Raw genomic sequence first — 72,089 nt, forward strand, 5'->3', positions numbered from 1 at the left:
GACAGAAACATTTATTTTCTCAGGAAAGGGATTTAAACCAGAGCATGCAAATCAAATCAATAAAATCAAATCAAATCACATTTTATTTGTCACATACACATGGTTAGCAGATGTTAATGCGAGTGTAGCGAAATGCTTGTGCTTCTAGTTCCGACAATGCAGTAATAACAAGTAATCTAACTAACAATTCCAAAACTACTGTCTTGTACACAGTGTAAGGTGATAAAGAATATGTACATAAGGATATATGAATGAGTGATGGTACAGAGCAGCATAGGCAAGATACAGTAGATGGTATCGAGTACAGTATATACATATGAGATGAGTATGTAAACAAAGTGGCATAGTTAAAGTGGCTAGTGATAGATGTATTACATAAGGATACAGTCGATGATATAGAGTACAGTATATACGTATGCATATGAGATTAATAATGTAGGGTAAGTAACATTATATAAGGTAGCATTGTTTAAAGTGGCTAGTGATATATTTACATCATTTCCCATCAATTCCCATTATTAAAGTGGCTGGAGTTGAGTCAGTGTCAGTGTGTTGGCAGCAGCCACTCAATGTTAGTGGTGGCTGTTTAACAGTCTGATGGCCTTGAGATAGAAGCTGTTTTTCAGTCTCTCGGTCCCAGCTTTGATGCACCTGTACTGACCTCACCTTCTGGATGATAGCGGGGTGAACAGGCAGTGGCTCGGGTGGTTGATGTCCTTGATGATCTTTATGGCCTTCCTGTGACATCGGGTGGTATAGGTGTCCTGGAGGGCAGGTAGTTTGCCCCCGGTGATGCGTTGTGCAGACCTCACTACCCTCTGGAGAGCCTTACGGTTGAGGGCGGAGCAGTTGCCGTACCAGGCGGTGATACAGCCCGCCAGGATGCTCTCGATTGTGCATCTGTAGAAGTTTGTGAGTGCTTTTGGTGACAAGCCCAATTTCTTCAGCCTCCTGAGGTTGAAGAGGCGCTGCTGCGCCTTCTTCACAATGCTGTCTGTGTGAGTGGACCAATTCAGTTTGTCTGTGATGTGTATGCCGAGGAACTTAAAACTTGCTACCCTCTCCACTACTGTTCCATCGATGTGGATAGGGGGGTGTTCCCTCTGCTGTTTCCTGAAGTCCACAATCATCTCCTTAGTTTTGTTGACGTTGAGTGTGAGGTTATTTTCCTGACACCACACTCCGAGGGCCCTCACCTCCTCCCTGTAGGCCGTCTCGTCGTTGTTGGTAATCAAGCCTACAACTGTTGTGTCGTCCGCAAACTTGATGATTGAGTTGGAGGCGTGCGTGGCCACGCAGTCGTGGGTGAACAGGGAGTACAGGAGAGGGCTCAGAACGCACCCTTGTGGGGCCCCAGTGTTGAGGATCAACGGGGAGGAGATGTTGTTGCCTACCCTCACCACCTGGGGGCGGCCCGTCAGGAAGTCCAGTACCCAGTTGCACAGGGCGGGGTCGAGACCCAGGGTCTCGAGCTTGATGACGAGCTTGGAGGCTACTATGGTGTTGAATGCCGAGCTGTAGTCGATGAACAGCATTCTCACATAGGTATTCCTCTTGTCCAGATGGGTTAGGGCAGTGTGCAGTGTGGTTGAGATTGCATCGTCTGTGGACCTATTTGGGCGGTAAGCAAATTGGAGTGGGTCTAGGGTGTCAGGTAGGGTGGAGGTGATATGGTCCTTGACTAGTCTCTCAAAGCACTTCATGATGACGGAAGTGAGTGCTACGGGGCGGTAGTCATTTAGCTCAGTTACCTTAGCTTTCTTGGGAACAGGAACAATGGTGGCCCTCTTGAAGCATGTGGGAACAGCAGACTTGTATAGGGATTGATTGAATATGTCCGTAAACACACCGGCCAGCTGGTCTGCGCATGCTCTTAAGGGCGCGGCTGGGGATGCCGTCTGGGCCTGCAGCCTTGCGAGGGTTAACACGTTTAAATGTCTTACTCACCTCGGCTGCAGTGAAGGAGAGACCGCATGTTTTCGTTGCAGGCCGTGTCAGTGGCACTGTATTGTCCTCAAAGCGGGCAAAAAAGTTATTTAGTCTGCCTGGGAGCAGGACATCCTGGTCCGTGACTGGGCTGGATTTCTTCCTGTAGTCCGTGATTGACTGTAGACCCTGCCACATGCCTCTTGTGTCTGAGCCGTTGAATTGAGATTCTACTTTGTCTCTGTACTGACAGTTAGCTTGTTTGATAGCCTTGCGGAGGGAATAGCTGCACTGTTTGTATTCGGTCATGTTACCAGACACCTTGCCCTGATTAAAAGCAGTGGTTCGCGCTTTCAGTTTCACGCGAATGCTGCCATCAATCCACGGTTTCTGGTTAGGGAATGTTTTAATCGTTGCTATGGGAACGACATCTTCAACGCACGTTCTAATGAACTCGCACACCGAATCAGCGTATTCGTCAATGTTGTTGTCTGACGCAATACGAAACATGTCCCAGTCCACGTGATGGAAGCAGTCTTGGAGTGTGGAGTCAGCTTGGTCGGACCAGCGTTGGACAGACCTCAGCGTGGGAGCCTCTTGTTTTAGTTTCTGTCTGTAGTCAGGGATCAACAAAATGGAGTCGTGGTCAGCTTTTCCGAAAGGGGGGCGGGGCAGGGCCTTATATGCGTTGCGGAAGTTAGAGTAACAATGATCCAAGGTCTTTCCACCCCTGGTTGCGCAATCGATATGCTGATAAAATGTAGGGAGTCTTGTTTTCAGATTAGCCTTGTTAAAATCCCCAGCTACAATGAATACAGCCTCCGGATAAATGGTTTCCAGTTTGCAAAGAGTCAAACAAAGTTCAGAGCCATCGATGTGTCTGCTTGGGGGGGATATATACGGCTGTGATTATAATCGAAGAGAATTCTCTTGGTAGATAATGCGGTCTACATTTGATTGTGAGGAATTCTAAATCAGGTGAACAGAAGGATTTGAGTTCCTGTATGTTTCTTTCATCACACCATGTCACGTTAGCCATAAGGCATACGCCCCCGCCCCTCTTCTTACCAGAAAGACGTTTGTTTCTGTCTGCGCGATGCGTGGAGAAACCCGTTGGCTGCACCGCCTCGGATAGCGTCTCTCCAGTGAGCCATGTTTCCATGAAGCAAAGAACGTTACAGCCTCTGATGTCACTCTGGAATGCTACCCTTGCTCGGATTTCATCAACCTTGTTGTCAAGAGACTGGACATTGGCAAGAAGAATGCTAGGGAGTGGTGCACAATGTGCAAATATGCAAATATGTGCCTACTGTGATTGCAATGGATTAGGAGAATGGGCTGTATTCTTATATAACTAACCAATGTGGTAGCCTTCCTCCATATGTGCGAATCATCTTCAAGGTTCATTGGATGGGGAAAAGACAACATTTGTAGAGTGATCACGAATGTCAATGCGTTAAGCATGAGACCGTTGAAGAGATGTCATTTTTCTTTTCTCTCGACTCTTTTCAGGCTCAGGAGTTGACCAAGATGCGTGTCAAGAAGCTTGCCATCTTTCTCCTTGTCCTCTTTGTTTGGAAAGATGGAGGATCCATCAAAGAAAAAGGGACGAAGAAGGGAAAGAAGGGGAAGAAAGTCTACTGTCCTTCGTAAGTGCAGAATTTCACCCCACCTCATGAGATTCCCGGCAGCATTGCCTATATTGCCCAAACTCAAATATACGAGTTACTCGGATCATTTGCAAATGCTTAGTCTTTGAGAATGTAGTCCAAGTAGAGACAAGTTTGGTGCATTAGAAATCAGGGAGTGGACAGCTGGCCTAAAAAAAATTAAGAGAGTGAGATTTGTCACCCATATCCCTGCTTTAGCTTCAAAGCCTAATTTGTCATGCAATGTTTGATGTCTTACTCTATTAATTCTTAAAAGGGATCAGACATGCAAAGATGATTGAATTTGAAGGGAAACATTTAATTTCATTACAATATTCACTACATTCTGTACATTATATATGATTATTCTTGGAATAGGCCCCAGTGTGCTTTTGTGGAGCCAGAGATTCAGTTGGTTCCAGTTTAGCTTTGGCCCTCTAGGTTGTCAGTGTACTTCAACACAATGGTGGAGCAGAGAGGATACATTTTGATCAAGGGAACTGCAAACACACGCACACAAATTCCTGCTGAGCACTTTTACTCATCCTTAGTGCCTGATAAGGTTTACAGAATAGTTTGTAAAGTGCTTTTCGAGTCGAATTCCTTGGCAGAGTTCAGTTGCCACCCACGTGGAGCAGATTATCCTTCTCCTCTGCCAAGTTCTGCTCCCTCCATCCATCGCTCCTCGGGTCATTGTTCTTTCAGCAAATCAGTCTCAGAAAGCAGAAGACATTCCTTGAACATTGTAGGTGTTCCCTAGAAAATTCTTGAAAGGTCACAACTGATGTTGATCTTCCACAAATACACTAAGAACCTTTGCGATTTGACAGAAATGCAAATGCTTCTCACACTGTTCCAATAATGTCATGCAATGGTTGCAAGGAATGTTATGCAAATGTAATATTCAGGGGATGTTGCCATTTAGTTGCTGACATTAGAGCAACCAAGCATTGTTTGCTGGAGAGGTCCTATTACCAAAGCTAATTAAATCCCCAATAGGTACTTCTCAGGTTATGGTTCAATCAAACAGTACTGTTTAATAGAAACGCATACTTCCATCTGCTGTTTATCCAGGAGAATTTGATGTGCTACGTAATGTGGTTTAGAGTTTCCTTTTTTCTTCTTTGCAGACAGCTGACACCTGAGGATCTTGCACGAGTCCCTGATAATACAACCAGTAACATCTTGAACAGATTACTGATCATCTATGATCCCCGAATCAGGCCCAACTTCAAAGGTTAGCCCTCTTTGTCTCCACTCCATGTTGAGGAAGCTACTTTAAAGGCAGTTATTGGATTAGACCTTTACAGTAATTCACATTTTGATTCAAATCAATCTATACACACTGTTGAAAAAACCAACCCCCGCTCTTCTCCCCCCAGACTTAAAAAGCCCCAATAGAAAACCCACCTTATGATGTTATGGGTCCAGGTTGGTCGTCTTTAGATCATCGCAGCCCCATCCTCATCTCCCAGACTTGAATGTTTGATGTACAGAATGACCCATATGGATTTTTTTAAGGGCTGATACAGATTTTTGCGGGTCAAGAAGGCCGATGGACGATATTTGATCATTACATTTTGTTACTGACAACAGCCAAACAATGAATTTGACTTTGTTTCGACCAATCTAACTACATAACATAATGGTAATACTTTTATAAACTGGGTAAATTAAGATGGCATAGGCCTTATCACCTTATAGGTGAATGCATATTCAATAGGAGTGTGTGCATGCTTTGAGTTATTGAGCTTGTTTTGACTGATCAGTGGAGTCTATGGTGCTACAGATGGCCTTCCATTTGGGACTTATATTATCCTACTGATCAACAACATTTGCATGGAAGAATCACTCCAGCATGTCACGCCTGTATTGAAGGACATCATATCTGAACTGTTGTTTGTTTGAGACTATAAAATAACATTATTTAATGCAAATGGACCCAACGTAATGTCATGATTTGTGATCACTGATCACGGATGTTTACGAAACTAGTATTTGTAGCAATTTTTCGTGATGGGGTTTTTATTCATTTCATTTTTTTTTGTACCCCCTATTTCTCTCCAATTTCGATCTTGTCTTATCGCTGCAACTCCCCAACGGGCTCAGGAGGCAAAGGTCAAGTCATGCGTCCTCCGAAACATGACCCGCCAAACCGCGCTCCTTAACATCCGCCCACTTAACCCGGAAGCACACCGCACCAATATGAAGGAGGAAAAAAAGTCCTCCTGCAGGCGCCCAGCCTGCCACAGGGAGTTGCTAGAGCGCGATGAGCCATTTAATGACCCTCCCATCCAAACCCTGCCCTAACCCTTGACGACGCTGGGCCAATTGTGCGCCGCTCTATGGGACTCCCGTTCACGGCTGGTTATGACACAGCCTGGGATCGAACCTGGGTCTGTAGTGACACCTCTAACACTGCGATGCAGTGCCTTAGATTGCTGCATCACTCGGGAGGGCCCCGGGAAACTTTTTCATTTTCAGTCAGTATGCATCTCTAAACAACTCAGCTGCCAGGACGAAATTCTAAACATCTAAATTGTTGAACTAGCCAAATTGTCACAAAATGGGCGGATTGTAACTTGATCCTACTTCTACGATTGGATAGAGCAAAGCTTTTAAATTAGCTCCCTTTCACATCTCCTCACATCTCTTCATCATTCAAATCACTTGCTGCTGTTTACTGCTACTATGAGAACTAGCTCATTGGCGATGCTATTTGCTGCCAAGTCATAAATGTGCATGATATCTAACAAGGAGAGTGACTGTAGAACCTGCATTGTCGTTTCATTTTTTTTTTGTCTCAACATCTCAAACATGCCCATTGTTTGAGAATTGAGGCTGCACACACATGCACGCTGATCTACAGCTTTCTTGGTCTGTACACATGCAGGAAGATTCTTAGGTAGCTAAACCTATTGCCAGCCTTTTTATTTAGGCATTTTAAAACACTTCCTCCTTTCCCTATTACGACAATCATCTAATCCGACAATCAACATTCAATTTACTGATACGATTGCGGCTGGTCAGGTCAGCACACCAGTAAATTGATAACGTTCCAACACAAGTCAGATGGCCCGTTGCCGAAAATGGTTCATGTTCAAGATGATAAACAGCAAACGTTAGCTAGCTACGTTGGCTATTCGCTTCTATCTATCTGATATCTTAGCACGTTTATCTAGCCAGCTAGCTAGCACAGTAGCTAATATAGCTAGCCAGCTAACACCACAGAGTTCGATTTGGGTCACTGTGTCAATTCATCCATTTCTTAACATTGAACCTTTCTGTTGCAGAATGAGCTAGCTTGCTGCTGCTGCTGATTTTGCCAGCTAGACATTCCTCGGCATTGTACCATGCTCGTGGCTCAGGTGGTGACTAGCGGCTGGCTTAGCAGCAGTTTTGCAATGTAGAGGGACTATTGGCAAAGCCGATGGAGAAGGACCAATAGACTCAAAGGCCAATATCGTTCTCTAGTTTGATGTGGTTCGTGCCATGTGAACTCTCTCTATGACTGCTTGCTTATTCCTCCCACTTATCCTATATCTGGATTTCATATCAAGGTGAGATGAAAGCTAGATCTTACATTAAAGCCAGCATTTTAATCTCAGAAATTTGATTTGAAGCTGTTTCTTTGCCATCCCTTCGCCCAGGTCCATGAAATATCGACCAGTTTTATGTTATATATATTTTATCGTGACACATAAGGTTTTCTGAATATCAACTGAGTTGGCTAGAGTCACAGCTGTAGGCTGAAATTCTGAAATCTCTGTATACATAATTCCATGGATGGATACGTCTCCTGTCGAATGCCATGGTTGCCCTTAGTTGAAATGCCATGGTTGCCCATCTCCTTAGCTATTATACTCAAATTCCACTGATTTCAAAACTTGGTCCTCCAGAAAGTGGAGAGCAACACTTATGCAGTTTTACTTACAAGAAACAAAAAAAGCAGAGTTAGACAGGATTACCTAGACATACTGACCAGCTCAAATAGACAGAAGCGTGCTATATGGCAGACCAATCCAAACTCATCTTTTGGCATGTCCAGCCCACTCATTGTCTCAGCCAATCATGGCTAGTGGGAAGGCTGCTGACTTTTTCTGTGTCTTAACCAACTGGGTTCATAATTTAACAATTTTATTCGTATTTACAGATGGCATACAAGTTTGTTATTAAGGCACATGAAAGTTCACATGTTCCAGAAGGCATTTCTGCCAAAAAGGCATTTTGCAAAAACATTGTTTACTTTCAAACAGCTCTCCTGTGAAGCAGTGACCTGCGACATGCACCTAGTTTCCTGAAATGGGTAACAATTGGAGCGAAAGAAATATAGTGAACCGGCGATACTCAATGTTTGAATTGATTATTGTGTGATGGCACCGGAGAGGATGGCTGCCATTTTATTGGCTCTTAACCAACCGTGCAATTTTTTTATATTTTATTCTGCATTGTTTTTAGATCATTTTATACATAATGTTGCTGCTAACATTTCTTATGACCTGAAAGAGCTTTTGGACATCAGAACAGCGATTACTCACCTCGAATTGGACAAATAATTGTTCTTTAATGAGTCGGACGGGAAGGATTTACTCTAAACACCTGAACAGGCCCTCATCCCAGTCATTCGCAGGAGAAAGAAACTGAGATTTTGTGGAAGGAGATCGGGGTACCTTGTGAGGATCAGGCGACGAGTGGCTAATCAGCATTTGCAATCCGTACTGTTAGCCAACGGTCATTCGCTGGAAAATAAATGGGATGATCTAAGAGCACGTATATCCTACCAACGGGACATTAAAAACTGTAATATCTTATGTTTTACTGAGATGTGGCTGAATGAAGACATTAACACACACCTGGCGGGTTATACACTCTATCGGCAGGATAGAACAGCAGCCTCTGGTAAGACACGGGGTGGCGGCCTATGTATATTTGTAAACAACAGCTGGTGCACAATATCTAAGGAAGTCTTAAAGTTTTGCTCGCCTGAGGTAGAGTATCTCATGATAAGCTGTAGACCACACTATTAACCTAGAGAGTTTTCATCTGTATTTTTCGTAGCTGTCTACTTACCACCACAGACCGAAGCTGGCGCTAAGACCACACTCAATGAGCTGTATACCACCATAAGCAAACAGGAAAACGCTCATCCAGAGGCGGTGCTCCTCGTGGCCAGGGACTGTAATGCAGGCAAACTTAAATCAGTTTTACCTCATTTCTATCAGCATGTTAAATATGCAAAAAAAAAAAACTCTAGACCACCTTTACTCCACACACAGAGACGTGTACAAAGACCTCCCGCGCCCTCCATTTGGCAAATCTGACCATAATGTGACGACCCTCCCACTCTGTCTGCCGTATTCTGTCTTTGTTCTTGTTTCCTTATTAGGATGCCAGTGGGCGGCGTTGAGAGGGTCGTCAGCTACATGGGAAACACCTGGGCCAGGTTTGTAGATTGTGTTGTGGTTCTTGGTGGCCTTTTGTTTGTTTGCTTTGGCACCTTTCAACACCCTGCATTATCACATTCATGCATGCATAACACTCACTTACACTACGGATTACACACACCATTGTATATTTTCCTTAGTTGCTTTAGTTAATAAATATATATTTTGTTACTACTTATCTCCACGTTGTCTCCCTTTGTTACGGGCTTTGAGCCGGTTCGTGACAATAATTATATCCTTCTGATTCCTGCTTACAAGCTCAAATTTAAGCTGGAAGCACCAGTGACTCGGTCTATTAAAAAAAGTGGTCAGATGAAGCAGATGCTAAACTACAAGACTGTTTTGCTAGCACAGACTGGAATATGTTCTGGGATTCCTCCAATGACATTGAGGAGTACACTACATCAGTCATTTGCTTCATCGATAAGTGCATCGAGGACGTCGTCCCCACCGTGACTGTACGTACATACCCCCACGATAAACCATGGATTACAGGCAACATTCTCACTGAGCTAAAAGGTAGAGCTGCCGCTTTCAAGGAGCGTGACTCTAACACGGAAGCTTATGAGGAATCCCGCTATGCACTCCGACAAACTATCAAACTGGCAAAGGGTCAATGCAGGACAAAGATCGAATCGTACTACACCGGCTCCGACTTGGAGGGCTTCCAAACTATTACACACGACAAAGGGATGCACAGCCGAGAGCTGCCCAGTGACACGAGCCTACCAGACGAGCTAATTCACTTCTATGCTCGCTTCTAGGCAAGTAACACTGAAACATTCATGAGAACTTCAGCTTTTCCGGATGTGATCACGCTCTCTGAAGCCAATGTGAGTAAGACCTTTATACAGGGGTAAATGAGGTAAAACTGATTTAAGTTTGCCTGCATTAAAGTTCCCGGCCATTAGCAGCACCGCTTCTGGATTAGCATTTTTTTGTTTGCTTATGGCCTTATACAGCATGTTGAATGCTGTCTTAGTGACAGCATCAGTTTGTGATGGTAAATAGTAAATAGATGGCTACGAATAATATAGATGAGAACTTTCTTGGTTGATAGTGTCGTCTACAACTTATTATGATGCATTCCCAGGCAATCAATACCTCAAGAATTCTTTAATATTAGGCATCACGCACCAGCTGCTATTGACAAATGGACACACACCCCTGCCCTTCGTCTTTCCAGATGTCGCTGCTCAGTCCTACCGATGCACGGAGAAGGCAGCCAGCTCTATATTATTTGTGTCGTCGTGTAGCCACGTCTCGGTGAAACATAAGATATTACAGTTTTTAATATTCCGTTGGTAGGATAGTGTTAACCTTTCTGATCTCCCCATCCCGGATCCGGGTTCGTGAATACAGACTCAAGCTCATTACCATAACGCAACGTTAACTATTCATGAAAATCGCAAATGAAATGAAATAAATATGCTAGCTCTCAAGCTTAGCCTTTTGTTAACAACACTGTCATCTCAGATTTTCAAAATATGCTTCTCAACCATTGCAAAACAAGCATTTGTGTAACAGTATTGATGGCTAACGTAGCATTTAGCATTAGCATTCAGCTGGCAACATTTACACAAAAAAACAGAAAAGCATTCAAAAAAATCATTTACCTTTGAAGAACTTCAGATGTTTTCAATGAGGAGACTCTCAGATAGCAAATGTTCAGTTTTTCCTGAAAGATTATTTGTTTAGGACAAATCGCTCCGTTTTCTGCGTCACGTTTAGCTATGAAAAAACCCCTGTATCCAGGATTGTGTAAATCTATCAGCAAGCTCATTAGCATAACACAACGTTAACTATTTATGAAAATCGCAAATGAAATGAAATAAATATGCCATCTCTCAAGCTTAGCCTTTTGTAAACAACACTGTCATCTCAGATTTTCAAAATATGCTTCTCAACCATAGGAAAACAATCATTTGTGTAAAAGTAGCTAGCTAGAGTTAGCATTTCGCGTTAGCATTTAGCGTTAGCATTAGCGTTAGCATCCAGCACGCAACATTAACAAAAACATAAAAGCCTTCAAATAAAATCATTTACCTTTGAAGAACTTCTGATGTTTTCAATGAGGATACTCTCAGTTAGATAGCAGATGCTCAGTTTTTCCAAAAAGATTCCTTGTGTATTAGAAATAGCTCCGTTTTATACATCACATTTGGCTACCAAAAAAAATCCATAAATTCAGTCCTCAAAACGCAAACTTTTTTCCAAATTAACTCCATAATATCGACTGAAAACATGGCAAACGTTGTTTAGAATCAATCCTCAAGGTGTTTTTCACATATCTCTTCATTGATACATCGTTCTTGGACACATGCTTTCTCTCCTGAATCCCAGGAGAAAATGACCGCACCTGAAGATTACGCACAAATTTAGACAAAGGACACCGGGCGGACCTCTGGAAAATGTAGTCTCTTATGGCCAATCTTCCAATGATATGCCTACAAATACGTCACAATGCTGCTAAGACCTTGGGCGAACGACAGAAAGTGTAGGCTCATTCCTTGCGCAATCACAGCCATATAAGGAGAGAATGGAAAACAGAGCTTCAGAAATTCTGCTAATTCCTGGGTGATGCATCATCTTGGTTTCGCCTGTAGAATGAGTTCTGGGGCACTTACAGACAAAATCTTTGCAGATTCTGAAACTTCAGAGTGTTTTCTTTCCAAAACTGTCAAGAATATGCATAGTCGAGCATCTTTTCGTGACAAAATATCGCGCTTAAAACGGGAACGTTTTTTATCCAAAAATGAAATAGCGCCCCTAGAGCTCTAAGAGGTTAATTGTAGATCATCCAGTTTGTTTTCCAATGATTGCACGTTGACCAATAATACGGAGGGTAGTGGTGGTTTATGTATTCGTCTGCAAATTTTTACAAGGCATCCCGCCCTCCTCCACCTTTTTCTCCGCCTTTTCTTGACACGAATGATGGGGATTTAGGCCTCGTCTCGACAAAGCAATATATCCTTTGCGTCGGACACTTAAAGAAAAAATCTCCACCAGTTCGTGTTGAGTAATTACTGTTCTGATAAGAGACGGTAGCAGCAACATTATGTACAAAATGAGTTAAAAACAATGTGAAAAAAACGAACAAAATAGCACAGTTGGTTAGGAGCCCGTAAAATGGTAGCCATCCCCTCCGGCGCCATTATTGACATAGCAATCGATGCAAAGCAACCACCATAGCCTCTGACAACTCACGGCACCACTGTTTTGAATGACGACCCTCTGGCCGCAGGGTACTGGTGCCTTCGCTGGGAGAAGGCCCGGTTCAACAGGAGCTTCATCCCCACAACCATAAACACCCTTAACAGCTAATCGACTATATTCCAATGTTTATGTTCTGTCTGTTTTATCTGCTGTAGGGAAGTTTAGTATTGATATTGTAAATGGCAACACGTGTGGAAATGAATTTCCCTCCTTGCAGGATAGTACAATTTTATCTAATTTAAAACACAGGTTAAACCTGTACAGTTCAGTAGCATTGGGAATGAGAGGTCCTCAGGCTGCCTGTTTTCCATTTCTGCTACTCTAACTTTTCTTTTTTTCAGGCATTCCTGTGGAGGATGAAGTTAACGTTTTCATAAACAGCTGTGGGTCAATCCAGGAGACCACTATAGTAAGACTTCTTCACTGTGTGTTAGAAATTCCTCCTAGGCACAGATCTAGGGCTCTATTTTCGGCTGGCATTAAGGTGGCGCTAGTGTCAAACGTAAGTTCGTTTGCAATTTTGTCATGTCGAAACTAGCGCACTGGCATTTTCCAGCCCCTACGTCAGGTTTGGCAATTTACCTGTCTTATATCAGCTCGCTTGTGCTCAGATGGGCAGGGTGGAAATATTTGAGGTGTGTCCTTAAAAACATGATTCAAAGTGCTAATTTCAGGAAGCGCTGATATGGATATTTAAGACCAACCAAAACCTTGTTATAAATCAAATAAAACCATATTTGTCAAATGCTCTGAATACAACAAGTGTTGACTTTACCCTGAAATGCTTACTTACAAGCCCTTAACCAACAGTGCAGTAACGCAGTTTGTTATAGCATGAATTATGACAGCGGAAACACAGCCTATCCAGCCATGACACACGCTGCCCATATGCAGATGGAACAATTGTAGCCTAATGTGCATTTGGTGCCTGTATACTTGCCTAAAAGCTCATGGTTTTTTTTCCAATTTTGTTTTTATTTAAATGATTAAAAACCAAGCATAGCCTCTAAATGATGGCTGCCCAATGCAATTTGCGAAATAGTCAAGACTGTCAACTGTACGCCGTCATTGTAAATAAGAATTTGTTCTTAACTGACTTGCCTGGTTAATTAAATACAAATAAATACAATTAAAATAAAGGGTTTGGCTGCTAAGACCATTTGGAAATACATATTAATCACCAAAGCTTTATTAAAATATAAAGTTTGTGATGAGCGGACATTCCCTTTTAATCAATGCTTTGTAGGCAGGCCCACATTATTTTAGCTATGCAGGTCCTGCTTTGGATGTGCGTAAAACCCTCCATAGTCTGCTTTGTTTTAATATTATATGCCCGCGGGGAGAAATTGTGGTTCCTTTTAAGTAGTCTATTTAAAACAAATTGTCGTTTTGTTTAGAATTTGATAAAATTATCTGTTCTCTTTTTAGGCCTTATCAATAATGAATTGAATCTTGCTTATTGACAATGTTTGGCATGTCCATACTCAGCCAGAATGCAATTACAGTAGGCCTAGCCCCTATATCAGTGTGAATGCTATTGAAACCAGACAATTACTTAGAACGATGTGGACTGCAAATGGGTTCAAGTTAACCTATTTAGTAAAGATGGGATATGTCTGCATTTTGTTTCTGTAAGCCATTTAACAAACTATAACCGACTAACATTGGAATTGAAGTTGATTCCAAGGCAATACATAAAAGACCCTCAATACACAACCTGAAGCAATCAAATATTTTGCCATGCAGCACCCTCAGATTGGCCAGTGAGAGGCCAATCCTCGACACACCAACAACTTGTTTATTCATCCAGCCCTTTCGCTACAAGGCCAGCAATAATTGTGATTGTGAAAATAGTACAAATATTTCACACTCCACTGAACCTATAGCACTACCGCCTACGCTTAGATTTATCATTGCTTTAGTTTTTTTTTTTAACTAGAGCCGCTAGAATCAGTTTACCCTCCCCAAATCCTGACCTTAACCATTAGGCTAAATCACAACCCTAATCTTAGATCCTTATTTAGGGGCATCTTTAACCTACTCCAACCACCATGGTCCAATTCCACTTGATCAACATGTAATTTCATCAATCGCCAATATAATAGTACATTATTAATCAGCGTGGGGCGGCAGGTAGCCTAGAGGTTAGAGCGTTGGACTTGTAACTGAAAGGTTGCAAGATTGAATCCCCGAGCTGACAAGGTAAAAATCTGTGGCAGTTAACCCACTGTTCCTAGGCTGTCATTGAAAATAAGAATTTGTTCTTAACTGACTTGCCTAGTTAAATAAAGGTAAAATACTATTTAAAAAAATATGTGAATTGGGGAAAAAAAAGCCTTCTTCCTACATGTTTGGGAAGATGCAGAATACAATGCATCAGACGATTTAACGTTGGATCGTTATTGGAATAGAGGCTTTGATGGCTTAATTGTTGAAAGAACTGCTTTTCCAAATGCTAATGAACATATATTAAACTCAAGAACGAGATTTGACCCTGACTCACTTTTAGAGACATTAAAAAGAATGCTGTTTAAACTTCTTAATAACCTACCTACTTTCTTTTCAGTCTTTTCATTCCACATATGGGAGGAGCAGAATAGTTAACAATCTGTTCCTTAGCCACTCTGGGCCTACAGATGTAGGATCTTCATTTGATCACCCTGTTGCAGGAAACTTGTAGTGTATTTGATAGGGCTGTGCCGTATACTATATACCAATATTGATGCACGGACTGGTTTGTTTTTTTACTTTACCATCTATAACGGTATTAAAATGTTTGGTTTGTTAAATGTGATACACTACATGTAACGTCCATTTTTATAGTTTACTCCACTACTTGAGTCGTCCGCTCCCTCTCTCTCTCGCTCTATGCCACTTTACACACAGACCAAGCACCGCCCCCTGTCACTCAAGGAGCGCAGTTGTTGTTACTTGAACTCAAGACCACTTGCGTTCAGTCTGCGTATACAGTCATTGGTCTTCATGGTCAATGTAGTACATGCAACAAGATGTTGATAACAACAATGCTGTTTCTACTTTGCTTTTTAATATAAATCCACAAGGTTTCTATAATTACACTATTTGTTTGTGTTTCTTACGGTCTTCAAACAGCTAGTTTGTTTTTTCTTAGCAAGTTGTGACTAAATCATGTTAGCTGCTAATGCTAATCCTGCACATTTTGCCATGGGGCTGAGAGAAGATGTAGCACTTTTATAACACATTTCATGCAATTCTACAAATTTTGCCATAGGGTGGAGAGAAATTAAGTTTTACAGCTAATTTCCTGGAATTCTACAAATTTTTCTATAGGGTAGAGGCAAATGTTTGCCGTTTTTAATATGATAACTGATGTTCAATGGGCCCCAACCTGGTTGGTAATTTGACCATGCATATTACAAGTTTAGATAGCTGGGCGCTAAACCAATGTACCAATCATAAAAATTAAAATGTTGACATGGGCTAAATGAGTGACTGATGTGACTAAATTGCACATCGTGTATTGTATTATTCTGACTCTCAACAGTAAGTTGAGTTGAGTTGAGTTCTCAAAAACATTCTTTATAAAGTAAATATTTCTGGGGTTTGAAATTGGTCTGCAGGCGGCCCAATCCCTGTTCTAAATCAGAGGAATAGGTGTGAAGCATAAATATTTCAGCGACATTAAGTATCTGAAGATTATAGGGTCCTCTAGCAAAAACTGACCAACACTTTGGTTCCTACATTACCTTGTATACATTACCCTGTCACAATAACTCTTCCCTGGATTTTTCATTTGTTTTATATAAAAAAAATATATACAGTTGAAGTCGGAGGTTTACATACACTTAGATTGGAGTCATTAAAACTCATTTTTCAACCACTCCACAAATGTCTTGTTAACAATCTTTAATTTTGGCAAGTCGGTTAGGACTTCTACTTTGTGCATGACACAAGTCATTTTTCCAACAACTTAAAGTCAGATCTCTCCAGAACTTCATATGTGTGATTAGGCAACCCTCATGAACTGTAAATCGGTCATTTCTCCCATCAGATTTCCAAGAAACACACACACACACACACATACACACACACACACACACACACACACACACACAGCAAGGATGGAGTGACACAGTGTGGGGCTTACAGACACACAGAGCCTGCATTACCTTCGTTCAAACTATCAAAGAACCGTCAGACCTAGAGCTCTGAAACTTTAGAAACCTGTTCTAGAGCTCAAGTGTGAGTTATGTGGCTCTAGAAGGTTCTCGGACCGAGAAACAGCCTCTTACATTTGCAATAACTTCAATTTATTTTGACCATGGCGAAAATGACATAATTTAGAAATGTCCCAGAGTCACAAGACTAGGTGCATTGAAACAGCCTCGGACCGCAGAGACGGACCCTAACATTTCTGTCCGATAGCTCATTCAAGGACGCCGTAGCAACGCCCGGAAAAAGTGGATTTTTCAGCACCAAGTAAGGTCGCTGCTCGGGCTCCAAATGACCTATCGAGACAAAACTCGGGTTTCAGGGTCGCCTCAGCTAGGCCTACACATATTGTCAACTGGACCCACAGCTAGAACGTAACTACGTGGTTTATGTTTTTCCTATGGTTTAAACAGAAGGCACTGTGAATTTTGGGCCTGCTCTGAAATATGTGATAGTTGGCTTCTAAACCGAGTTGGACAAAGTGGGTTTGGTGTCAGTTTGTATCAGTTTGGTCTCAGAATCATATTTTATTGACTGATGGACGCTGACTTGCTGGCTGACTTTTGGACATTTGCAATATGTTTAAAGAGTGAAAAACCATCACCAAATGGACATGATGAAATCAACACAACGAGCGATGGAGAGGAACCACTATCACTGCCTGGCCATCCCGAGTTCATCGGGCCAGTCAGTTTCGCATTTCTGCAGTATTTTTGAGCATGTCAAATTCGTGATGGTAAATGCCAATTGAAACATATTGGAAATAGACAGCCGTGCCAATGGTGATCGGAACAGGAGCCCATTTCATTTTTTTTTTAATGCCATTAGGGTGGTTCAAGGGGTCCACCTGTGCCCATCCAGTAGGGTCCCTGGTCATTTTGGATGTTTTTCAAAAAATCGTAAAAAAAACGACAGAGTCCCACTTCTCTCATCATACATGACAAATAGACCTAGGTTGATTCAGGGCTAGGGGGCACTATTTTTATGTTTGGAAAAATAACGTTCCCAAAGTAAAACGGCCTATTTCTCAGGACCAGATGCTAGAATATGCATATAATTGACAGCTTAGGATAGAAAACACTCTAAAGTTTCCAAAACTGTAAAAATATTGTCTGTGAGTATAACAGAACTGATATTGCAGGCGAAAGCCTGAGAAAAATCCAATCAGGAAGTGACTCTTATTTTGAAACATCTGTGTTTCTACGCATCCCTATTGACCATTGAAAGGGATATCAACCAGATTCCTTTTTTATGGCTTCCCTAAGGTGTCTACAGCATTTAGACATAGTTTCAGGCCTTTATTTTGAAGAATGAGCGTGAACGACCACATTACGTAAGTGGTCAGGTGGGGGCTTTCAGAGTGATTTTTGTGCAAAAGAGAGAGGTGGCCATTGTTCCTCCCGGTCCTAGTGAAAAGCCAACTGTCCAGGTTGATATCTTATTGAATAGATATTTGAAAAACACCTTGAGGATTGATTATAAAAAGACATTATGGATATTTTTTTGAATTTTTGTCTGCGTTGTCGTGACCGCTATTTCCGGTGGATTCCTGGGACTAACGCACCAAACTAACGGAGGTATTTGGATATAAAAAATATCTTTATGGAACAAAAGGAACATTTGCTGTCTAACTGGGAATCTCGTGAGTGAAAGCATCTGAAGATCATCAAAGGTAAATGGTTAATTTGATTGCTTTTCTGATTTTCGTGACCAAGCTTCCTGATGCTAAGTGTACATAATGCTATGCTAGGCTATCGATAAACTTACACAAACGCTTGAATTTATTTCAAAATCTGAGACGACAGGGTGATTAACAAAAGGCTAAGCTGTGTTTCTCTATATTTCACTTGTGATTTCATGAATATGAATATTTTCAATCAATATTTTTTGACTGTTGCGCTATGCTAATCAGCGGTTGCTTATGACAAATATACCGGATCCGGGACGGGTGGTTCTAAGAAGTTTTTAACATTGTGATACATGCAGTGGGGCAAAAAAAGTATTTAGTCAGCCACCAATTGTGCAAGTTCTCCCACTTAAAAATCTGAGAGAGGCCTGTAATTTTCATCATAGGTACACTTCAACTATGACAGACAAAATGAGAAAAAAATCCAGAAAATCACATTGTAGGATTTTTTATGAATTTGGTGGCTAGGCCACTCCAGGACCTTGAAATGCTTCTTACGAAGCCACTCCTTCGTTGCACGGGCGGTGTGTTTGGGATCATTGTCATGCTGAAAGACCCAGCCACATTTCATCTTCAATGCCCTTGCTGATGGAAGGAGGTTTTCACTCAAAATCTCATGATACATGGCCCCATTCATTCTTTCCTTTTAACGGATCAGTTGTCCTGGTACCTTTGCATAAAAACAGCCCCAAACCATGATGTTTCCACCCCCATGCTTCACAGTAGGTATGGTATTCTTTGGATGCAACTCAGCATTCTTTGTCCTCCAAACACAACGAGTTGAGCTTTTACCAAAAAGTTATATTTTGGTTTCATCAGACCATATGACATTCTCCCAATCTTCTTCTGGATCGTCCAAATGCTCTCTAGCAAACTTCAGATGGGCCTGGACATGTACCGGCTTAAGCAGGGGGACACGTCTGGCACTGCAGGATTTGAGTCCCTGGCGGCGTAGTGTGTTACTGATGGTCATTCACAAGGTCCCCCGTGTGGTTCTGGGATTTTTGCTCACCGTTCTTGTGATCATTTTGACCCCACGGGGTGAGATCTTGCGTGAATCCCCAGATCGAGGATGATTATTAGTGGTCTTGTATGTCTTCCATTTCCTAATAATTGCTCCCACAGTTGATTTATTCAAACCAAGCTGCTTACCTATTGCAGGTTCAGTCTTCCCAGCCTGGTGCAGGTCTACAATTTTGTTTCTGGTGTCCTTTGACAGCTCTTTGGTCTTGGCCATAGTGGAGTTTGGAGTGTGACTGTTTGAGGTTGTGGACAGGTGTCTTTTATACTGATAACAAGTTCAAACAGGTGCCATTAATACAGGTAACGAGTGGAGGACAGAGGAGCCTCTTAAAGAAGAAGTTACAGGTCTGTGAGAGCCAGAATTCTTGCTTGTTTGTAGGTGACCAAATACTTATTTTCCACCATAATTTGCAAATAAATTCATTACATTTTTTTTTAAATTCTCATTCTCAAAATGTTTTTTCTCATTTTGTCTGTCATAGTTGAAGTGTACCTATGTTGAAATTACAGGCCTTTCTCATCTTTTTAAGTGGGAGAACTTGCACAATTAGTGGCAGACTAAATACTTTTTTGCCCCACTGTATTTAGGGTAATATATGAACTTTACATTGAACCATAACGTTAGCTCAGCTATTGGTTAGCATAGCTGTGGGCCAGGTGTTTTGTGTCCTGGATTTCTCTGTTGTCTTTTTGCCTGGATTTAGCTTACATTTTTTTAAACTTGCAAACATACAAGGACAAATCTCTCCATTACTAACCGCAAGACTAAGGTTTTACCATGTTTTTGTGTTCCCAACTGTGAACATAACAGGATTACAGAGTGAACATCTTCCTGAGGTAGCGATGGAACGATCCCAGACTCAAGCTACCTCGGGACTTTAAGTCTGACTCGCTCACCGTGGATCCAAAGATGTTCAAATGCCTGTAGAAACCAGATCTGTTCTTCGCTAACGAGAAGAGTGCCAACTTCCACGACGTCACCCAGGAAAACATTCTCCTCTTCATCTTCCGCAATGGTGACGTACTCATCAGTATGAGGTGAGTGTTACATTTATGTATTTTAGAAGAGAAACTTGTTGAACTTGAAGCATTCATGTGTATTGCTAATCGTCCTATGGGGAAGAGGGGGATGAAACATTTAATTTGGCATTTACGGGGGGGGCGGGGTGTATTTCTGATTTTCCTTCTATACAAACTGTAACTCAGTAAAATCTTTGAATTTGTTGTTTATTTTTGTTCAGTATAAAAGCAAATAGTATTTCAACCACATAAATAGGCCTATTAATCACAGCTGAACTGACAATCTTATCAGAAACATGTTGGGATGTTTTCATGGCTTTCTATTTTCCGTAAAACTGGTCAAATTGATGATATATGGACATTTTGACAATTCTTTCCAGTTTTTTTAAAGAAATAAAAATTTTCGATTTTGATTTTTTTTTAATGCAATTGCATTTTGACCATGGTCCGTAAGTGTTTTTGCTCCACGAAAGAAGCAGAGACGACAGAACCAACGTCAACTATATTCAAGCATTCATTAAATTATTTATTACATTATTCTGGTGAGCAAGGGTTTATTTCGTTTTCTACGGCAACATACTGTATAGTGGCAGAAGATAAGCTGTATGTATCTAGTTATAGGCAAGTTGACTAAAGACAAAGCCTACCAAATGTCAGAAATTAGAATCAGAAACCTCTTAATCTGTCAAATTGTTCTGCTGTCTCTGACTGTAACCTACAGCACATTTTCTCTATTAAGGGAAGGGAAAGGAAAGGGGATACCTAGTCAGTTGTATTAGCGGGATAAGGTTTGGTACGGGCCTCATTTTCCCTTCATCACATAGTACATAGTCGGGTGGTTGTGGATGGGTTATTAGCAATTGCGGGCAGGTGTGGATGAGCAAATGGCTGACCCGCGCACCACTAACACACACACAGACACACATTATTGCAAGCATCCCCCCCCTTCAGATGCCCACCATTTCCACTCTACCAGCTGGTTACAACTACTCTACTAGCTGGGTGGTCTTCCCTCACCCACTCTCTTTTTCTTCTCTCACTGCTAGTTTGTATTTTCCCACAGTACTCCACTCCGCTTCACCCAGCCCAAAGATTAGCACATTAAAAATGCTTTCCCCCACTAATACAGTCCGATGTTCATCTCCCCAGTCAGTTCTCCCTCTACTTGCTCCCCATCTGTCAAGACTTAGCCTCTGCTGAGTCCCCAACAACCGGATGTTCCGGTTTTTGGGGGAAATGTAATGGGAGCCTGTGACACGACTTCTACTTTTGGACGTTAACAAAGCGACACTCCATCTTAACAACAAATTTACTAGATTGGTTGAACAGTGCAGAAGCGAACCTCCTCCAACATTTGTCTTCTTGTCAAGACCAGTATGTTGGGGATCTAGTTTCAGTCGCTTCTTTTACGCCTGCTATGTTAGGTTCTTCTAGACATGACATTAGTATTTTCCTTATAATCACCTGACAAGGTGGCACTAGATGTTGTAACTACAGTATCTGGATAGGATGATGTTTAGTTTTGAACCTCACAGTCTCAAGTACTGAAGCTTGGCTGCTTGACTGCTTAATTCCGATCCCATATTGGATGCCCCACACATGTATTTTCATGTCACACAGGGCTAAAAGCTCGGAGTCACTCCCTAAGCTTACTGTGTTTGTGATGATCTACTGTAATGTGTGTACTGTGTATACACAGGATTGGATGGAGAAAGCTGTAAAAATACTAAAGTAACACCACCCTTTTCAGTGGTGTTGCATACCTCTAGAGTCTGGAGCACCCAAAAACAAAGCTTTCATGTGCAACTGGAAGGCTGGGAAATAAATATGCAACTCCGTCTCTGCTCATGCACAATAAAGGCGTAGCTTGCATTAAGAATTTATTTCCGGAGCCGACAAAAAAGCTTTTAAGAGTGGGAGGAACCGTCATTTTCAATCATTCAGCACACTCCATTGTCTCTGAAATGATGAAATAGAGGCCCAAATTCTGCTGAATAATGTAGCTTTGCGGTATTCATGAACAGATTTTGGGGGAAAGAGTTTTAGAAGTCTGACTCCCCAGCAGCTCTATCTCCATCTAGCTCATACTTAAATTCAAGGACACTGACATTTTTTTATATATTTTTCACATCAGTTTGACCAGTCTATACCATTTAAGAAACAATTGCAATGAACAGATGATAATTCCATTTATTTGCATACTTGTGGTTCTGCATTTTCTGTTCCCAGGTTGTGTGTAACTCTATCCTGTCCCCTGGACCTGACCCTGTTTCCCATGGATACGCAGCGCTGTAAGATGCAACTGGAGAGCTGTGAGTAACTGATAATGACTCAGTTTTACATGACCATATATGGTATCCGTTAGAGAAGGAGCTCGTTATAGTTATTCCTGAATTCATGTGAAAGGAATTTTTCAATTAGAGACAAGGGTATTTTACAAATGTTCCATCCTGAGAATAAATCACTTTTCCCCCGGTTAACCCGGTATTTCCCGCCAAAACCGTAAGTGTCATTAAAAAGCATTATAAAGCATATAAATAGGCCTATGTCTGGATTTGATTAGAGCTTTGATCGAAAATTCAAGCTTGATGCTAGCGGAGTCTTATGAGCCATGTATTAAATATATTTAATGAGCCCAAGCCCAAAAAAGCCCAAATAATTGTGCCGTTATCCATTAAATACTGTATATGTTGTAGGCTACAGTACATAGTCTATCGGTAAATAGCCCACCCAATATTACCTACCTCATCCCCATACTGTTTATATTTATTTACTTTTCTTCTCTTTTGCACACCAGTATCTCTACCTGTACATGACCATCTGATCAAATCAAATCAAATTGTATTTGTCACATACACATGGTTAGCAGATGTTAATGTGAGTGTAGCGAAATGCTTGTGCTTCTAGTTCCAACAGTGCAGTAAAGTGACATAGTTTAAAGTGGCTAGTGATACATGTATTACATAAAGATGCAGTAGATGATATAGAGTACAGTATATACGTATACATATGAGAAATAATGTAGGATTGGATAGGATAGGATAAGATAGGATTGGATAGGATAATGTAGCATTGTTAAAAGTGGCTAGTGATATATTTTACATCAATTCCCATCAATTCCCATTATTAAAGTGGCTGGAGTTGAGTCAGTGTGTTGGCAGCAGCCACTCAATGTTAGTGGTGGCTGTTTAACAGTCTGATGGCCTTGAGATAGAAGCTGTTTTTCAGTCTCTCGGTCCCAGCTTTGATGCACCTGTACTGACCTCGCCTTCTGGATGATAGCATGGTGAACAGGCAGTGGATCGGGTGGTTGTTGTCCTTGATGATCTTTATGACCTTCCTGTGACATCGGGTGGTGTAGGTGTCCTGGAGGGCAGGTAGTTTGCCCCCGGTGATGCGTTGTGCAGACCTCACTACCCTCTGTATCACCGCCGTACCAGGCGGTGATACAGCCCGACAGGATGCTCTCGATTGTGCATCTGTAGAAGTTTGTGAGTGCTTTTGGTGACAAGCCAAATTTCTTCAGCCTCCTGAGGTTGAAGAGGCGCTGCTGCGCCTTCTTCACAATGCTGTCTGTGTGGGTGGACCAATTCAGTTTGTCTGTGATGTGTACGCAGAGGAACTTAAAACTTACTACCCTCTCCACTACTGTTCCTTCGATGTGGATAGGGGGGTGTTCCATCTGCTGTTTCCTGAAGTCCACAATCATCTCCTTAGTTTTGTTGACGTTGAGTGTGAGGTTATTTTCCTGACACCACACTCCGAGGGCCCTCACCTCCTCCCTGTAGGCCGTCTGGTCAATGTTGGTAAACAAGCCTACCACTGTTGTGTCGTCCGCAAACTTGATGATTGAGTTGGAGGCGTGCGTGGCCACGCAGTCGTGGGTGAACAGGGAGTACAGGAGAGGGCTCAGAACGCAACCTTGTGGGGCCCCAGTGTTGAGGATCAGCGGGGTGGAGATGTTGTTACCTCCCCTCACCACCTGGGGGCGGCCCGTCAGTAAGTCCAGTACCCAGTTGCACAGGGCGGGGTCGAGACCCAGGGTCTCGAGCTTGATGACGAGTTTGGAGGGTACTATGGTGTTAAATGCTGAGCTGTAGTCGAGTGTGGGCAGTGTGCAGTGTGGTTGAGATTGCATCGTCTGTGGACCTATTTGGGCAGTAAGCAAATTGGAGTGGGTCTAGGGTGTCAGGTAGGGTGGAGGTGATATGGTCCTTGACTAGTCTCTCAAAGCACTTCTTGATGACGGAAGTGAGTGCTACGGGGCGGTAGTCGTTTAGCTCAGTTACCTTAGCTTTCTTGGGAACAGGAACAATGGTGGCCCTCTTGAAGCATGTGGGAACAGCAGACTGGGATAGGGATTGATTGAATATGTCCGTAAACACACCGGCCAGCTGGTCTGCGCATGCTCTGAGGGCGCGGCTGGGGATGCCGTCTGGGCCGGCAGCCTTGCGAGGGTTAACACGTTTAAATGTCTTACTCACCTCGGCTGCAGTGAAGGAGAGACCGCATGTTTTCGTTGCAGGCCGTGTCAGTGGCACTGCATTGTCCTCAAAGCAGGCAAAAAAAGTTATTTAGTCTGCCTGGGAGCAGGACATCCTGGTCCGTGACTGGGCTGGATTTCTTCCTGTAGTCCGTAATTGACTGTAGACCCTGCCACATGCCTCTTGTGTCTGAGCCGTTGAATTGAGATTCTACTTTGTCTCTATACTGACGCTTAGCTTGTTTGATTGCCTTGCGGAGGGAATAGCTACACTGTTTGTATCATGTTTCCGGTCACCTTGCCCTGATTAAAAGCAATGGTTCGCGCTTTCAGTTTCACTTGAATGCTGCCATCAATCCACGGTTTCTGGTTTGGGAATGTTTTAATCGTTGCTATGGGAACGACATCTTCAACGCACGTTCTAATGAACTCGCTCACCGAATCAGCGTATTCGTCAATGTTGTTGTTTGACGCAATACGAAACATATCCCAGTCCACGTGATGGAAGCAGTCTTGGAGCGTGGAATCAGATTGGTCGGATCAGTGTTGAACAGATCTCAGCGTGGGAGCTTCTTGTTTTAGCTTCTGTCTGTAGGCAGGGAGCAACAAAATGGAGTCGTGGTCAGCTTTTCCGAAAGGAGGGCGGGGGAGGGCCTTATATGCATCGTGGAAGTTAGAATAGCAATGATCCAAGGTTTTACCAGCCCTGGTTGCGCAATCGATATGCTGATACAATTTAGGGAGTCTTGCTTTCAGATTAGCCTTGTTAAAATACCCAGCTACAATGAATGCAGCCTCCGGGTATGTGGATTCCAGTTTGCAAAGAGTCAAATAAAGTTTGTTCAGAGCCATCGATTTCGCCGCTTGGGGGGGAATATATACGGCTGTGATTATAATCGAAGAGAATTCCCTTGGTAGATAATGCGGTCGACATTTGATTGTGAGGAATTCTAAATCAGGTGAACAGAAGTACATGAGTTCCTGTATGTTGTTGTGACCACACCACGTCTCGTTAACCATAACGCGTACGCCCCAACCCCTCTTCTTAACAGGAAGATGTTTGTTTCTGTCGGCGCGATGCGTGGAGAAACGAGCTGGCTGCACCGACTCCGATAGCATCTCTCGAGTGAGCCATGTTTCCGTGAAGCAAAGAACGTTACAGTCCCTGATGTCCCTCTGGAATGCTACCCTTGCTCAGATTTCATCAACCTTGTTGTCAAGAGACTGGACATTGGCGAGAAATATGCTAGGTAGTGGTGCACGATGTGCCCGTCTCCGGAGTCTGACCAGAAGACCGCTTCGTTTCCCTCTTTTACGAAGTCGTTTTTTTGGGTCGCAGGCTGGGATCCATTCCGTTGTCCTGGGTGAAAGGTAGAACACAGGATCCACTTCGCGAAAGTCATATTCTTGGTCATACTGATGGTGAGTTGACGCTGCTCTTATATTCAGTAATGAAACCTAAGATGACCTGGGGTACCAATGTAAGAAATAAAAATCTGCATAGTTTCCTAGGAACGCGAAGCGAGGTGGCCATCTCTGTCGGCGCCGGAAGCATATAATTTATCACTCCAGTGTTAATCTGCAAAATTGTAATTATTCGCCTACCTCCTCATGCCTTTTGCACACAATGTATATAGACTCTCTTTTTTTCCACTGTGTTATTGACTTGTTTACTCCATGTGTAACTCTGTGTTGTCTGTTCACACTGCTATGCTTTATCTTGGCCAGGTCGCAGTTGTAATTGAGAACGTGTTCTCAACTATCCTACCTGGTTAAATAAAGGTGAAATAAAAAAATAAAAAAATTACGCACAACAGAAAAAACATAAAAGCCCATAGATGTAGCTGGGTATATGCTCTTTTGTGTAAATAAATGAAACTACTGTAGCTCCAGTAGGCTAATCCTTTTCAGTGTGAACTGTATTACTGTACTATATTGTATTATATGGACTGGAATTATGCACTGTTCAAACCATGATTAAGCACGGAGAGAAAGAACATGGGATTCTGGTGCAGCACATGCGGCCTACAAAGTTACAAGTATAGGCTAGCAAATTTTATTTTAATTTTGAAAGATAATAGGGCCTATTTGTATAATTAGTAGGCTGACGCATGTATACCTTTCATAATATTTCCCTTAATGTTATTAGTCTAGTAGGCTCTTTCACTCTTTATTATTGCTTCATTCCATCCTTGCTTTCAACAGTTAAATTAAATCAGGTCCGTTGTCCTTATCTCCATCATTCAAATGACATCCTTGAATATTATAGGACTAGAATTAGATGGAGAAGGCTTTAACTTCTCTTCACGATTCAATAGTTAGGGGTCTGAATAAATAACTGATATAGCCTAAAGCCATTGCATGTTCGCTCTTCTTTCAAAGTACCTGTGATTTCCTATTGGCTGCTGTTTTTAACATTCAGCAAACAATCGTCTTTTGGTATAAGAAATGCTAAAAATGTCCTGCACGCTATTCTAGTCTAGCTTTTCCTGCATGGGACTCCAAGAGCTAAGGTGCGTTTTTTAAGGAGAGGCCAGCGGAGCACAAGTAAATGCATATTGCTCAAGAGACAGAGGCCATCAGTTAGAAGCTTATTATGCATAACTCATCATTAATTAGATCATTATAAGACTAATACTGAATTGAATGGATTACCTGAAAGAGGTAGGCTGGGACATCAATATATAGGGCTATATATCAGTAGAACGTGATGATCTATTTTGGATGCAATTTGAATGGAATTGATGGAGAGAGAAAAAGACTGCGAGAGAGTGCTCGTGCGTGCACTGATTTTAAAGCTACGATATTCGAGTGATAGGCTGTTTTTAAAACTCAGCAGCATCCATTTTTTAAAATTATAATCTTTACAACAACAAAAAAGAGGTGACCCCGAAAGCCAGATGGAGATGGGTAAATTAAATACACATTCTGTCTTTATATTATAGACCAGGGATCATCTAGATTCAGCCTCCAGCCAATTTTTCTTGAGCAGATGGTCGGGGGCCGGAACATAATAAAACAAATATTTTTAGACTGTAAATTGACCGCAAGAAGTCTAAAAAGATATTATATTTGACTAAATCATAATCATTTCAAACCTTGATTACATTTGGGGACATCGCCCTGTGTAGGGTGCTGTCTTTTGGACGGGACGTTAAAAGAAGTGTCCTGACTCTCTGTGGTCATTCAACAGCACTTATTGTAAGACTAGGGGTGTAATTGCTAAATTTCCAACCTGGCCACACTCCATCATTGGCACTTAATCATCCCCCTCATTCCTAATTGGCGTACACAACCGGTCAAAGGTTTTAGAACACCTACTCATTCAAGGGTTTTGAATGAGTAGGTGTTCTAGAATAATAGTGAAGTCATCAAAACTATGGAATCATGTAGTAACCAAAAAAGTGTTAAACAAATCAAAATATATTTTATAATTGAGATTCTTCAAATAGCCACCCTTTGCCTTGATGATAGCTTTACACACTTTTGGTATTCTCTCAACCAGCATCACCTGGAATGCTTTTCCAGCAGTCTTGATTTCGCACATATGCTGAGAACTTGTTGGCTGCTTTCCTTCACTATGCAGTCCGACTCATCCCAAACCATCTCCATTTGGTTGATGTCGGGGGATTGTGGAGGCCAGCTCATCTGATGCAGCACTCCATCATTCTACTTCTTGGTCAAATAGCCCTTACACAGTGGACATGTGTTGGGTTATTGTCCTTTTGAAAAACATATCATAGTCCTACTAAGCCAAACCAGATGGGATGGCGTATCGCTGCAGATTGCTGTGGTAGCCATGTTGGTTAAGTCTGTCTTGAATTCTAAATAAATCACAGACAGTGTCACCAGCAAAGCACCCTCACACCACAACACCATCTCTTCCATGCTTTACATTGGGAAATACACATGCAGAGATCATCCGTTCACCCACACCACGTCTCACAAAGCCACGGCGATTGGAACCAAAAATTTGTGCTCTAGACCAAAGGACAACTTTCCACCGGTCTAATGTCCATTGTGCGTGTTTCTTGGACCAAGCAAGTTTATTTTTCTTATTGGTGTCCTTTAGTAGTGGTTTCTTTGCAGCAATTTGACCATGAAGGCCTGATTCACACGTTCACCTCTGAACAGTTTATGTTGATGTGTATGTTACTTGAAATCTTTGAAGCATTTATTTGGGCTGCAATTTCTGAGGCTGGTAACTCTAATGAAATGATCCTCTGCAGCAGAGGTAACTCTGGGTCTTCCATTCCTGTGGCGGTCCTCATGAGAGCCAGTTTCATCATAGCGCTTGATGGTTTTTGTGACTGCACTTGAAGAAAGTTATTGAAATTTTCCGTATTGATTGATCTTCATGTCTTAAAGTAATAATGAACTGTCATGTGTCTTTTCTTATTTGAGCTGTTTTTGCCATAATATCCCCCCCCCCCCACACACACACACACCTTGTCACAACACCTTGGCTCAAACTCATTTAAGAAGACACACCTGTTAATTGTTATGTGTTCCAGGTGACTACAGTGGTTCCTCCTTTAAAAGGTTTGTCATACTGCAGCACACATTGCTGGCTGCTGCAGAATTCTATGGCATGTTATTTAATTGTCAGTCATTTTTACCATTAATGCAAGTTAGTACTAGTTTGACCACCAGAGGGCATCTTTGAGAAGCATTTGATCGTCTTCAATAATGGCATTACTAGAGAATTGAAAACCTTTTTTTTTACCTTTATTTAACTAGGCAAGTCAGTTAAGAACAAATTCTTATTTTCAATGACAGCCTACGAACAGTGTGTACCTTGTCAGCTCGGGGATTTGAACTTGCAACCTTTCGGTTACTAGTCCAACTCTCTAGCCACTAGGCAACCCTGCCGCTATGAACACAGTATATGGGGTTGATTTTAAGAAATCTAGCTTCATTCATTTGATTAATGTTATGGTGTTTCTATTCCAAGAAAAACAAAAAACAAAACCCCCAAGGTTTCCGTCAGATGGAATGGAAAATATGGCGCTGTACAACGTGACGGTCGGGAGTAGGCTACAGTACTAATAGCATAAGAGGATTATAATTCATATCTAAGGGGCATAACATTTCCACGCCCTAATTGTAGTCTAACCAATACCCAAACGGAGATTCAGTGAAAATAAAAATCTAATTGATTTATCAAGACCAGTCTCCATGCTTGTTTCATAGCAGCGTGAAACAATATTGAAATAGTTATTGCTTCAAATCCTATTGCTTCTAACTTCAATATGCTTTTTAAATAAATATGGGTGGAACAGAAAATATGGCGATGTACAACGTGACGGTCGGGAGTACGCTACAGTACTGGGCTATTCAGCTAAAGAATCCCTGTGTTGTGTGGGCACGCAGGAGACCGGGGTTCTTCCCCTGATTGGGAGTAAGGAGTAGGCTGTCCTTGTAAATAAGAATTTGTTCTTCACTGACTTGCCTAGTTAAATAAAGGTTACACTAAGAACATAACATTTCAACACTATAATTGTAGTCTAACCAATAGCCAAACGGAGATTCAGTAAAAATAAAAATCTCATTGATTTACCAAGTCCCCATGCTTGTCTCAGCGCAGCACGAAGCGGTGCTAAAATAGTTGTAGGCTATTGCTTTAAATCCTATTCCTTCTAATTTCAACATGCTCTTTAAATAAATAAGACCTATACCACTTTTAATATTATAAGATAATATATAACGATACTTGAGGTTATTTCGTTGTTGTTTTTTTAATGAAAGTGAGCGATTGTAATATGAATAAAGGGTCAAATAATATTTGTAAGGGCCAAAACATTTATTTCTGTTTTTATTTAACCCTAACCCAATGGGACTCCCAATCACGGTCGGATGTGATACATAATAATAATTATTATAATTTTGTTTTTTGTTTTGTTTCGTTTTGTCTTTTCTGTTGGATTGTGTTGTGATACAGCCAACCTAACTAAGAAATACATTCTCTCTCTACCTTTCTTCTATGCACGTGTATTGTCCAGCTACCTGCTAATATCCATAATGGCGCTGTACAACGTGACCGTGTGTGTTTCGAAAGAGTATTTTCAAGTAAGCAACCATTTGTTTACCTTCATTAGACAACCTTGTTCCAATATTTGTGTAATTCATTGGTATTTATTACCTTAATAATTCGTTATGGATCCATAACTGAATAAACATCGGCATTTTGAAAGAGTATTTTTTTATTATTTTTATTAACGAAAGCATAAAGATGCTGATGAAGAAATACAGTACTGTCTAGTAAATGCTTTTACATTTGGATAATAAAGCATTTAAAGCATTTTTAAGATATAAGCCACCTGCATTTGTTTATTAGCCTATAGCAGAACAGCATAACGATCCGGACGGCTCTTTCTGTTCCTGGTGAGCAGTTGGTCAAGTTCTGTTGTCAGAAGAGGACTGGAAATTTCAGGGTGAACCGACGACCTGATGAACCCGCCAGGTGTGTTGACTCTGCCTGTCGGAGGTGGAGTTCCAGAGCTCACAGTTGTGCCTGGCATGGATTGTGACTCCATCTCATTCCTCGCCCTCTTCAATGCGTCATTCTCTGCCTGGCTCTGGACCAATGGATCAGCTGTCACCCGTATCTCTGCCCTCAGATTATGTTTCTCTTTCTGCTGGTCTGCCTTCAATGACTTGATCTCGGTCTTCAAAGTTTGAATCTGATCCATGTGCAGCTTCATCAGATGAACAGAATGGTACCGCCCTGAGCCCCCATCTATTATAGTGGCCTATGATAGAAACGGTAGATCAATTAAAAATTAAATGTTACTACAACACACAAATGCTGCATACACATTTTAAGAGTCTAGCAAAACAAACCTTTTTCATGGCAATCATGCAGTTTTTTTTCGGTGTGGCCCATTGTCCAGCCCTTTGTCCACTTATCTCCACGGTTGGTTGTCGGCATGGTTGTATGCTCTGAAAAAATACACTTTCACACCTACAGTAGCCGGGCTATAAAGAGTCTATTGTCCTGCTAATCGGTCTACAAGTGTTTGAAATACCTGTTTTCAAAATGCACCAGCTGTCCATCACTACTGTAAATAAAAACACAGCATCTTGTTTAAGTTCTTTGTAACCACGTCACAAATAATTTGTATCTACGTTTCCAATTACTTTTAGAGTTTGGATTTAAGTATAATGTGACGCGTATAGTGGGAGGTCTAATGATTAAAAAAAATACATATATTATTTGCTCTCCAAATTCATATCTAAAGGGCATTTTTGACACATTTTTCACACCATTATTAGTGACATTGTTTTAGTTTGAAAATGAAGACTGGCACTAAGAACAGCGGGTACATTTCCCAAGTCAGCGTCATTATTAGTGCAATGCCCCCTTAAAGTGTTGCTCTGTGCTACCCAGTGGGGCAGGGTGGGGGTCCACCACCGCCTGCTCTGCGATGCAGTGTCTGCTGCGCCACTAAGGCGCAGTACAACGTGACTGGCCGGGAGTAGGCTACAATACTACAGAGACACAGTAGTGCCTTGGGACCCATAGCATAATCAGTTCTCTAACTCCCCCTTGCACTGGTCTGGAGCAATGAAGCAATGACGCAGGGTACCGTACTAAACCACACGTTACCTCTCAGTCCCGCAGCATAATCACAAAACTTTTAGTGGAGCAACCACTGTACCTCCATAAAGCTGGTTGAGGGAATGCCAAGAGTGTGCAAAGCTGTCATCTAGGCAAAGGGTGGCTATTTGAAGAATCTCATTTATAAAATATATTTTGATTTGTTTTAGACTTTTTTGGTTACTACATGATTCCATATGTGTTATTTAATAGTTTTGATGTCTTCACTATTATTCTACAATGTAGAAAATAGTAAAAATACTGAAAAAACGTTGAATGAGTAGCTGTTCTTAAATCTTTGACTGGTAGTGTATAGCATTCTGGCACAAAATTGGTGGTGGATGAGGTGAGTTTCCCTCACCTATGTAAAGCGCTTTGAGTACCTCAGTTGATAGAAAAGCTCTATATAAATCTAATGTTTAATTATTATTATTTCTATACGGTCACATATTTCTGTATTATGCTTGGGAATACTTGGGAACAGAGTTTCCTAAACTAAAATTACTTGGAGCTGAAATCCTGGTGTTTTTATAGTATTTTATGTACAACAATGAAAATGGCCAAATAAAACCACACGCGGGCCAAATTCAGCCTGCGGGCCACCAGTTGGGTAACCCTGTTATAGACTATGCTGCAGCAAATGTAGGCTTACCTGTCACAAGAAAAAAAGTTACCATGGTGATAGATCTACATGCATTGTGAACTGCGCTCCAATCTGAGATGGGCTGTCTGTCCCACCCTGATGATTCATCATGCAGATGCTGTAGATAAGCCAGATTTAGACATTGCATATAATTGAACAGTTCCATTTCACGCCCATGCTCTTCATTTAAATAATTGATTATCATGCCCCGTTATCTCGCTGTTATTTATCCCAGGGAAAGGGAGTAGTTTTGGGTGGTAAGTCCCGGTAACCGGGTTCCCGCCATTCAACCCGATTTAGAGACCAATTTGTTTAATTTATAACCAGTTTGTCACTGTTTTAGTATGCATTGTTGTTACTGTCTGTACTGTCTTATGTCTTGTGATGTCTTTCCTGTTGTGTCTTTCCTGTCTTGTTTTATTTATTTAGAGCTGCACTTGCCCTTCACCACTTCTCAGGCCGTAATCGTAAATAAGATTTTTTTCTTAACGGACTAGCCTGGTTTAAAAAAACAACACTAGTAAAATCTATAGGACATGTAAATCTGCCTATATTTCATGTTTGTAAGTAATTGAAAATGACTACTGGAAAAAGCATCTTCTAAGCAGAGTTTGATTACTATTATTTGAAAAATGTACTTCAAACAACATTGAGATATAGTGTAATCATGCCTGGAGATGGAGATGGAGATTTATGGATGGAGATTTATATATAGTATTATATAGTATTAACTGTTGTTTATGACGATGATGTGTGTGGGTGTGTTTGCACGTGCGTTTGCCTGTGTACGCGTGCCTATGGATGCTTCTCTGTGTGTGAATTCGTCTGTCTGTGTCTACAGTTGGCTATACAACAGATGACCTGCAGTTTATGTGGCAGTCAGGGGACCCTGTCCAGATGGAGGAGATCGCCCTGCCCCAGTTTGATATCAAACAGGAGGATATAGAGTATGGCAACTGCACCAAATTCTACGCAGGGACAGGTATGCTCCTCATTTGCATGCATATGTGAAACTGTGCTAACTACAGGTATAAGTCATGATTACTTGTCATATGCATGTATGTATAAATGCCGTTATTTTTAAGGAATATGCGAATGAAACCATATTGGTCTAATTGATTTTACTGATGCCAGACTCCCCCTTGCATTTGGTTGCACAGTGAGAAATCCTTTGAACCAATGAACTTCAAGTCTCCTGATTAAGCTTTGCCATAAATTGGAGTGTCAGAGACCTACATGTGCTTGGCTTAAGAATGTAAAGGCTCTGGATTTTCCCTTTTCATCTATTCATTAATTATTCCCTGTGAGTTCAAATGTTTTACGTGGCTCAATACTAACGCTAATAATAATAATTTGTTCAACTTTTATAGCGCTATTAATTAAATAAATCTCAAACTGCTTTAAAGAAAAACAAAAGACAAGCAATATAGAAAAACAACGATATCATTCATGAGACAGAAGGTAATTTTGAGGGTCGGGAAAGTGCATTCTTGAGTGGTCAACGGGGGAGAGCGACCAAAGATGGTCTCTGTAGCAAGGGGCTAACATGGTGTAATTAAGGTGTCTCTCCGCCCTGTGTGGCTTCTCCATAGTAGGACTCAGATGAAGTTTGAGCTCAGCCACTGCAATTCATGGAATCCGTAGCTTGTGAAGAGGGCACGAAAAACCTATTCCCCCTAAGGAGACTGAAAAGACTTGGCATGGGTCCTCAGATCCTCAGAAGGTTATATCACTGCCTGGTGTGGCAACTGTTCGGCGTCTGACCGCAAGGCACTACAGAGGGTAGTGCGAACGGCCCAGTACATCACAGGGCCAAGCTACCTGCCATCCAGGATCTCTATACCAGGAGGTGGCAGAGGAACGCCCTAAAAATTGTCAAAGACTCCAGCCACCCTAGTCATAGACTGTTCTCTCTGCTACCGCACGGTCCAAGGGGCTTCTAAACAGCTTCTACCCCCAAGCCATAAGACTGCTGAACATCTAATCAAATAGCTACCCAGACTATTTGCATCGCCACCCCCTTCTCGCCCTTTTTTACACTACTGCTACTCTCTGTTGTTATCATCTATGCATTGTCACTTTAATAACTCTACCTACATGTACATAGTCTCGTTATTGTTATTTTACTGCTGCTCTTTAATTACTTGTTACTTTTATTTCTTATTCTTATCCATATTTTTTAAAACTGCATTGTTGGTTAAGGGCTTGTAAGTAAGCATTTCACTGTAAGGTCTACTACACCTGTTATATTCCGTGCATGTGACTAAAATTTGATTTGATTTACTCCTTCACTTTTACCAAACTAAAGCACCTACTTAGTTGAAGCCACGGCAGTCACGTGGCGCCAAAACACAAACCACATTTCAATAATGTGGGGGCGTATGCCTTATGGCTAACGAGACATGGTGTGATGAAAGAAACATACAGGAACTCAAATCCTTCTGTTCACCTGATTTAGAATTCCTCACAATCAAATGTAGACCGCATTATCTACCAAGATAATTCTCTTCGATTATAATCACAGCCGTATATATTCCCCCGAAGCAGACACATCGATGCCTCTGAACTAACTTTATTTGACTCTTTGCAAACTGGAATCCATTTATCCGGAGGCTGCATTCATTGTAGCTGGGGATTTTAACAAGGCTAATCTGAAAACAAGACTCCCTAAATTTTATCAGCATATCGATTGCGCAACCAGGGGTGGAAAGACCTTGGATCATTGTTACTCTAACTTCCGCGACGCATATAAGGCCCTGCCCCGCCCCCCTTTCGGAAAAGCTGACCACGACTCCATTTTGTTGATCCCTGCCTACAGACAGAAACTAAAACAAGAGGCTCCCACGCTGTCCAACGCTGGTCCGACCAAGCTGACTCCACACTCCAAGACTGCTTCCATCACGTGGACTGGGACATGTTTCATATTGCGTCAGACAACAACATTGACGAATACGCTGATTCGGTGTGCGAGTTCATTAGAACGTACGTTGAAGATGTCATTCCCATAGCAACGATTAAAACATTCCCTAACCAGAAACCGTGGATTGATGGCAGCATTCGCGTGAAACTGAAAGCGCAAACCACTGCTTTTAATCAGGGCAAGGTGTCTGGTAACATGACCGAATACAAACAGTGCAGCTATTCCCTCCGCAAGGCTATCAAACAAGCTAAGCGTCAGTACAGAGACAAAGTAGAATCTCAATTCAACGGCTCAGACACAAGAGGCATGTGGCAGGGTCTACAGTCAATCACGGACTACAGGAAGAAATCCAGCCCAGTCACGGACCAAGAGTAGCCTTGTAACGTAGTATTCCATACGATCCTCATTACTGCATCACTGTATGTAGCTAACTAGCTTTGGCCAAAGCTTTATTGGTGTTTTTTTACACTTGTCCTGCACTTGCACGTGGAAGAATTAAATAGTTGCCCTCATGCTCAATGCCTGGAGATATTAAAACCTTGATAGGTCACACTTCGCTAAAGCACTTTAAAAACCCAGGCCTTTTTTTCACTTGTCAGTGTGAGAACCAAAATGCTAACACTAAAAACAAAGCAGCGATTGTCACTGGAGACTAGCATAGCGCCAATAGCGAAAGGCCTACACAGTTAGCACTCAGTTTGAACACAACCCCAGCACACTCATACAGGGGAGCAACGCAGCTGGCAGTGAGGCTGACCTTTTTAATGGGATTGTTGTGACGAACCAGCGAGACACAAAGATCACCGTTGTCTGTGACCGGTGGGAGCCTGTTCTATGGCAGCCCCCCCTTAACATGGCATGAAGATCACACAGTGAGACTGGAGGTGGGTGAACAACCTCAGTCTGTCCTCCCGAAACCCCTACAGGGTCTCAAAGCCTGGTTAAAGTATGATTCCTTCTCTTTCAAATACTTTGTTTGATTGAGCCTGTTTGAGTGCCAGAAGGGCAGGGGTTTGCACTTCTGTGACTATTCCATTGGTTCCATTTCTCCGGGCAAGCTGTTTGGACCCCAGGAAGAATAGCTTCTGCCTTGGCAAAAGCTAATGGAGATCCTAATAAAATACTAAACACAAGCTCTATTGAAGGGAAAGGTAGAGCGAGTAGCCAGGAAACATGGTGTGAAAACGAATAGTTATGAATATAGCCAGCCTAGTCTCACAGACTAGATATATCGTAGTAAATGTACATATGCGTCACTTAAATTAGTATGATGTGTTACGTTTGGTATGATTACATAAGACAAAAGGTTACTTAAGCAAAGGGTGGATGGGTGGGCGTATAACGCAAACGTCAAGGAACCCAAAAGTTGCGAGTTCGAATCTCCTCATGGATAACTTTAACATTTTAGCTAATCAGCAACTTTTCAACTACTTAATACTTTTTAGTTACTAAGCAACTAGTTAGCATGTTAGCTATCCCTTCCCCTAACCTTAACCCTAACATTAACCCCTAAACCAGCTAGCGTTAGCCACCTAGCTAATGTTAGCGACCTAGCTGACCTAGCTAGAATTCGTAACACACTCATACATTTAGCAACATATCATACAAAATGGGTGATGGACATCCACAAATTAATGCATAACATACAAACCTAACATATCATACTAAATTAATTATTCGATTTACTTACAGATTAATACTAAATGCCTTGAGACCAGGTTGATATATATAAACTGTGGGGCCTTATATGCAGGTGTGTGCCTTTCCAAATCATGTCCAATCAATGTAATTTACCACAGGTGGAATCCCATCAAGTTGTAGAAATATCTCAAGGATGATCACAGGATTTACCTTAGCTCAATTTCGAGTCTCATAGCAAAGGGTCTGAATAGTAATGTAAAATATTGTGGGAGGTCTTTTGTTAGACTTCAGTACGGCTTTTGACATTATCGATCATAGTCTGTTGATGTCTGTTGAAAAACTTGTGTTATGGCTTTACACACCCTGCTATATTGTGGTTAAAGAGTTATCTGTCTAACAGAACACAGAGGGTGTTCTTTAATGGAAGCCTCTCCAACATAAACCAGGTAGAATCAGGAATTCCCCAGGGCAGCTGTCTAGGCCCATTACTTTTTTCAATCTTTACTAATGACATGCCAGTGTCTCTATGTATGTGTATGACTCAACACTATACACTTCAGCTATTACAGCGACTGAAATGACTGCAATGCTTAACAAAGAGCTGCAGTTAGTTTCTGAAAGGGTGGCAAAGAATACATTTGTCCTAAATACTTCAGAAACTAAAATCATTGTATTTGAGACAAATCATTCACTAAACCCTAAACCTCAACAAAATCTTGTGATAAATAATTAGGAAATTGATCAAGTTGAGGTGACTGTCATGGTCAAAACATGTTAATACAACAGTAGCTAAGATGGGGATAAGTCAGTTCATAATAAAGCATTGTTTTGCCTTTTTAACAACGCTGTCAATAAGGCAGGTCCCACCGGCTCTAGTTTTGTTGCACCTGGACTACTGTTTAGTCGTGTGGTACGGTACCACAAAGAGAAACCTCAGAAAATTACAATTGGCTCAACACAAGGCAGCATAGCTGGCCCTTAAATGAACACGCATGTTAAGGTGGAGGAGAGATTGACTTCATCACTACTTGTTTTTGTAAGAAATGTTGACATACTGAATGCACTGAGGTGTCTGTTTTTAAACTATTGGCACCTAGCTCGGACACCCATGCATACCACCAAAGTTCTCTTCACAGTCCCCAAGTTAAGAACAGACTATGGGAGGCGCACAGTACCACATAGAGCCATAGCTATGTGGAACTCTATTCCAAATCAGGTAACTGATGCAAGCAGCAGAATCAGATTTAAAAACATAAAAATATGCCTTATGGAAAAGCGGAAACTGTGAAGAGACATACACACAGGCACAGACACACATACACATAAGACACTCTACACACACGTACATATGGATATTTTATTGCAAATATGTGATAGTGGAGTAGTGGCCTGACGGAAACACTAAATGTATTGGGTAAATTGTTATATACAATTTTAAATATTACATTTCATAACTGCCTTAATGTTGAAGGACCCCAGGAAGAGCAGCAGCTAATGGGAGATCCTTAATACAAAATACCAATCTTCATGCCCTAGAACTATGCTCAAGTAGCCGCCACACCTCTGGTGGAGTGAGCATGCACACCGCTAGGCAACCCTTGTCATTTGCTGTCATAGGCCCTGGGTTGATGACCCTCAGAATCCAATGAGAAAGACGCTGCTTAGAAAGCCGCCTACCCCGAGCTGGATTAGCAAAACAGACAAAAATCTGGCCAAGAACGCGGATATCCTTGGTTCTATCCATAACCGTGCATAAAGTGCATGCCGGACACAAGCGTTTCAACCTCCGTTGTTCACTAGAAGTAAACGGAGGAGGTGAGAATGGGAACAGCTCGAAAGCAAGGGACCTGTAAAGACATAAGCATTACCTTGGGAACAAAAACTGCATTATGCCGTAACCAGGTGCGAACTCCAAACAGGAAAGGTGTACGTGTGGACAACCCCCAACATGCTTGGCCGACACCAAGGCCATGAGAAAGGCAGTCTTGTATGAAATGACTTTCAGGTCCACAGACTCCAATGGTTCAAATAAAGGCTCACACAAAGCGTCCAGGACCAAAGCCAGGTTCCAGATCAGTGCCATAGGCTTAGACACTGGCTTGGGCCGACACACGCCTTTCAGGAACCACACCACCAGTGTATGAGGCCCCGGGGTAGCACCCTCATTCCATACATGACAAGCTGAGATGGCTGCCAAATATACCTTAAATGTGGAAAAAGAAAGGCCCTGTTCAAAGAGCTCTTGCAACAACAACAAAATGTCCACCAAAGGAGAAATTCCTTTTCCCTGACACCAACCCTCAAACGTGCCACTTATATGTATACAACACCCTATATACTGACTGTACCATCGTACAGATGCACAATCGAGAGCATCCTGGTGGGCTGTATCACCGCCTGGTACGGCAACTGCTCCGCCCTCAACCGTAAGGCTCTCCAGAGGGTAGTGAGGTCTGCACAACGCATCACCGGGGGCAAACTACCTGCCCTCCAGGACACCTACACCACCCGATGTCACAGGAAGGCCATAAAGATCATCAAGGACATCAACCACCCGAGCCACTGCCTGTTCACCCCGCTATCATCCAGAAGGCGAGGTCAGTACAGGTGCATCAAAGCTGGGACCGAGAGACTGAAAAACAGCTTCTATCTCAAGGCCATCAGACTGTTAAACAGCCACCACTAACATTGAGTGGCTGTCGCCAACACACTGACACTGACTCAACTCCAGCCACTTTAATAATGGGAAATTATGTAAATATATCACTAGCCACTTTAAACAATGCTACCTTATATAATGTTACTTACCCTACATTATTTATCTCATATGCATACGTATATACTGTACTCTATATCATCGACTGTATCCTTATGTAATAGATGTATCACTAGCCACTTTAACTATGCCACTTTGTTTACATACTCATCTCATATGTATATACTGTACTCGATACCATCTACTGTATCTTGCCTATGCTGCTCTGTACCATCACTCATTCATATATCCTTATGTACATATTCTTTATCCCCTCACACTGTGTACAAGACAGTAGTTTTGGTATTGTTAGTTAGATTACTTGTTGGTTATTACTGCATTGTCGGAACTAGAAGCACAAGCATTTCGCTACACTCGCATTAACATCTGCTAACCATGTGTATGTGACAAATAAACTTTGATTTGATTTGATTTGATTTAATCATGTTCAAAGGAAAACCCGTAGACGTCAAATTCAACCTTTCAGGGGCCAAAACCCACATCTGCAGTGGTGGGTGCCAAACTCTCCCGTGCCCCCGACACAATAGATCCCAATAACATAGAACCCTCCACAGGTCCCCACCCAACAGGTGGATGATCTCCGGGATCCAGGGTTGTCTGGGCCAACAGGAAGTCACCAGAATCAACAACAGACCCTCTTAACGTACCTTCCGTTCTAATATCCGGCCCACACCGTGTTCGGGGACTTCGGCAACCAGTAACTTGCCCCCTACCTCGGCCTCCAGCTAGGGTCACAAGGTCTGCTTCTTCCCCCTGCGTCATTGCAGAGTCTACTTTCACCCTGCTCTCCTTTGACCCAGCATGGCATCTGTGCCAATATGTCCACCGCTGCCCAGAAGCACCAAAACAGTCAAAAACTGATATTGAAGCCCCCCCATCACCCATTATTTTGTTTCTCCTCGAAACGGCCTATAAGGACTCCATAGCCAAGCCAAACAACCTTATTGGTGTAACTGGCTCATCCAAATACATCCGCCTGTCCCTCCTCTGGAATCCGGGACAAAGTTAATCAGGGGTGGCACTGAGCCACTACCATCGCCCCCATACTTTTCCACAGCCAGGATAATACAGCGGGAAAGATGCAGCACTAAATCAGCCATAGCACGGATTGTGTCGGGTAGCTCTGAATCCGGCTTCTCCACCTCCACGGTCCTATTCAGCTACTGCAGCAAACCAACATGGTAAATCTGCAGCATTGTAACCACAATCAACGACCTGGCCGCCAACACTCATCCTGATACACTTTGTCCAGCTGATCTGCCGAGAACCAGCACTGTTTATTTGGAAGCACCATGCTAGGATTAGCCCCCTTCTTAACCTCTGGAGTTAAGTAAATTGCTTTCCATCCATTGGCTGTATGTAAACCAGTCCCGCCACCTCCATACCCTCTACATTCATGAAGTCTAAATAACCTGGTAGCACCAACATGGCTAAATGAAGGGAATCCCAGGTTAACTTTAGCTCATCAGGCTAAATCTTTAAACAGCGGTAAGCTACGCTTCACCACTGCAGGTCACGAGGTAAATACCTTCCCCCAAACCTGGAGGAACTTCACTGTGGGGGAGAAGATGGCCAATCCGCCCTCAGGTGATCTGCTGCCCTATGACACAGCTCCATCATAGGCGCATTAACCACCAATGGTTCACTCTCCCCCGCCAAATCCAAAGCCAGAGCTTTAGGCTGCCCCGGACTGATGTCATCCAATTCAGACTCTGAAAACTCTCTAGAGCTAACCAGGGATAGTATATTATCACCAGAATCCAGACTCTGAACAGCGCCAGAGAAACTGGAATGAGCCTCACCTCGGCTGGGATGACACCCCTATCAACTCCGACAACCACTGCTGATCCCTCCTGGCCTCACTCCTGAGTGTGTTTTCAACCCAGGCAAACAGGACCGCACTCGCGAGTATCTTAAATTGTCATTCTGAAACCACATGCCCTAAGGCGCGGTTGGAGGTCAGCCTTTTTGAACTTAGTCTTACACTGGCCATCTTACTAAAGTAAGGAAGCATTGGCTACACAAGCAGAGCAGCAATTAATGGGCTTTTAGCAAACACAAATCCTACACAAGTAAGGAAGCTTTAGCTACACAAGCAGAGCAAAAAGTTGTTGCTTTTTTTTTTAGCAAAAACCAATACACAACACTCACAACATCTAGGGCATATAGCATGTAGCATGAGAGCTACTTTTTTTTAAATTAAACATGTTGCAAGCTACAATAGTCCAATAGTGGCTAACTAGGGCTGCGAAAATATCAATGTTGCATTGTTTAGATAGTAGCTGGGAGATTGCAGTGTCTGATACTTGTGAGATTTGTTAACAAAAGTTTGCGGTGGGACACGTGAAATTTTGATGTACTTTCAGAATTGTTTGGCGAGCTACTCATGGGTGGGCTGCAAGCTACTTGGTTGTTCACAATCGACATGTTGGAGTCCCCTTATCTAGGGGGAGGAGTACGCACTGTTGCCACTAACAGACAACTAAGTCGGAGCCGAATCTCGTGGTCTTCGTGTGCTTGAAAAGTTTGGAAATTGCGTGACAGGAGCTGAAGAGCGAAGAAATTAAGAAATGAGTGCGAGCCCTGATTTATTATAGCCATGAAGGGGGCGGGCTCGGCATCCATTGGGCGTGATTTCAGTTTTCTTAAGGTGAATACGATTGGTCGTTGACTCCCCTAGTGTGTTATACCGAGTGCCCGACTGAACATGAGAGAGACTGTTTCAATGACGTTACTCCAAAGCAGATAACAAGGGAAAGAAACAGCAGTCTGTCTAGGAAGTGAGATACCATGGTTATTCACAAATGCAATTAAACAGCAGAGCTTTAGCAGATAGGGGGAAAGAGAGCGGAATCGGACAAAATGGAACACGCCAGGGGCTGCCCCTCCTGTTCTGCTTCTGAAAAAAGATCCAAGAGGAAATAGCCTCCGGTATTAGACGAGTGTGAGAACATACACATTTAGCCTGGTATATAGGGTATCTTGATGATGATGCGTTCTCTCCCTCTGCTTGTCCTTAGTTAAACTCTTGGAAAAGACGTGTAGTTCATTATTATGATTTCATTCATAGACCGATGTAATGCAATGGTATTTAGCAATTATAGTTAGTTATCACAACAGTCATTTAGTAGTCATATTATTGTATACCCAAATACATTTTTAGATTACTTCATTATGAATCTGTGTTACCCTAACAGTAGCTTGAAAAACTTGGTACACTTTAGTTTGTGAATGTACATACTTATACAAGGGATGGCCAACATTAATCTGGTTGTGCAGGCTTTTCACACTCCTCTGTCCCCCCTTGTCTTTACTTCTCTAGGCTACTACACGTGTGTGGAGGTGATCTTCACCCTGAGGAGGCAGGTGGGCTTCTACATGATGGGAGTCTATGCCCCCACACTCCTCATCATGGTCCTCTCTTGGCTCTCATTCTGGATCAACCCTGATGCCAGCGCTGCCAGGGTCCCTCTGGGTAAGACCTCTGATCCCTATCCTAACCACTGACCGTAAAACCCCTATCCTAGCCTTACCCTGAAAGCAGTGATTCCTTGGTCCCTTTGGGTAACAGACAAGCCTGCATTAGTCTCCCATATCACTGTGGTGTTGTCTGTGGTGTTAGCTTCTAAATCCAAACTGAATCACTGCTTCACTGTTTCACTATTGTTTCGCTTCACTAATTGAAGCAATAGTGAAACGTAGTGTGATTCAGTTTGGATTTCGAGACTAGTCTTGACATATCGAGGCATCAAATGCAGCCTAATATTTGCCATCACTGCATGATGACATGATTGCTTTCCATTTTTTCATATAATCTAATCTCCCATGTTACTTTTTCACTGTCTGTCCGAGGGAGTGCAATGTGATTGGGACCACCCATTGTCCTTCCACTGTCACCCCTACGTGATACATAATAGATAATGATACCTTTTTATTTTGTATGGGTAACTCGCCTGGTCCATTGTCAACAAGCCTGCATGAGTTGGAAATGTCAACTTCTCACCCATTTGACGTCAAGTCACACAGTCCGATGGGTCTGGAAAGAGCTGTGTGGATAAGAGGACCATTCACCTCCAGCTGTTTGTCACTTTCATCCCATCCCGCCATTTCCTCTGGAGGGCCACCTCATGACACCTCAGTAAATGGGATCAGCAAAGGTCAGTCATCTCCCGCGTGTGACCATTTGACATATGTCATTCATTCATCTCTGTGAGTGTGTGTGTATGTTAGCGTACATGTTATTAAATGTCTGGAATACTTCCATACATGCTTCCTACTATGTGTGTCGGTTTCAGACTCATTTTTTTCCCACAATAAAGCGCCCCATCGGGGGCCAAGCGTCGGCAAAGCAAGCATTATGCTGTTTCAACAGAGCCAACATCTTCCTTGTCTTATGTAAAAATAGGCCATCTTACATGCTGTGATGAAAATGATTTCGGAGCAACGGTGAACTCGAATGGGTTTAGATAATCATCCGAAATAAGGACCCCGCTTTTATATAACGATTTTTATGCATACAACCACCTAGATTAAATGTTCATTTGGAGAAAAAAAATAAAACATAGCCCTCCGTTATCAGTGGCTAGTTGAGCCATCTTCCTCACTAGAATGAGAAAGGTAAAGCAGGTTTATAATTGGGCTCTTTGTACTGTAAATCCTGGGATATGGGCTTGTGAGTGTTTCATTACCACTGCCTAGTTTAGGTGATTCATATATCCATTATTATGTACTGTACACCAGGGGTATTCAATTCCAACTCTCAAGGGCTGCTGTGTCTTCTCCCTGCTATTTACCACTCACCTGGTTTAGATCAAAGTCTAGACCTCTGATTTAAAGGCAAGGATGAAAACGAATAAAATACTGCGATCCTCATGGTCTGAAGTTGAATCTCCTTGTCTGCTGTGCATTTTATGTCGCGCATTAGAGAGTCCATGGGGTCAAATGCTAATTTGAGATCCTAAGACAAATGTAGAAGTATCCCCAACGCTAAGCTATGCTCTCATTCCTTGGATGTTTAATTGACAGGGCCACATCTTCAACCCCATCCTGTTAACCTCCCAGGGATCCTCTCGGTGCTCTCCCTGTCTTCTGAGTGCACGTCCCTGGCCTCAGAGCTGCCCAAGGTGTCCTATGTCCTATGTGAAGGCCATCAACGTCTGGTTCATCGCATGTCTGCTGTTTGGCTTCGCCTCGCAGGTGGAGTATGCCATGGTGCAGGTGATGCTCAACAGCCCCAAGCGCATTGAGGCAGCGAAGGCAAAGATGGCGTCCAAGGCAAAGGGGAAGGAGAAGGCGGCGGGCAGGAACAACACGGTCAACGGCACCAGCGGGACGCCCTGTCATGTCAGCACGCTGCAAGTGGGTGAGTGGTGGTTGTGTGTGGCGGGTGAGGGAAAGGTGGGGAAGGGGATGGGCTTGTTTCTGGTGAGTGGGGGGAGGTTTGTGTGATTTTAGAAATAAGTTGCCCCCAGACACTGATCTAAGGTCAAGATGAAGTTGTCCCTAACCACTTCCCTCACAGTTGAATGAGGAATGGTTATTTAACCTTGCATATATCCTTAGGCATGATGGATATAGAAGTTGGAGGTTGGAGTATGGAAGTTAGAGATACCAATAAATGGCATTTATGAGTGATTGAATTGTCCTAACATCTCCTGCACTCTGGCCTTACATGGATAAAGATTGACACAGGTACAGATTTAGTTTGTGAAATGTTATTTTCCATCATACACTTTATAGAAATTAATTTACATCTTCATGTATGTTAATTCAAGACTTGTGCGATTTGCGAGAAGATGACTCTAGTGGAATGTGGGTAGCCTAGTGGTTAGAGCGTTGGACTAGTAACCGGAAGGTTGCAAGTTCAAATCTGTCGTTCTGCCCCTGAACAGGCAGATAACAGGCAGTTAACCTACTGTTCCTAGGCTGTTCCTAGGCTGTCATTGAAAATAAGAATTTGTTCATAACTGACTTGCCTAGTTAAATAAAGGAAAAATCAAACGTAACGCCAATTAATGAGCTTAATGGTTGAGTGAAAAAGTACCAACTGTATGATTAGTATCTCATTTCCCCTGTAGCCGATGAGAAAGATTGAAATGTGTGTTTTCAGAAATTACTTCCCACTGATTCGATTCACCAAAGAAAAAAATAGAAAATCCAGATTACAGCTCCAAAACATCAACATTAGAGACATTCTGCCATGCATGAGGTAATTGTGTATCTGGTGCATTCTCATCTCTTCCTGAAAGAAACTGACAGTTAGCGTTAAAGTAAAACGGTGGTTTGACAACACCACTACACTGTCAAAATGTTGCACTCTTTGTATATGTCGAGAGTTATACATTAGAGGTCGACCGATTATTTTTTTTTTCAACGCTGATATCGACTATTGGAGGACCAAAAAAAGCCAATACCGATTAATCGACCAATATATATATACATATATATATATATATATATAATAAAGACAATTAGAACAAAACTGAATGAACACTTTTATTTGAACTTTTAGTCTCAAATAAATAATGAAACATGTTCAATTCGGTTTAAATAAAGCAAAAACACCGTGTTGGAGAAGAGAGTAAAAGTGCAATATGTAAAATATGTATGTCTAAAAGCTAACATTAAGTTCCTTGCTCAGAACATGAGAACATATTAAAGCTGGTGGTTCCTTTTAACATGAGTCTTCAATATTCCCAGTTAGAAGTTTTAGGTTGTAGTTATTATAGGAGTTATAGGACTATTTCTCTATATACCATTAGTATTTCCTATACCTTTGACTATTGGATGTTCTTATAGGCACGACAGCATTGCCAGCCTAATCTCGGGAGTTGATAGCCTTGAAGTCATACATTTTTTACATGTTTTATTTCACCTTTATTTAACCAGGTAGGCTAGTTGAGAACAAGTTCTCATTTGCAACTGCGACCTTGCCAAGATAAAGCATAGCAGTATGAACAGACAACACAGAGTTACACATGGAGTGAACAAAACCTGTTAAAGATATGGCTGCCCCCTTTGGAGAAATTGCGTGCCCATAGTAAACTGAAAAAAAATCTGTCAAAAATTGCTAATATATGCATATAATAATTATTATTGGATAGAAAACACTCTAAAGCTTCTAAAACCGTTGGAATTATGTCTGTAAGTATAACAGAACTCACAGGGCAGGCATTCTTCCAAACTAGTTTTGTGGTCATGAAAGTTGGGGCAACTTTGACGTCATCGCCCCCACCCTTCCCAACCAGATATGGATCTGGGTACACTTTCTATGTCTTCCATTAGATGTCCTCATTCTGTAGAGCGTTTAATCGTTCAAATCCCGCAAGAATTGGCCCTATGGGAGTGAATTGAGTAAGTGCCGTGAGAAAAAACCTGTGTGTTAGGGCGCGAATTGGTCCCAGCCATTCCTTTGTTCCAGCATTCCGAAGAAGGACAAACAATGACCGGTTGAATTGAAAATTGTTTTGTATGTCTATAACATCCTAAAGCTTGGTTCTGCACTTAGTTTGACCTGTTTAGTCGACATATAATATGTAATTTTGAAGTTTTGATGCACAACTTTTCCGTACCAGAGGACATTTTGGGTGCATTTCAGCTGATGTTATTAGCAGTAGCTAATACAAAGACGCAAGACTTGAAACCAAACAATGTATTAGGTAAGTATGAACCCTTCCAGTACATTCTGAACGAAGACCATCAAAAGGTAAGGGAATATTTATGCTGAAATCTGTGTTTCTGTTGACTCCAACATAGCGGAGAAATATAGCTTATATCTCAGCGCCGTCTCAGAATATTGAATAGTGGGCGATTTCTGTAACGTTAAAAATAAATGTAACAAAGCGATTGCATTAAGAAGCAGTGTATCTTTCTAACTATATGTAGAACATGTATATTTAGTCAAAGTTTATGATGTCTATTTACGTTATCTTGCGGCGCTACCTACATTTTCTGCTGACATTTTTGAGTATTTTCTGAACATGAATTCAATGTAAATGGACATTTATGGATATAAATGGCATATTATTGGAAAAAAAAAAAGTACTGTGTAACATGTCCTATTACTGTCATCTGATGAAGATTTTCAAAAGATTAGTGAATGATTTATTTTTTAATCCTGCGTTTATAATTTTATATTTTCTGGGACAAAATGGCTGCATCTTGTCTTGGTTTCGGTGGTGGTGTAATATAAATATGTGGTGTGTTTTCGCCGTAAAACATTTTAAAAAATCTGACATGCTGGGTAGATGAACAATGTGTTTATCTTTCATTTGAGCTATTGGACCTGTTAATGTGTGGAGGTTAAATATTTCTAAGAATATTTTTGCGTTACATGCGCCACGGTTTGAGCTGAACGGGGGGGGGGGGGGGGGGGGGGGGGGGGGGGGCGTTGGCGTCAACAACAACCCCTGGCGTCAACAAGTTTTTAACAAGTCAATAACACAGTAGAAAAAAGGAGAGTCTATATACATTGTGTGCAAAAGGCATGAGGAGGTAGGCGAATAATTACAATTTTGCAGATTAACACTGGAGTGATAAATGATCAGATGGTCATGTACAGGTAGAGATATTGGTGTGCAAAAGAGCAGAAAAGTAAATGAATAAAAACAGTATGGGGATGAGGTAGGTAAAAATGGGTGGGCTATTTACCGATAGACTATGTACAGGTGCAGCGATCGGTTAGCTGCTCAGATAGCAGATGTTTGAAGTTGGTGAGGGAGATAAAAGTCTCCAACTTCAGCGATTTTTGCAATTCGTTCCAGTCACAGGCAGCAGAGAACTGGAACGAAAGGTGGCCAAATGAGGTGTTGGCTTTAGGGATGATCAGTGAGATACACCTGCTGGAGCGCGTGTTACGGGTGGGTGTTGCCATCGTGACCAGTGAACTGAGATAAGGCGGAGCTTTACCTAGCATGGACTTGTAGATGACCTTGAGCCAGTGGGTCTGGTGACGAATATGTAGCGAGGGCCAGCCGACTAGAGCATACAGGTCGCAGTGGTGGGTGGTATAAGGTGCTTTAGTGACAAAACGGATGGCACTGTGATAAACTGCATCCAGTTTGCTGAGTAGAGTGAGAAGCAATTTTGTAGATGACATCGCCGAAGTTGAGGATCGGTAGGATAGTCAGTTTTACTAGGGTAAGTTTGGCGGCGTGAGTGAAGGAGGCTTTGTTGCGGAATAGAAAGCTGACTCTAGATTTGATTTTCTATTGGAGATGTTTGATATGAGTCTGGAAGGGGAGCTGTGCTTCAAGAATTGCGAAGAGCTGCTGGCAAACGCAGGAAAGTGCTGTTTGAATGGATGCTTACGAGCCTGCTTCTGCCTACCACCGCTCAGTTAGACTGCTCTATCAAATATCAAATCATAGACTTAATAATATAACAAACACACAGAAATATGAGCCTTAGGTTATTAATATGGTCAAATCTGGAAACTATCATTTTGAAAACAAAACGTTTATTCTATCAGTGAAATACGGAACCGTTCTGTATTTTATTGAGCGGGTGGCATCCATAAGTCTAAATATTGCTGTTACATTGCATAACCTTCAATGTTCTGTCATAATTATGTAAAATTCTGGCAAATTAATTACGGTCTTTGTTAGGAAGAAATGGTCTTCACACAGTTCGCAACGAGCCAGGCGGCCAGAAGTGACACAATTTCCCTAGTTGATATTGCCTGCCAACATGAATTTATTTTAACTAAATATGCAGGTAAAAAAATATATACTTGCGTATTGATTTTAAGAAAGGCATTGATGTTCATGGTTAGGTACATTGGTGCAATGACATTGCTTTTTTCACAAATGCGCTAGTTAAATCATCACCTGTTTGGCGAAGTAGGCTGTGATTCGATTATAAATTAACAAGCACCACATTCATTATTTGCAAGGCAGGACAAACTAGTTAAACTAGTAATATCCCCAACCATGTGTAGTTAACTAGTGATTATGTTAAGATTGATTGATTGTTTTCTATAAGATAAGTTTAATGCTCGCTAGCAACTTACATTGGCTCCTTGCTGCACTCGCGTAACAGGTGGTCAGCCTGCCACGCAGTCTCCTCCTGGAGTGCAATGTAATCGGCCATACTCGGCATCCAAAAATGCAGATTACCAATTGTCATGAAAACTTGAAATCGGCCCTAATTAATCGGCCAAGCCGATTTAATCGGTCAACCTCTATTATACACATATACAGTGTGGCAAAAAAGTATTTCGTCAGCCACCCCACAAGAGTGAGATCTTGCGTGGAGCCCCAGATCGAGGGAGATTATCAGGGAGATTATCAGTGGTCTTGTCTTCCATTTCCTAATAATTGCTCCCACAGTTGATTTCTTCAAACCAAGCTGCTTACCTATTGCAGATTCAGTCTTCCCAGCCTGGTGCAGGTCTACAATTTTGTTTCTGGTGTCCTTTGACAGCTCTTTGGTCTTGGCCATAGTGGAGTTTGGAGTGTGACTGTTTGAGGTTGTGGACAGGTGTCTTTTATACTGATAACAAGATGAAACAGGTGCCATTAATACAGGTAACGAGTGGAGGACAGAGGAGCCTCTTAAAGAAGAAGTTACAGGTCTGTGAGAGCCAGAAATCTCGCTTGTTTGTAGGTGACCAAATACTTATTTTCCACCATAATTTGCAAATAAATTAATTAAAAATCCTACAATGTGATTTTCTGGATTCTTTTCCTCATTTTGTCTGTCATAGTTGAAGTGTACCTATGATGAAAATGACAGGCCTCTCTAATCTTTTTAAGTGGGAGAACTTGCACAATTGGTGGCTGACTAAATACTTTTTTTGCCCCACTGTATATGTATGTATATATATGGACGTGCAAGAGTGATCATCTCCGTATGTCTCCATCCTACCCGACAACCACCCTAGAACCACTGGAAAAAAAACAGAACAGATCTGATGGAAACCACACCAAAGAGTCCTGACAGAGTTGGCAAAGCACCGCAGTCATAAATCAGCTCATGTCAGAATGTCACACGAATGAATGCCTAATTCAATTGGAGGTGCTCGGAGGACAGGTTTTGAGATGTACAAAGGGTATGGCAAGCATCATCACCATTCCTTTCCAAAGTCGAGTCAGGCAAGTCCTCAATTCCTCCATTGTCTCCCCTTTCCCCTGGTAATAAGGGCCAGGTGATCTGTGGCACCCATTTGCGTTCCTCCCGCGCTTCCTCCATTCTCTTTTTCAACGTCACCTATTGGTCCGTGTACTTGTGATCATGGAAGGAATTTAAGGATTTTGGGCACAGCCAGCTGTGCTTGTAGACCACATTTTCTACTAATTACCAGCTTTGCCCTGTGATCTCGTATTTTGATCCATTCTTCCTAATTCAAGTTTTTTATGTATTTATATGAATCTATATATTATTAACTATCATTATTGGCACTAGAAATAAATCACATCGTCCATTAATTCATGATTGGCACTAGGAAAAGAAGAAAAGCATCACAGGTGTATTTCATGAGATGAATAATATACAAATGATTTGACAATAGATAGAATTAAGAAAAGAATAATCAATGAAAAATTGATCAAGAATTAAGTATTTATTTAAAAAAAGTATAAATTAAAATAGATCCAATTAATTATTTATTGAAAATATTAGTGTAAATAGCCAGGTCCTCTGCTTTTTGGTGCTAATTGCCGGAACTTGCTTGCAAGTTTGATAAGATGGCATTGGCAAAAAGTTTACAATTGCATGTAAAAAATTGCTTATATGAATATAAATACAGTATATTAGATATATCAATGTTTATTAATATAACTTTTTTTTCTCCAGTACTCCTTTTGATATGTGAAACACCTTCTCCTTGTTCAGATGGTTATATGACATTGCCACGACGAGAATTGTAACTTTTGACCATCTCTTACATGACTACATATCATGTGTAAATGGGTTAACAAACTGACCATATACATATTATTTACAAATGTGCAATTTACAAACTAACCAATAAATGTTTATATGAATCACACATTTATGTATTTGTGATATTTGTAGTAGTCTAAATCTGTCTGTCCCTAAACACATTTATCACAGATTTACTACAATAACTAAAGAAAGTAAGATTGATCTCATTTTGGAAGACCGTATACCCATTCTTCATTAAAATAAACTCAAGGATTTTGTCAGATACCTGAAACATAACGCTCATCCCACTAAAGTATGCACATGGTATCAAAATATTAACTTCTACTCATAAAAACAGTCACATTTGTGAAAAATCATTCCCAGTAAGATTGATAATTGGGGAATATCTATCCTTCTTTCTCCTCCCTCCATGGGCCGACCCATATTTTACCAACATGCAACCTGCACATTAAGCACGCCACACAGCTGTTTCTCCCCGTGAGAGTCTTGCCCCTCTCCTAATCCACCAACAAGCCATTAATTATGCATTGGAAATGTGTTTGGATATTGACCTCAGAGTATCATTGCGAGATGAAATCTGTTTCCGACTGAATGAACCAAGATACATACCGACCTCGTGTCATGACAAATGGCCCATATAAAGGAAGCAGAAGGAGATCTGGTTTGTTGAGGATGGAAAGGATAGAAGAAAATGTGTCATTTCAGTGGATAAATTCCTTGGGGTTGGTCCATAGATTCATTAATAACATGTTTTGATTATATGCTTATTTACCAAGCAAATAAGTACCAACATGACGACTTTCCTGTTGCTGTCATGGTAACAGACATAATGGAGGGAACATTTCAGTGGTCACTGAAGGCAACCAATCTCGCCGACAGATGTTTCTGGAATGAGGACACGTGCCAGACGATAAAGTCTAGACAAAACAATAACAGCAGGTGAGTTAAAAATGAGCTCAAATAATCTCCTCGTTAAAAGGTATACTTATACTACTCTGGAGATGCACGGTTTTTAGGGCCGAAATGTGTTGGTTATGTTGATTTTGCCAAGAAAATCTATCGGTTTGTCGTTAAAATCAACTGGTTCCCATGGAATATCCTCCCAAGGTTTTTAACCTTATTTTGAAAGTCTCAGAGAATAAGATTGACCTCTGCCGTGCCCGCTAGAGGATATTTCTATTGCTGCCTCTAATTCAAATGGTTGGAGGAGATTCATTCACTCACATGGATCTAGAGTCTAAAGGTTCCCTTGGAACAGAAAATAAACAAGTGATTCTGGGGGAGTATGTAGTCAAATGCCACACCAACAAATAAACCAGAAGCCAGTTGATTAAATAGCAATTTTGATCACCTTTAGTGTATGATCCTTTTGTCTTATTCCTTCACTATAAATCAACATGCAATCTAGGTTATGTTGGGTCAGTCAGATGCCTTGTTCCCATAGAAACAGCATTATGAGACAAGAACTTGTCTCGTTTATCACTATTCTTAAAAACAAAGTCATTGTAGTCAATGGCATTTGAGATGAAGGAAAGTATTTATGCTACAGCACTCATGGCTCGTCTCCGTTTCCCATCCTCTTTCATCACTGACGTAACCGTGATAACTCTTGAGTCTCCACCGCCCCCCACCCTCCTCCACCCCCCCCCCCACCCCCCTGCTGCTAACACATCTCTGTATCTGCACCACCCCCTACCCTCCTCCACCCCCCTGCTGCTAACACATCTCTGTATCTGCACCACCCCCACCCTCCTCCACCCCCCCTGCTGCTAACACACCTCTGTACCTGCACCACCCCCACCCACCTTCAGCCTCCATGCCGCTAACACATCTCTGTCTCTGCACCGCCCCCTACCCTCCCCCACCCCCCTGCTGCTAACACATCTCTGTATCTGCACCGCCCCCTACCCTCCCCCACCCCCCTGCTGCTAACACATCTCTGTATCTGCACCACCCCCACCCTCTTCCACCCCCCTGCTGCTAACACATCTCTGTATCTGCACCACCCCCACCCTCTTCCACCCCCCTGCTGCTAACACATCTCTGTATCTGCACCTCCTCCACCCCCTGCTGCTAACACATCTCTGTATCTGCATCACCCCCACCCTCCTCCACCCCCCTGCTGCTAACACATCTCTGTATCTGCACCACTCCCACCCACCTTCAGCCTCCATGCCGCTAACACAGCTCTGTATCTGCACCACTCCCACCCACCTTCAGCCTCCATGCCGCTAACACATCTCTGTATCTGCACCACCCCCACCCTCCTCCACCCCCCCCTGCTGCTAACACATCTCTGTATCTGCACCACTCCCACCCGCCTTCAGCCTCCATGCCGCTAACACATCTCTGTATCTGCACCAACCCCTCCCAACATCAGCCTCCATGCCGCTAACACATCTCTGTATCTGCACCACCCCCACCCACCTTCAGCCTCCATGCCGCTAACACATCTCTGTATCTGCACCACCCCCTACCCTCCCCCACCCCCCCTGCTGCTAACACATCTCTGTATCTGCACCACCCCCACCCTCTTCCACCCCCCTGCTGCTAACACATCTCTGTATCTGCACCACCCCCACCCTCCTCCACCCCCTGCTGCTAACACATCTCTGTATCTGCATCACCCCCACCCTCCTCCACCCCCCTGCTGCTAACACATCTCTGTATCTGCACCACTCCCACCCACCTTCAGCCTCCATGCCGCTAACACATCTCTGTATCTGCACCACTCCCACCCACCTTCAGCCTCCATGCCGCTAACACATCTCTGTATCTGCACCACTCCCACCCACCTTCAGCCTCCATGCCGCTAACACATCTCTGTATCTGCACCACTCCCACCCACCTTCAGCCTCCATGCCGCTAACACATCTCTATATCTGCACCACCCCCACCCACCTTCAGCCTCCATGCCGCTAACACATCTCTGTATCTGCATGACCCCTACCCTCCTCCACCCCCCCCTGCTGCTAACACACCTCTGTATCTGCACCACCCCCACCCACCTTCAGCCTCCATGCCGCTAACACATCTCTGTATCTGCACCACCCCCACCCACCTTCAGCCTCCATGCCGCTAACACATCTCTGTATCTGCACCACCCCCACCCTCCTCCACCCCCTGCTGCTAACACATCTCTGTCTCTGCACCACCCCCACCCTCCTCCACCCCCCTGCTGCTAACACATCTCTGTATCTGCACCACCCCCACCCACCTTCAGCCTCCATGCCGCTAACACATCTCTGTATCTGCACCAACCCCACCCACCTTCAGTCTCCATGCCACTAACACAGCTCTGTATCTTATAAGTCACAGACTGTCTTCTAATCCAACCTTACCTTTCACAGATGGACAACCCCCACCCCCCCATGGGACACACAGGTAACCAGCAGACCTGAGTGACAGTTGGAGCTGATGAGCTAAAATAGGAGCTATTCCCTATTCCCACACTGGATTCCCTAATCCAGTGTGGATCTTATCTTAGAATTGACATGTGGTCAATTACCACCCCCACATAACCCTATGAGTGTCAGGTTCACAATATGGTACAAAGTTAATTGTGAGGAACCAGGATGATAGTTATAGCTGATTAGCTCAAACAGGAGTGATTGCTGAGTTGTCTCTTAAATGTACTGTACACTATGTTCAATTATTCCTTCCACTTCACTCTACAGATTCCAGGTTATTGAACGTAGGGTTAATTGTGCTTAAGCTTTCCTGGAGCTCCCGAGAGGTCTAAGGCACTGCATCTCGTCCGGGTTAGGGGAGGGTTTGGCTGGGGTAGGCCGTCATTCTAAATAAGAATTTGTGCTTAACTGACTTGCCTATTTAAATAAAGGTATAATAAAAAAATAAAAAGAGGTGGTAATTTTGAGGCATTAGATCATCTTCAACTGAAATTATTATTACCTTTTTTCTGTAGCTCATCCTCTGAAATGATAGAGATTAAACCACAGATAATACTAATGATTGATGCACAGTGCATTTGGAAAGTATTCAGATCCCAATACTTTTTTTCAACATTATTACGTTATAGCCTTATTCTATAATGGATTAAAAAAATATATTCTCATCAATCTACACACAATACCCCATATTTACAAAGATATTATTTTATGAAACATTTTTTCATCCAATGGAATTGAGGAATACACCACCTCAGTCATCGGCTTCATCAATAAGTGCATCGATGACGAGCTAAAGTCTAGAGCTGCCGCTTTCAAGGAGCAGGAGACTAATCCGGATGCTTATAAGAAATCCCACTATGCCCTCAGATGAACCATCAAACAAGCAAAGCGTCAATACAGGATTAAGATTGAATCCTACTACACCAGCTCTGACACTTGACGGATGTGGCAGGGCTTGAAAACTATTACGGAATACAAAGGTAAACCCAGATGCGAGCTGCCCAGTGACACGAGCCTACCAGACGAGCTAAATGCCTTTTATGCTCGCTTCGAGGCAACATTGAAGCATGCACGAGTGCACCAGCTGTTCTAGATGACTGTGTGATAACGCTCTCGGTAGCCGGTGTGAACAAAAACTTTAAACAGGTCAACATTCACAAAGCCGCTGGGCCAGACAGATTACCAGGACGTGTACTCAAAGCATGCTTGGACCAACTGTCCCTGACCGAGTCTGTAATAACTACATGTTTCAAGCAGACCACCATAGTCCCTGTGCCCAAGGAAGCGAAGGTAACCTGCCTAAATTATCACCGCCCTGTGGCACTCACGTTGGTAGCCATGAAGTGCTTTGAAAGGCTGGTCATGGCTCACATCAACAGCATCCTCCCGGACACTCTAGACCCACACCAATTTGCCTATCGTCTATCACCCCAACAGATCCACAGATGACGCACTCAATCGCACTCCACACTGCCGTTTCTCACCTGGACAAAAGGAACAGCTATGTGAGAATGCTGTTCATTGACAGCTCAGCATTCAACACCATAGTATCCACGAAGCTCATCACTAAGCCAAGGACTCTGGGACTAAACACCTCCCTCTGCAACTGGATCCTGGACTTCCTGACGGGCCGCCCCCAGGTGGTAAGAGTAGGCAAGGGTGTTTACTTAATCCCCTCCTGTATTCCCTTTTCACCCACAACTGCGTGGCCAAACCCGACTCCAACACCATCATTGTTTGCTGACGACACAACAGTGGTAGGCCTGATCATCGACAACGATGAGACGGCCTAAAGGGAGGAGGTCAGAGAACTGGCAGTGTGGTGCCAGGACAACAGCCTCTCCCTCAATGTGAGCAAGACAAAGGAGCTGATCGTGGACTACAGGAAAAGGTTGGCCACATTAACATTGACGGGGCCCCCATTAACATTGACGGGGCTGTAGTCGTGTGCGTCGAGAGTTTGGAGAGGCATGGATCCCCAGATCCCCAAAAGGTTCTACAGCTGCACCATCGAGAGCATCGTGACCGGGTGCATCACCGCCTGGCGTGGTACCTGCCCGGCATCTGACAATAAGGCACTACAGAGGGTAGTGCGAAGGGCCCAGGACATTACTGGGGCCAAGCTTCCTGCCATCCAGGACCTATATAATAGGTGGTGTCAGAGGAAAGCCCATAAAATTGTCAGAGGCTCCAGTCATCCAAGTTATAGACTGTTTTCTCTGCTACCGCACGGCAAGCGGTACCAGAGCAACAAGTCTAGGACCGAGAGGCTCTTCAACAGCTTCTACCACCAAGCCATTAGACTGCTGAACAATTCATAAAAATTGCCACCGGACAATTTACATTGAGAAGCCCCCCTCTTGTACACTGCTGCTACTCACTGTTTGTTTGTTACCTATGCATAGTCACTTTGCCCCCACCTACATGTACAAATGACCTCAACTAGCCCGTAACCCTGCACACTAACTCGGTACCGGTGCCCCCTGTATATAGCCTCGTTATTCTTATTGTGTTACTTTTTATTATTACTTTTTTATTTTAGTCTACTTGGTAAATATTTTCTTCTTGGAATGCACTGTTGGTTAAGGGCTTGTAATGAAGTATTTCAAGGTCAAGTCTAGACTTGTTGTATTCGGCACATGTGGCAAATACATTTGGAAAAACATCCCCACAGCATGATTCTGCCACCACCATTCTTCACCGTAGGGACAGTGCCAGGTTTCCTCCAGACGTTACGCTTGGCATTCAGGCAAAAGAGTTCAATCTTGGTTTCATCAGGCCAGCCTTCCAGAGTCTCCTCTTTTCTGTTGATGTTGAGACTGGTGTTTTGGGAGTACTATTTAATGAATCTGCCAGTTGAGGACTTGTGGGGTGTCTGTTTCTCAAACTAGACACTCTAATGTACTTGTCCTCATGCTCAGTTGTGTACCGGGGCCTCCCACTCCTCTTTCTATTCTGGTTTGAGCCAGTTTCGGCTGTTCTGTGAAGGGAGTAGTTGTCGTGGAATAATCAGAATTTGTTGGTAACATATGTAAAATGTTTTATATTCATCATATGTTTGTAAGTTACTTCTCATCAAGAATGTTATTTTTGTATAGTACTGTGGCAGGGTTGCAGTTATCTGTTCTATGTCAAGACTAAGTTGCATGGGCCGCAGAGAGGGGAGAGGTCAAAGTATCATAATGTGTAAACATATCTCTTGGCTCCACAATGTCTGTGTGCCAGTCAGTGTGTCTCTGTGATCTTGTCAAGATAGGATTGGTTGTATTTAGAGTTGGTTGTATCTAAATGACAATTTAATATATGCCTGTTGATATGGAGGGTTGGTTTATGGTTCTGAGTTTGAGAAAGGAGACAAAGCTGAACGATGAATTATGCCGATGCTATCTTATCCTGTGTGTGTCTTTGCTATAAAGGACCTCATTTGAAATGTGGAAGGGGCTCTCAGAGAATTCATTTATAGACACTGAATTGCCTGAGAGTCTGATAGAGCTGATATAATTAAAGATGGACTTTGATAACTAACTCTGACTTGTGTGTGGTTTGCTCCCATAATTTGGTAAATAAAGGAAATTTCCACGACATAGTACAGAGCGTTGTTCCAGATCTTCAGTTTCTTGGCAATTTCTTGCATGGAATAGCCTTCATTTCTCAGAACAAGAATAGACTGACGAGTTTCAGAAGAAAAGTCTTTGTTTTTCGCCATTTTGAGCCTGTAATCGAACCCACAAATGCTGATGCTCCAGATACTCAACTAGTGTAAATAAGGCCAATGTTATTGCTCCTTTAATCAGAAAAAGTTTTCAGCTGTGCTAACATAATTGCAAAAGGGTTTTCTAATGATCAATTAGCCTTTTAAAATGATACACTTAGATTAGCTAACAGGTGCCAATTGGAGCACAGGAGTGATGGTTGCTGATAATGGGCCTCTGTACACCTATGTAGATATTTCCTAAAAAAATCTGCAGTTTCCAGCTACAATTGTTATTTACAACATTATCAATGTCTACACTGTATTTCTGATCAATTTGATGTACGGAAAATAAGCTTTTCTTTCAAAAACAAGGACATTTCTAATTGACCCCAAACTTTTTAACGGTAGTTTATGCAATTAAGGTATTTCTGTTTTGTATTTTTAACACATTTGCAAAAATGTCTAAACCTGTTTTTGCTTTGTCATTATGAGGTATTGTGTGTAGATTGAGGATTTGTTTTTATTTAATCCATTTAAGAATAAGGCTGTAACGTAACAATATGGAAAAAGTCAAGGGGTCTGAATCATTTCCGAATGCACTCTCTTTGGATTTAACAACCTCATTTGCTGTATTCAAAAAGGTTAACTCACCAATTACTGTACCTTAGTCTGAATTTGAGCAAGGTTTACTTGTTAATGAGATGCAGATCAAATTAAGGTGTCTAGATTATGTTCATTGCAAGACTCAAGGAACTGTGGCCACTATGACTTCCTGTCACAGAATGGGGCCGTGGGCGTCTCAACACCGGGCTTGAGCTGAGCTGACTGAAGCAATTGCCAAGGTGTCCATGACTCCTGGCTCGGTTGCCATGAGTGAACCAGTTAGTTCTGCTCAGACCTGAGAGTGAAGAAAGGGAAGGGTGAATGGAGTTTGAAGGAAAGAGCGTTTGGGTGTCTGTGACAGAGAGAAAGTTAGAGAGGAAGTGCAAGAAGGAAAGAGAACACAAATCATAATGGAAAATATTACTGGAGTCACACAGAACGAGAGAGACAGAAGAAAAATTGAAGAGAAGAACCATCTAGAAACCTGGAAGTGTTGTTAAAACATGTTATTAATAAACCGTGTTAACCATCTCCAATCTCAGCCATTTACGCCCCCTCAACTCCCTGAAATAGTCTCAGGGCTCTTCTAGATAAGGCCATTACAATCATCTCAAGCACTATTTTACTGTGAACAAATGATAGGATAATTATAATATCTTATAATTATAATATCTTAGGCATATGTACACTGAATGTACAAGACATTAAGAACACTGTCCTAATGTTGAGTTGCACCCCCCTTTTTGGCCTCGGACCAGCCTCAATTAATTGGGGCATGGGCCATTCTTCATATACACTGGATACATATACAATGTTGAGTGTGAAAAAACCCAGCAGCGTTGCAGGTAGTGACACAAACATGTTCGCCTGTCACTTACTACCACACCCCATTCAAAGGCCCACAGACACAATCCATGTCTCAAGACTTAAAAATCCTTCTTTAACCAATCTCCTCCCCCTTCTGTGTAGATGAAGTGGATTTAAGTGACATCAATAAGAGATCAGTGTACATATTCTGAGTGTGTTATAGTTCAACTATCTCTAATGTACATATTTGAGAACCATTACAATTCCAAGCACAGGGAACTTACATTAGAAAGAGTACAGTATTACACAATCTCTTCAGTTCTCATTAAATGCTTTCAATATTTGTTAATGAATTTTTACAATGTGTAGTTGGTTTTGAGGTTAAGTCATTGAAAATTGGAGCTATTGGAATTGTAACATATTGTCCCATGTACATTGTGTAATTTACCGGCAGTCCCTAACTAGCCTCATAGGGATATCCAAAGCCAACCTAAACTTACCACAGACATTACAATTGGGTTGCATGCAGCTGTACTCCGAATTGATGATTACTTGTTTACTGCCAGCTGTGGGCAGGATTGAAACTAACCCAACCTACATTTACGTTGTGATGTAGTCACGACCACACAAAATTCTGTTTTGGATGAGACTGACTTTATGACCAAAATTATTCTATTTACACTTTCTAGTCAATTTTGACAGTAGAATAAATGTTGGACTCATATGGGTGCCACATGATATCCATGATAGGTTGGATCATGGGAATTGTCGCTGTTTGTAATATGCTTGGCCTAACACATTTTTTGCCTCATGACTATTTATGGATTCATGCCGCCACCTTGTTGTATACAGTATATGCTCAAGGAGCATTTTCAGTCACTGAGGCATCAGCGACTGCCATTAGAAGACAGTGGCAGATGCAGTGTCCTCAGGTCCCTCATCAATTGACAAGGTTGCTGTGAACTAAATTATCCAAGAAGCTCAATTTGAAAGGAAATTTCCTCAAAAGTGGGCCAGGAATCATTATCTTGTCGTCATCCATGGTTGTCAGTGACAACCTTTAATATGCAAATATTTCTGTTTATTCTTCTATGAAATTATTACTCAAGGTTACAGATGTTCTCATTGGATATCAGGTTGGCTGTTTGGGGTTTTTTATAGGCCTTGGTTTTTCTGTTTATATTTAGAGGTTGACGTTAGCGTGTTGGGCACACTAATTGGTGTCACTTCATTGTCAGTATGTGTTTCACCTGTGGTGACTTGTCATCTCGCTGGCACAGGTGATATTTAAGAGCGGCTGGCCCAGTGCTCCAGTTGGCTTGAGAGATGGGGAGGGTTAACACCTTTAGTTGGCTCTCCTTATTTGATAAAAAACAAAAAATCCTTCTTCCCTGTTTTTGTTCCATCTTTTGATTTGCTTCCTGTCTTTAAGAATGGTATGGGTTTTCATTTTGTTTGCATCTTCTTGGGCAAATTTAGTGGGAGCTCATGGTGGGTGTCTTTTCGGTCTCAGTTGTTGTTGCTTGTCAACTTTCAGTGGACACCCCCATGAATGTCTTTGAGGACCTCTCCTAGACCCCCACCTGTTTTGTTTCGGTTGTTAATGACTCTTTGTTGGTTCCCCCTACTGTTTGAGCAACAATTTATGGTTTCTTACTAGGGAACCTAACAAAATAGGGGCTCGTCCAGGATTTTGTTTCCCTGCAATATGGTAGTTGCTCTAATCAGATATTTGAGTGTTCTAAAGACACTTGTGGTATTTTGTCGCAGACATCCAACCAGAGTGGTTATATGATTGGTGGAATTATTTTGAAACTTCATAAACAAAGAAGCTGTGGACTTTAAGTTGGAAGCATTTGTGGAAACCCCTACATGGGAGATGCTAGTTAAGACAAAAACAGGAACGTGAGCATGCCATTCGATTAAAAGAGATGGTGCTGGTAGCACGATAAATAGAGATCTAGAAGTACTCTGAATCAAGTCAGGCCATCCTGCTACCTCAGCAAAGTTTGATCTTGGTCGGAACAGCCCGCTTATATCACCTTTCAACGAAAAGGAGGTGGATGTACATTTTACTCTGTTTAAACGGATTGCCACATCCCTAAAATAGCTCCTTGAGTTTTCTTGTGGGAGAAGCTCAAAGTGTATGCCGCTTTATCTCTTGACCAGAGCTCAGATTGACACTGTTAAAACTGCTATTGTTCAGTTTATGAGTTGGTCCCAGAGGCATACAGACAACAGTCCCGTAAATTGTGAAAGACCAAATCATAAAGCCATGTTGAATTCGCAAGGGAACTAGCATGTATTTCATTGTGGTGTGGTTCTCAAGAGGTCAAGGACCTTCAGGATTCAAAGACACTCATACTTCCCGAGCACTATTGCCTTCACAAAAGGGTTGCTCCCTGCATGTTATGAGCACAAGAATCTTACTCTTGAGAAAGCTGCAGTCCTTGCAGATGAGGTTGCGTTGACACATGGAACTACCTTCACAAACAAAGCACTCAGTAGTTATCCCTAAACAAAAAGCAATCCAGAGAAGTCTCCTCCTACTGCAAATTTCAGTCTTTTCCCCCAGTGACCAAAGACAAGGATTGTCAGAAAACGTTGTTTTTTTTGTATCCCCCAGGTATCTTTTCTCACGGCAGTAATGACGCACATCGTCTCTGTGTCCTAAGTTGAAACAGAAAAATAAATGTATTCTTGTGGAAGCCCTCCAGCCCATCAAGTGTGTGAATAGGACTGGTGTATGTCCTAAACAATGGCGATGCAGTAAAGCAGCCAGTGAAGACACTGGGGCAGCCAGCCACTTCTTCCTTAATTCTGGAGGGTGTTCAGCTTTTTTTCTGACACTTCAGCAACTGGTTACAGTGTATTAGTACAAGGTTTGGAGATGGATTGCATGTATAATGTGGAATTCAAGTCTGATCTTGTTTCTGCTTCCATTGTCATTGGGGTGAGGCCTAGCCTACCAGTGGAAGAGGTCTCATTCATTTTGGGAAACGATTTGTCTGGAGGGAAGGTTGTGCCATATCCTGTTGTTTGTAAGCAACCCAGAGTGGAGTAACCTAATGGATTATCAGAAACGTACCATAGAGTGTTCTCAGCATGTGCCATTACACATGCTATGTCTAAGAAAGTTGTTGGGGCAAGACTAGTGTTGAGGAGGATGTCAGCGGTCCTACCATGTTCGATCTGTCCGAGACGTCAACAAGACGAATGACCGTATCTTACATTACTTCTTCCAGCCTGGTCTGAAACAGGATGTTGTGATTTACTGTAAATACCGTCTCGTTTGCCAGAGGACGGGTAAACCGAGTCGAGCTGCACCGGTTGCACTTTTTGCAGCCTCATCCTGCTTTTGATGAACCTTTCAGCAGGGTTCTGGTGGACTGTGTTGGTCCTTTGCCCAAAGAAAATACTGCTAACTAGTTTCTCTTAACCATCATGTGCGCTGCCACTTGTTTCCCTGAGGCCATTCCACTGAGGAAAATTACGGCTCCCAGCATTCTTAAGGCCTAGGTGACATTCTTTTCAATGTTTGTACATCCGCAGGTAGTGCAATCGGACCAAGGTTTGAATATCATGTCAAAGGTCCACTTCCAGCAAGTGTTACAGCAGTTGGGTGTTACCTGTTGCTCCTCAAGTGCCTGCCACACAGTCTCAAGTTGTTCTGAAGTCTATGTTGAGAGCTTACCGCTTTGAGTTAGGGAAAGACTAGGATGAAGGGGACCCTCTTGTGCCTTTTGCAGTGCGGAGGTTGTTCGGGAATCTCTTGGTTTCAGTCAGTCAGAATTAGCTTGTGTTTGTACATCATGTCAGAGACCCATTGAGCTTGCTGAGAGAGGGGTTGTTTCAGGACAAAGAACAAAAAAACAAATCTGTTGGAGCGTGTTAGCGCTTTTCAATATAAATCGCACCGTGCCTGTGAGTTTTGTTGCATGTTCTGTGGTCACTGTTGCAAGATGGCTTTCCAAACCATTACACCATGAAAAAAAATCAGTAATGTGGATTACGTCATCGCCACTCCAGAGCTCAGGGAAAAAAAACCTGACTGTGTCATGTCAACATGTTGAATCCATACTTCTCCCACTACGATCGGGCCGAAACCGGTAGTAATCTTCTGCCTGTGGCCACTGCTATCACCGTTGACTATAGTCTTCCTCAAGAGCACAAAGAAATGCCAATATATCCTATGCCTGTGTGCCGGCTGAGTAACTCAGAGATTCTTGAAACCTCTTGTCTTTTTGTCACACTTGTCTCCGGAGGAAAAAGGTGACATTGTTGTACTTCTTTTGGAATGTCTGGGTTTGTTCTCGGATGTACCAACTCAGACAAATGTACTAGAACATGAAATTGATGTTCGGGACACTTCCCCAATCAAACAACATGCCTATCAAGTGAATCCTGAAAAGAGAGAACTCCACAGTGAGGTGGAGTTCATGCTTGAGCACGGCATTGCACATTGTGGTAATAGTCTGTGGAGCTCGCCCTGTACATTAACTCTAGTGACTCCCCATCCCGCATGAGGGAGCGTAATCATTGACTGACACTAATTAGCATAACGCAACTGACATAAATATTCCTAGAAAATATTCCTATTCATGAAAATCACAAGTGAAATATATTGAGACACAGCTTAGCCTTTTGTTAATCACCCTGCCATCTCAGATTTTCAAAATATGCTTTAGAGGCAAAGCTAGACAAGCATTTGTGTAAGTTTATTGATAGCCTAGCATAGCATTTTGTCCAGCTAGCCTCTTAGAGCTCCCCTGATTTATTTCAACATTTTGTTAAAAATCGCACAACATTTCAACGTCCTGCTACTCATGCCAGGAATATAGTATATGCATGGGATTAGTATATGTGGATAGAAAACACTCTTCTAAAACTGGTTAAATAATGTCTGTGACTATAACAGAACGTGAACAGCAAGCGAAATCCCAAGAAAAACCTGGTCACAAAAACCCCCAAAAAGTATTCATCCGCCAGTCTCTGAATCGTCTATCGCAAAGGGAAATAAATAACGGTAAGGTTGCAGTTCCTACAGGTTCCACACGATGTCTCCAGTACTGGCATTTTCATTGGTTTAAATCCTTGATGGAATGACAAATAGGCCCTTCCTTTCGTCCAGTAAACAGGAAGAGACTTATGGGAGAGAGACAAAGGACGATGATTTCAAGAGTAGCTGCTATTGAATACAGATCGCCCAGTGATCAATTTGATCGATTATTAACGTTTACAAATACCTAAAGTTGGGTTACAAAAGTAGTTTGAAGTGTTTTGTCAAAGAATATAGGCAACTTATTTAATTTTTAAAAATGACGTTGCGTTTTGGAACGGAGCTTTTGGATGGATCAGACGGGTTATATAAATTGACATTTTGGGTATACATGGACGGATTTAATCGGGAAAAAGACCCAATTGTGATGTTTATGGGACATATAGAAGTGCCAACAAAGAAGCTCGTCAAAGGTAATGAATGTTTTATATTTTATTTCTGCGTTTTGTGTAGCGCCGGCTACGCTAATTATTTTGTTTACGTCCCCTTCAGGTATTTCGGGGTGTTGCATGCTATCAGATAATAGCTTCTCATGCTTTCGGCGAAAAGCATTTTAAAAATCGGACATGTTGGCTAGATTCACAACGAGTGTAGCTTTAATTCAGTACCCTGCATGTGTGTTTTAATGAAAGTTTGAGTTTTATCGAGTACTATTAGCATTTGGCATTGCGCACTTCCATTTCCTGTTGACTAGGTGGGACGCTAGCGTCTCACATGACTCTAAGAGGCTAGCAGCAGGTAACTTGGTCACGGAAATTAGAAAAGCAATCAAATTAAATAATTTACCTTTGATGAGCTTCGGATGTTTTCACTCACGAGACTCCCAGTTAGATAGCCAATGTTCCTTTTTCCCAAAATATTATTTTTGTAGGCGAAATAGCTTCGTTTGATCTTCCCGTTTGGCTGAGAAATCGCCCGGAAATTGCAGTCACGAAAACGCAGAAAAATATTCCAAATTAGCTCCATAATATCGACTGAAACATGGCAAACGTTGTTTATAATCAATCCTCAAGGTGTTTCGTTTCGCAAATATCTATTCGATAATATATCCACCGGGACAATTGGTTTTTCAGTAGGACCGATTGGAATAATGGCTACCTGATGCTCTCAGAATCACTCTGAGAGCATCAGGTGACCACTTGCGCAATGTTGCCGCTTACGGGTATTCTTCAACATAAATGTGTAAAACTACGTCACAATGCTGTAGACACCTTGGGGAATACGGAGAAAAAGTAATTCACTGCTCAATAGGGACGCATTGGAACGCAGCGCTTTCAAAACATGAGGCACTTCCGGACTGGATTTTTCTCAGGCTTTCGCCTGCAATATCAGTTCTGTTATACTCACAGACAATATTTTTACAGTTTTGGAAACTTTAGAGAGTTTTCTATCCTAAGTTGTCAATTATATGCATATTCTAGCATCTTGTCCTGACAAAATATCCCGTTTAGTACAGGAACGTTATTTTTCCAAAAATGAAAATACTGCCCCCTAGTCACAAAAGGTTAATACCTAAGGTGGATGGGTCTCTGCGGTTTTGTTTCCGATTTTCGCTAACTCAATACCGTTACTAAGTCAGACTCTTACCTTTTGCCCAGGATTGACGATTGTGTGGACTGTATGGCCCTGCTAAGTACATTAGCGAGTTGGATCTGCTGAAGGGATATTGGCTGGTCCATTTAACTGAGAGCGCCAACGAGTTGTTTCCTTTCGTTTCTCCTGATGGTTTGTTTTCCTACCTTCGTCTCTCCTGTTCAGGTTTCAAAATGCTGGGACCCTTTTGGTCTCTACAATGGTGCTCGCAGCTCCGGATTTCCATTGTCCATTTGCTTTGTACACCAATGCCAGCGATGTAGGAGCAGGGGCTGTGTTCCTGCAGATAGACGATAAGGGGTACTTTTCAAAAACACTACTCAACTATCGAGAAGGAGATGGTCGCTTTGGTATTATTATTGTAGAATAATAGTGAAGACATCAAAACTATGAAATAAAACATGGAATGATGTAATAACAAAAAAAGTGTTAAAGAAATCAAAATATATTTAATATTTGAGATTCCTCAAATAGCCAACCGTTGCCTTGATGACAGCTATGTACAGTCTTGGCATTCTCTAAACCAGCTTCATGAGGTCGTCACCTGGGATGCATTTCAAATAACAGGTGTGCCTTATTAAAAGTTAATTTGTGGAAATTCTTTCCTTCTTCATGTGTTTGAGCCAATCAGTTATCATGTGACAAGGTATGGGTGGTATACAGAAGATAGCCCTATTTGGTAAAAGACCAAGTCCATATTATGGCAAGAACAGCTCAGATAAGCAAAGACAAACAACAGTCCATCATTACTTTATGACATGAAGGTCAGTCAATTTGGAAAATGTCAATAACTTTCTTCAAGAACTTTCTTCAGTGTGAAGAAAGTGCAGTCACAAAAACCCTCAAGCGCTATGATGAAACTGGCTCTCATGAGGACCGATACAGGAAAGGAAGACCCAGAGTTATCTTTGCAGAGGATAAGTTCATTAGAGTTAACTGCACCTCAGATTGCAGCCCAAATAAATGCTTCAAAGAGTTCAAGTAACATACACATCTCAACATCAACTGTTCAGAGGAGACTGTGTGAATCAGGCCTTCATGGTCGATTTGCTGCAAAGTAACCATTACTAAAAGACACCAAAAATAAGTTGAGACTTGCTTGGGCCAAGAAACATGACCGGTGGAAGTCTGTCCTTTTGGTCTGATGAGTCCAAATTTGAGATTTTTGTTTCTAACCGCTGTGTCTTTGTGAGATGCAGAGTAGGTGAACGAATGATTTCCATATGTGTGGTACCCATCGTGAAGCATGGAGGAGGAGGTGTGATGGTGTGGGAGTGCTTTGCTGGTGACACTGTCCATGATTTATTTAGAATTCAAGGCACACTTAACCAGCATGGCTACCACATCATTCTGCAGGGAAACACCATCCCATCTGGTTTGCACTTAGTGGGACTATCATTTGTTTTCAACAGGACAATGAACCATCACACCTCCAGGCTGTGTAAGGGCTATTTGACCAAGAAGGAGAGTGATGGCACTGCATCAGATGACCTGGACTCCACAATCACCCTCCCTTAACCCAATTGAGATGGTTTGGGATGAGTTGGACCGCATAGTGAAGGAGAAGCAGCCAACAAGTGCTCACCATATGTGGGAACTCCTTCAAGACTGTTGGAAAAGCATTCCTCATGAAGCTGGTTGAGAGAATGCCAAGAGTGTGCAAAGCTGTCATCAAGGCAAAGGGTGGCTACTTTGAAGAATCCCAAATATAAAATATAGATTGATTTGTTTAACACCTTTTTGGTTACTACATGATTCCATATGTGTTATTTCATAGTTTTGATGTCTTCACTATTATTATACAATGTAGAAAATAGTAAACAAAATAGTAAAAAAAAACTTGAATGAGTAGGTGTGTCCAAACTTTTGTCTGGTATTGTGTTTGTTGTGTTAAGGGGAAGGTGTTACAGGCCTTGTTTTTTCATTTATATTTAGAGTCTGGGTGCACCAATTGGTATCACTTCGTTAGTCAGTGTATGTTACACCTGTGCTGGTTTTTCATCTCGTTGGTCAGAAAGTGTTTCACTGTGGCTGGTCCGGTGCTCCAGTTGCCTCGAGAGATGTGGAGGGTTAACACCTTTAGTTGGCTCTCTCTATTTGATTTCTAAATAAACAAATATTTTTTCTGATCTTCCCTGTTTTTGTTTTCCTCCACCTTTTGGTTTGCTTCCTGTCTTTAAGCTTGATGTGGGTTTTAATTGTGTTTGCCTCTTCTTGGGACTAATTTTGTGGGCACTCATGGTGGGTTTCTTTTCAGTCCCAGTTGTTGCTTGTCAACTTTCAGGGAACAACCCCATGTGTGTTTTTGAACCCCTCCTAGAACCCCACCTCTTTTGGTTGTTGTTAGTGACTGTTAATTCCCCTTTCTGTTTGAGCCTTTATTTTTCCAGTTTCTTGCTGGGGAATGTTTGATGCTCCATCCTGTTAGGTTCTAATTCTCAGAGTAAAAAACTCAACAGACACTATGAAAGCTTAACCAAGTTTATTCTCCCAGAGGGTCAATACAGCTGCATCAGACAAAACATGTTTCCACCAACACAAGTATATATACTCCAATTTAGATGCACTTCTCCTTCTCTCCAATCCTTACATCTTTTAGGGTTTGACGGGAAGACGAAGTGATGGAGTAATAACTGTTCCTTCTCCCTTAAGGTGACCTGACCTGACCTCAACCACCTTGATGCCTAATCCAAAGCTCTCCACCCGTATCACCTGTAGCAATCATGTGACTGCCTCCCCTCTACTCAGTACATTCCAAAGCCATCTGGCTCCTACAGATAACCATTAACTTCTGATGTGAAAACCAGTCTCTATCACTCCTCATATACTATAGTATTACTCCTGATGTATCATGTCTCTAGTATAACAAGGTTCCAAGTTTAACCCAGAATTAACAATTCAGTACCTCACAAAAGGGTATGATTTCACAAACTTGGTCAGTCTTAGGTTGACAGTGTTACCCAATTCTTCTCAGATTGATTTAGCCTATTCCTTTCTCAGTCAATAAGGGATTATCTTGTTTTCTGCTTAATGCAGTTTCTGCCTAAGCAGACATCACATAGTTTAAGCTCTTGTGCAAGTTATTGTGTGTGTATCCATGTAATATCATCATGCAGCCATGAGCCTGAGGGAGTAGGAACACTACATGAAAATAATCTGCTATAGAAGCTCAATTCACCCCAGCTACTGTACTGCCACTGTACCACTATGTAACAGTGCAACAGATGTTTTTATTGCACAACCCCCCTATCACAATTGTCTCACTATAACTAATATGCAAAGATGGTTAGACGCCTCTTTTATCTAGTCCCCCTCTCAACAAAAATTGCATGAACTGTCAGTCAGCGATCACTCTAGCCGCCTCTTGTTTTAGGAATTATCAGCCAAAAGTTGCATGTGTAAGCCTACTGAACCTTATGTCAGTTAATTTCTAAAGCTATTCCCTCTCACTTTTTAACATAGTGTAACCCTGTTAAACTACCTCAGGATACTGTACAGTATATTCCACCAGGCATGTAACTTGACCAATATTAGGTAACAGGCCAATTTGACCCCCTCTCCCATAATATACCATGATGAGTTTGATTGGGGGGAAAATCGCACTGTTAAGCGCCAGGCACCTACTGGCTTTATGTTGCTTTGCACCACAGTGACTAATTTCCTCATTTTATGATTGCATCCCCCTGCCGCCAAATACGCTTTTGATCCCCAGAGGCCGTCTGCCCGAAACGCACAATTTCTCCTCTTTCCTTTTTCAGCAGTCTGTGATGTATTGCTTCAGTCTGCAGTAACGGTTCAGCAGCGCGCACTACGCATTCTGTCGTCCTGGGGATAATATCAATATTTTCTGGGACAGTTCAAAACCGACTCAAGGACAGTTAGAGAGCCAAAATTCATACAACCACTTGTTAAATGAATTTGATTCCTATATGTTCATCAACCAATTCAATTAAAACACTCTGCCCATTTCTAAGAATTTGTAAGATAATTATTTGCATAAAATGGACAGAGACCAGTCTCAAAATCAATCAATAGCGTTTATTCTCGAGAGTACTCATCATAATACCATGTACATTGGTTTACATCACATTTCGTCATAGCGTTTTGAATGCTGCTCCTCCTTCTCTCCGATATAATGGCAATATAGTTCACAAGCCTTCCCATTGTCTGCCACCTGTTAAACAATCTACCACAAGCCCAAGGTCTCTCCCCTCCCTGGGTAGAGACAGGATGTCCTGTAAGGAACACAGCATTCCAGCCAGTCTGATGATAGCTCCATTCGTTTCCAGCAAGGAACAGACAGTCCTTCTAATTCTGGACAAAAACTACACACATTACATTCAGTCATATGATTATAATAAGATTCATACATCCATACAGTAACATAGTAGTATTCTGTTTAGTCATAGTTCTGATTTAAATGTATACGTAATTTAGTCATTAATCATCATTAATCATAGAAATCCCTTAACACCACTGTACATCAAACAATGTTAAAAAGCAATGAGGCTGACGCAAAAAACGAGAATGTTTAGCTTAAATGTTGATAAACTATTATTTCTTAACATAAGTGCAGCAATGCGCACATGACAGTAGGATACGTAGGATACAAATGTTCCAAAATGCCATTAGCAGAAACACACCTTCCTAATAAACAGCACACCAGTACACAAGCAGTGTATTATGAGAGAGATGACGTCATCTGTTCAAAATGTAAAAAGAGGGGAGATCTAAAGATGCAACGACTAGCATGGGTTGCTTATATAACTAGAATTGTGTCTTTGGCTGCTGGACAATGAAAGAAAGTTGATTTGAAAA

At 42.1% G+C, this 72,089-nt stretch overlaps 1 pseudogene; it reads left to right on the forward strand.

The window, feature by feature from the left end:
• Positions 1-3,456: 3,456 nt before the first annotated feature.
• LOC110505129 lies at positions 3,457-54,762 on the forward strand (annotated as a pseudogene).
• Positions 54,763-72,089: the final 17,327 nt, after the last annotated feature.

The sequence above is a fragment of the Oncorhynchus mykiss genome, chromosome 31 (genome assembly GCF_013265735.2).
Source record: "Oncorhynchus mykiss isolate Arlee chromosome 31, USDA_OmykA_1.1, whole genome shotgun sequence".
Taxonomy (NCBI): Eukaryota; Metazoa; Chordata; class Actinopteri; order Salmoniformes; family Salmonidae; genus Oncorhynchus; species Oncorhynchus mykiss.